Source organism: Myxocyprinus asiaticus, chromosome 10 (assembly GCF_019703515.2).
Source record: "Myxocyprinus asiaticus isolate MX2 ecotype Aquarium Trade chromosome 10, UBuf_Myxa_2, whole genome shotgun sequence".
Taxonomy (NCBI): Eukaryota; Metazoa; Chordata; class Actinopteri; order Cypriniformes; family Catostomidae; genus Myxocyprinus; species Myxocyprinus asiaticus.
Window position 1 is genome coordinate 37,296,441 of NC_059353.1, and position 72,089 is coordinate 37,368,529.

The 72,089-nt window shown below is 38.8% G+C and overlaps 3 protein-coding genes across 7 annotated transcripts; 2 read left to right on the forward strand and 1 right to left on the reverse strand.

Annotated features, from left to right (window-relative positions):
• Positions 1–9,734: 9,734 nt before the first annotated feature.
• On the reverse strand, positions 9,735–29,442 carry LOC127447088 (ras-related protein Ral-B-like). Of its 5 annotated transcripts, XM_051708613.1 has the most exons (7): positions 29,314–29,402; positions 27,323–27,377; positions 24,865–24,900; positions 13,372–13,541; positions 12,611–12,819; positions 12,325–12,502; positions 9,735–10,808 (listed from the first exon to the last, which is right to left on the reverse strand). In XM_051708613.1, exons 4-7 carry the CDS (start codon positions 13,483–13,485, stop codon positions 10,686–10,688), a joined length of 624 nt encoding a protein of 207 aa, XP_051564573.1. In that variant the 5' UTR covers positions 13,486–13,541; positions 24,865–24,900; positions 27,323–27,377; positions 29,314–29,402; the 3' UTR covers positions 9,735–10,685. The 5 variants fall into 5 exon arrangements, with proteins under 5 accessions (XP_051564573.1, XP_051564571.1, XP_051564574.1 ...); XM_051708611.1 differs by lacking the exon at positions 27,323–27,377 and having other exon boundaries at positions 29,314–29,426; XM_051708614.1 differs by lacking the exon at positions 24,865–24,900 and having other exon boundaries at positions 29,314–29,404.
• Positions 29,443–31,469: 2,027 nt separating this feature from the next.
• LOC127447086 (leucine-zipper-like transcriptional regulator 1 homolog) lies at positions 31,470–40,019 on the forward strand. Its single transcript, XM_051708609.1, has 8 exons — positions 31,470–31,599; positions 34,454–34,646; positions 34,815–34,897; positions 35,168–35,246; positions 35,398–35,444; positions 35,521–35,641; positions 35,832–36,012; positions 37,134–40,019. Exons 2-8 carry the CDS (start codon positions 34,484–34,486, stop codon positions 37,723–37,725), a joined length of 1,266 nt encoding a protein of 421 aa, XP_051564569.1. The 5' UTR covers positions 31,470–31,599; positions 34,454–34,483; the 3' UTR covers positions 37,726–40,019.
• A 12,379-nt stretch (positions 40,020–52,398) lies between these two features.
• On the forward strand, positions 52,399–60,710 carry LOC127447087 (inhibin beta B chain-like). The gene is made up of 2 exons (XM_051708610.1): positions 52,399–53,325; positions 58,517–60,710. Exons 1-2 carry the CDS (start codon positions 52,929–52,931, stop codon positions 59,296–59,298), a joined length of 1,179 nt encoding a protein of 392 aa, XP_051564570.1. The 5' UTR covers positions 52,399–52,928; the 3' UTR covers positions 59,299–60,710.
• The last annotated feature ends 11,379 nt before the right edge of the window (positions 60,711–72,089 follow it).

Sequence of the window (72,089 nt, forward strand, 5' to 3'; positions counted from 1 at the left end):
TTACCCTATTCCTAAGCGATGGGCGCATCAGGGTAAGAAGGGATGTGCATGAAGCGATGCACCTGTTTTGCATAGTGCCCACAGTACAAGCCTCTGGAGGCAGTGTTATGATCTGGGGTTGCTTCAGTTGGTCAGGTCTAGGCTCAGCAAAGTTATGCAGCAATTAAATTAAGTCAGCTGACTACCTGAATGTACTGAATGACCAGGTTATAACATCAATGGATTTTTTATTCCCTGGCGGCACAAACATAGTCCAGGACGACAATGCCAAGTTTCATCAGGCTCAAATTGTGAAAGAGTGGTTCAGGGAGCATGATGAATCATTTTCACACATGAATTGGCCACTAAAGAGTCCTAACCTTAACCCCATTGAAAGTCTTTGGGATGTGCTGGAGAAGACTTTACGGAGTGGTTTGACTCTCCCGTCGTCAATACAAGATCTCGGACAAAACTTATTGCAACTCTGGATAGGTATAAATGTTGTGACGTTGCATAAAGTTGTCGAAACAATGCCATGATGAATGCGCGCCGTAATCAAAGCTAAAGGTGGTCCAACGAAATATTAGAGTATGCAATTTATTTATTTTTTTGGCCAGGCAGTGTAAATATCCAGTCAGAAAAAAATGCAATATTTGGATACTCTGACAAGGCTAGCTGGCTACCCTTCCTTACACCCATTATCAGGCTTTAATGGTGGGCATGGTTGCAACCAAGAAGGTAATACAGTGGCAAGAAAAAGCATGTGAACCCTTTGGAATTACCAGCATTTATGTATAATTTTGTCTTAAAATCTGGTTTGATCTTCATCTCAAGTTACAATAATGAACAAACACAATCTGTTTTAACTAATAACACACAAATTATTGTATTGTTCTCGTACATACTGAATACATCCTTCAAACATTCACAGTATAGGTTGAATAAAGTATGTGAATACCTAGGCTAATGAAGTCAACAAAAGTGACAAAGGTAAAATAAGTCAGGAGTTTATAAATCTGGCATCCAATTAATAAAACAAGATTGGAGGTGTGGGTTAGAGCTACTTTGACTTATAAAAAGCACTCAAACATTTTGTGTTTGCTATTCACAAGAAGCATCTGCTAACGTGGACCATGTCTTGCATAAAACAGATCTCAGAAGACCTACAATCAAGAATTGTTGCTTTCCATAAAACTGGAAAAGGTTACAAAGTTATCTCAAAGAGCTAAGATATTAATTTGTGCACAGTTAGACAAATTGTCAGTAAATTGAGACAATTTAGTACTGTGGCTACTCTGTCTAGAAGTGGCCGTCCAGCCAAGATAACTCAAAGGGCACACCGCGGAATGCTCAGTGAGGTAAAAAATAACCCTAGAGTGACAGCTAAAGACTTGAAGGAATCACTGGAACTGGTTAACATATCTGTTCATGAGTCTACTATATGGAAAACATTAAACAGGCATGGTGTGTATGGCAGGACACCATGAAGGAAGCTGCTGCTTTCCAACAAAAACATTACTGCATACCTGAAGTTTACCAAAGACCACCTTGACTACCACGATGCGCGCATTGACGGTCTCAGATGCGGAGGCAACTAAGATTCATCCTCCGCCACCTGGATTGAGGCATGTCACTACGTCCCAACGAGGACTTAGAACGCATTGGGAACTGGGCATTCCAAATTGGGGAGAAAAAGGGAGAAAAAAAAAGATATCCTACAGGATAATATCAGGGTGGCTCAGTAGAAGTTGGGTGATGCTGCAGGGCAATGACCCTAAACATCGAAGTAAATACACTACAGAATGGCTTCAAAAATAAAATCCACCTTTTGGAGAGGCCCAGTCAGAGCCCAGAACTTAACCCAATAGAGATGCTGTGGAATGACCTCAAGACAGCCATTCACATCAGACATCCTAAGAAAATAGCTGAGCTGAAGCAGTTCTGTAAGGAAGAATGGTCTAAAAATCCTTCTGAAAGTTGTGCAGGTTTAATCCACAGCTACCGGAAACACTTGGTTAAGGTTATTGCTGCCAAAGGAGGACCGGCCAGTTATTAAATCCAAGGGTTCACTTACTTTTTCCACAGCATTGTGAATGTTAATTGGGATGTGTTCAATAAAGACATGAAAGATTATAATTGTGTGTTGTTAGCTAAAGCACATTGTGTTTGTCTATACTTGTGACTTTGATGAAGATGAGATCACATTGTATGACCAATTCATGCAGAAAACCAGCTAATTCCAATAGCTCACAAAATGATCTAAAACCATTTGTGAAACTCTCCTCGATTGATGTTTCCTTTTTGTAAATTTTGGTGAACCACCTTTTTTTCCTCCATTGGGAAAAACTTTTTTTTTTCTTCTTCTTTCCCCCAGAGGGAACAAAAATATATATATATATACACATTTACCTTTAAAATGTACACAATAGGTCCTTACAGGACCATTATGCACCCAAAGCAAATTATACATTTTAACTAGAGCTACAGAAAAGGTATCCTTAAGAGTACCACCCCAGTGACAGCCCTTGTACTTTAAACAGAACCTTTTTTTCTGAATGTGTTGAATATTATTTCTTGAATAATGTGTATTTCCACTTAATTTCACTTTGTATCGGTACAGTATATGAAGCAGTCCAGTCTGATTCAGTTTGTTGTTGTTATACAACAAATCATCTTGCATCTAATATTAAGTTAACAATAGTGAATGAGTATCTTCTAGAGTATGAAGTGCTTAGACTGGGAAAGATGCTAATTATGCTGCAGGTATTTTCAAGTACCTCAATGCACTGTGGTTTGTCAAATTTCACCATTGGTTGTAATCAAATTAGAATGCCTAAAGGTCTGGGCTACTCTGTCTCCTAAATTTTCACTTTTCAAACCTGTCTAGATATATCATCCGACAACCCTCCAGGATATTTAACATCATTGTAATCAATTATTTTTGTGTTCAATCTACATCAGTCTAGTTTTTTGTCACCCACCCTGAAAATACCTTTTGCAGACTGTTGTACATGAAACTTCCTCTATGCAGCAAGCCATCGCATAATGACCTCCTCTGGGAACAGGGCATCTGTCTGTGATGCCTGGCTGTTTGCTCTGATAGGAGTTTGCCATTCCATGTGTTAACACATGCTCTGGCACCCTGTAATGTGCTGTCTGCCTCTTCTTTAAACCTTATGATTGGGCAGCTCAGTCTACAGGATTCAGATGAAGAGATGTCATTACCTGCAATCTTGCTCCATCAAAGCCACTCTTCAGCATGCTGATAAAAGGGCCATATCTCAAAATTGCTTGTGGATGGAAAATTAGACAGTGAAAAAAAAAAAAAAAAAAAAAGTAAATACTTGAAAAAATGCCTCCATTTTTGTTATTCATGAAAACATGAAAAGATAAGTTATTGGAATAAGCACTGTCTCAAAACTACTGCATTACCTCCATTTAAAGGAATAGTTCACTCAAAAATAACTAATTCTGTCATTATTTACTCACCCTCATGTCGTTCCAATCCCATATGAATTTCTGTCTTCTGCGGAACAAAAGGAGATGTTTTAAAAAAATGTCACGATTGCTGATTTGATTTCCAGCAGGAGCAGTTGATCGGGACTTGGTTTTAAGGATAAAAAAGCACCTAAAGTTTTATAAAAGTAGCCCATACGACTTGTGCTTTATATTCCAAGTCTTCTGAAGACATACAATCATTTTGCTTCTAATGAGGTTTTATGTTAATGACATGTCGCCATATTTGATTTAGGCTCCGTTTGCATGAGTTGATCAATGATTTGATTTTAAAGTGAATAACGGCTTAAATTTTGATCTGCTCATAATACAAAGCGATCATATGCCTTCAGAAGACTTGGAGAATTATGTATGAAATAATGGACTGCTTTAATGACACTTTTGGATGTTTTTTTTTTTTTTTTCAGCTTCAGTCACTATCCACTGCTATTGTATGGAAATCAATATCTCTTAAAGAATTCCACAGAAGACAGTAAGCCATGTGGATTTGGATTTGGATTGACATGAGGGTGAGTAAATAGTTTAAAAAAATACATTTTTAGGGATGAATTATTCCTTTAAAGATTTCTTCCAATTAATTTAGTCTTCTGTCTCTTACACCAGTAATCGCAAAGGCTAATGACTAAAACTTTGACACCACGGTCAAATGCATCTCGGTTGATTAAAGGCAAACCCAACCAAGTAAAGGGCATCATTAGTCTCAAGGCTTTTTTGAAAGTTGCTGTCAGGCAACCTTTAAAAGTGTCTGTCTGGAAATATTGAAATGAACGAAGCTCCATTATGACTAACTAATAAGCCAACACTGACCCTTGATAGATGCCTCATCAAGGCATCACATTTAAATTATTTGTTTTTCCATCAAAATGCTAACTTAACTTTGTGTTAATAGTTCATTCAGTAATTAGATCTTATCATAAGAGGGTTTCAGCTTGCAAGACTTGTGCTTGACCTGATTCAGTGGGTAATTAGTAGTTTCTCTGAACACTGTTAATGGGGTTGTTGAACAGGTCTGTACTCCCAGTGTTATATGCTGTAACTCATCTCCTAAGTTCTCAAAACAATGCAGAACAGCATTATGAATATGCAAAGGATAGGGTCCCCTCCAGGCCTAATAAAAGGAAGTAGGCAGCTCCTATGATTAGATTTCCTCTTCCCTATTGTGAGGGAGCCATTGGAGGCATGATCAGAGTCTTAAGAGCAACAATTAAATGAATAGATTAAATAGTCCATTTAAAGTGAAGGACAATATTCTTACCATTTTAATCTTAAGATAATGTTCAGACAAAATTATCTAGAGCCACTAAATTGTACTGACCATATTTGCTGATGCATCATCATTTTAGGAAAGCCATTTAGTGTTTGCCCAGTCCACAATTTAAGGGGAAAAAATGCTCTGCCATCCAACTCATTTATTTAAAAGCTATTATATTACAAGGACCTAAAAGTAGGCTGTTTACAAAGATGAAACAAGCCAAAAACAACAACAACAACAAAAAAAAAAAAAAAAAAAAACATACATTTATTTGGTTAGTAATGAAAAACATGCCAAAAGTTAAAACTCTGTCATCATATAGTCATGTTGTTCCAAATCCTGTATGAGTTTCTTTCTTCTGTGGAACACAAAAGGAGATGTCAGTCAATTTGTGTATGGAAAAAAGATTAAATGAAAGTGAATGGTGAATGAGGCTGCCATTCGTTGTAACAACTTCTTTGGTGTTCCACTGAAGAACAACATAATGGTGAGTAAATGATGACTGAATTTTCATTTTTGTGTGCTCTCTTCCTTTAGGCTGGCTCTGCATCTGACCTAATACTAGAAGTCTCATCTAGCAGAAACTCTGGGGTGTTTCATTGTAGTTCCATGTGTCAAAATCTTTTCAGCTTTACTGGCCTATTTTAGTAAATTTCATCCAACAGAGAGAAGAAGTGGTCAGTGGCAGTAACAACTTACACTGTGTCCAAGCAAGACCATACAGGCCTTCACATCTAACATCCACACAACTCAAGCCCCTGTGTGACAGCCCCCCGTCTAAGCACTGATTCACTTTTTCCCTGCTGATATTTCATCTTGGCCACTATCAGTTAATGAGGCTCAGAATGTGGTTCTGCACATGTAGAGCACTGCAGAATAAATCTGCAGAACTGGTTGACTACAAAGAGGTCTTCAGCACCATGGACAGAGATTTAATCATCATAAAACCTCATCTGTCTTTTAAAGTCAACAGAGCATTATCCAAACTTAGAGCGCAACAGTCTGGTTCCGGAAGTGAATATCCAATTCCTTTTTTTCCATAGGGGAATTTATTATAATGATAACTTATAAAACCTTTAAAGACAGACCTACTGTGAGATCTGAGGTTGTAAATTGATGGCATATGCTTCTGTTGAAGCCATTAGTCCATGCTATTTCAAACTATTTCTTAAAACATCATGTTAAAAAGCAGAATTTATAATAAACAACTACAATACTCTTTATTCAGCTGAGACGTGCCAAAAGAGCCCAGCAGCGACCACCCACTTCCATAATGCACTGTGAATGGTGCAACTGAGTCAGTCTTCCTACACTCTCAAACTACTTACAGTATATATATATTTGGTAACACTTTACAATAAGGTTCCATTTGCTAACATTAGTTAATGCATTAGGTATCATTAACTAACAATAAACAATATATTTTTTACTGCATTTATTTATCTTTGTTTAATTTGTTAATATAAATGTGTTCTTTGTTGGTTTATGTTAGTTTACAGTCCATTAACTAATGTTAACTTACACAACTTTAGATTTTAAAAATGTATTACTATATGTTGAAATTAACAATAACCACTGTTAAGAAAAGCTTTTTATTTTGCTGAATATTTTATGACGACCACAATTCAGATAATTTTTTTCTCCACTGAAGGTTAGGTTTAGGTTTGGGGTTTGAGGGTAGTGTTAATAAAATATGCATTATTCTTCACTGTATGGCATCCTTTACAGCTAAATATAACTTGCTATAAGTCGCTTTTGGTGCCCCTCTGTGGGCAATTCATCTGCAAACTCACAGGTGCCCTTACGTTCAAAAACACTTCCCGCTTCGGCCACTGGGGGCAGTGTTTCAATTTTGGTCAGACCGAGTTTTGCTCAAGAAAAGTCATGCTACAGTTTCCAAATTCGCTGTAAAGGTGCCACTGTTTTTCTTTTTAACAGTGGCATAGGCATATTGCCATTTTACAAAGGTAAATATATATATATATATATATATATTGCTCAGCAAAGAAACTAGAGACAGAATATTCAGTTTAGAAATATTAGGCCTATAGAATATTGCTTTCTGTTACATAAACATATGGCTGCAATACTGCGCAACATAAATATACATGTTTTAAAATGTGTCTATAACACAAACACTCAGCTGAGTGAATATTAAGAGATCCATACAGTGATGGTGTGATAGTATCAGGGAAAATGTCATGTGCCTTATTAGTGTCTACCTGCAGAGATGCGAAAAAGAGGCCGGCCTCTTTGCTTTCCTGCAGCTCAGACGTAGTCAGAAATCATTACTCAAAGGCAGCGTGATCAATCATAGAAATAAACTTATTAAGACAGAAGCAACAGAAAAAAAGCAGGATGCTTTTATTGAATGCTCTAATACTGAAGGCACACAAGGAGGAAGAAAATGTTGTTTTATAATCTTATTTTTAAAAGTTCACCGGCTTTTGGAGTCATTATGGTGATATGGGTGCACAAAGAACTATAAAAGATGCCCTAAGGGAGATGTTTTGAGAGACATACTGAGGTTGAAATGAGAGGCAGACCTGAGAAACAAAGCATTGCTGCCTCTGAATATAACTAAAAATGTACCCCAAGATTGTCTTCAAAATCAGTCTAATATCCGTTTATACGGTTTTCAGTACTTGCGTTTGTGGTTATGGTTATTTTAATACAGAAACGCACATCAATAAAAACCTCTCACAAACAGTAAAACAATCTCATGTTGGTTAAGGAAGCTATAAAAATGATAACCTCAGACAAGGCTTATGAACATCAGTTTTGCAATTTAACCTCATGCAACCCTGTGTACACATGCGTGTAGGTTGTATTTTGGCTTCACTGTATGCAACGCATAATTTAAATGAATTTAAAGGAGCAAGATGTAACATTGAAATCAAGTGTTTAAAATAGGTACTGCAGTCCAAATTCAAAATATTGGTGAGAGTTGTCTTCCCCGCCCCCTCCTCCCCAGACTCGAAGCTCACACGGATTGCCAGGTTGAGGACACGCAACAGGAATGAGCAAAATGACAATGGCAAACGACAAGCCTTACACTGTAAGTTGATCAGATAATGTATACGTTTGCAATGTTTTTATTGTTTGCAAATTATAAACCAGCTCATGTGGATTTTTTATATCTCTGTCAATGTTAGCTAAATGTATTGCTGGCTTCCATGTCTGCAGCGCGCCGTGTTTTCCCGCTAACTTGTTTCAAATCTGGCAATCCAGGGTGTCAAAATACTATTTTGAAATGGGCAGTGGGCAGGATCACACAGGCCAAAACAGAAATTCCAGCCGGAAACGGACATTTCAAAGTAGAATATACTTGCTGTAGCATTGTTTTCAGAGAAGCCAGTATTTCAACTTAGCATGTTTCCTAAATCTCTGATAACATATTATGATAATTGTATGCTTTAGTTCACTAAATTTATTACATATTGCACCTTTAAACCTACTGAATACTGTTCACAACACTTTTGACTGTCATTTAAGGGTTAAACTTCTGATGCACTGACTCACATGACACAACATCATGCCATTGATTTCCATGAGGTATTGAGATTGCCAACAATAGTGCCTATGGTAAGAAGCCTCTTTACGTTTTTTCATTGAAACCTGTTTGGATGTAAAGAGTAGTATCTCTGGTTTCATTTGGTATGTCGTTTAAAAAAATCCTTACATTTTTTGCGCGTCAGCGCGATGATAAACATGATGTACACATACGTGTATTGTGGGACGTTATTCCTACAAAATTTGAAAAAACCCAAAAAACAAGTTAGTTATTTTGAATAACTTTCCACATTAAAAAAATCTGTGGGTTATTTTACTTCATTATAATATAAAGTTTGTTATATTTTATTTTGTTATCAGTGTACAATACAGTTCTAGTCATTAACATTAGTAAATGCATTCCTATATTCACTGTGCATTTTCACATTGAGAATCAATGGGTTCATCCAAAAGCTGAAAAATGTTGCTTTCAGCGGTTTTATGGAGCTAGGACGAAATTAAGTGCATTTCAAACTGTTCTGAAACCAGTGCAGACAGATGGCACACTGGAGGTTAAGTCATTCACTAAAAAGGGAGTAAGGGGACATCCTATAGCTTACAAGTCCATTCACTCCTAAAATCCGACCAAAAGTTAAGTTTCAGGCTGCAGATGATGTTTGGACCACTCAGCGTGTTTGGCAGACATGGGACAATGTTAATCAATACATAAATTCATAATTTATAGTGCTACATTTTAATTTAACATGGTTGGCAGTGATTGGATGATGCTGGCCATTACTTTAAATCAGAATTATTTAATCAGCTTTACAGAAAATCATCTGTAATGTCTGTAACGTCTCAAAAACATGAATAACCAACACTCCTTTGAACATAATAAACAATTTGATGAAAAAAAAAATTAAATCTGACTTTCTATAGCTTAGTGTTATTTAAAATTTCACAACTTAGTCCCGCTGTCCACATATGTGGACATCAATTTTTAGGAAAACTATTTGCTCTAGGAGATCTTAATTAGACAATATGTTTAAAAACAAAACTATGTCATATGATTGCTCATTTGCTTTTCTTTCTGAAACATCTGATTTGATTGCTTATTATTTGCATACAATCAATCAAAATCTCAAAAGCATTACTTTAAATGCTTATTTAGTAAATGTTTGATAGCCTCAGTCACCATCCACTTTGATTGTATGGAAGTAAAAAAAAAAGGCTATTATTTTGCCTAGCATCTAGTTTGTGATTCACAGAAGACTGAATGTCATGGTTTGGGACAATGTGAGGGTGAGCAAATGATGACAGAATGTTCATTTTTGGGTGAACTATCCCTTTGCAGTTTATAATCGCACAATACCACACAGCAATTTAAATGTTATTCTGATTAATTGCACAGCCCTTTACAACATGGAAAATTAAGGCATTTTTTTTTTTTTTAATCTGTGTAATTCTTTGTGTCCTACCAGTGAAGTCCAAGTGATACAAAGGAGGGATAATATTTATTTGGCAACAAACTTAAAAGTTTTTCCATCTAAAAGCCAGTGGAAAAACAACATTACAAATGTTACAGGTGACATTTGTATAAAAGAGCAGTTGGAAAGTAATGGTGAAACTTTAGCACCTCAACAGTTAAAGAGCATTAAACAAAATAAAATGTCCTACTTTCCAACTTTCAGTCTGAGAATGCTGAGAGAATTGTTTTCTTTGTTGGCACATTTTCACACATTACACATTCTTCTCATAAGACAGTGGTGGAAATGTAACTACAAAAGTTCTATACAAAAAAAAAAAAAAAAAGATTTTTTTTAAATACAACACGAAAGCATGAAGGCAAATCAGTGTCACAGCTTTAATAACTTGCAGGCATGAAGACTGTACGTTTGAACCACCAGGTGGCCCTATTAGTCTGTGCTACAGCACTAGGTTCACGTGTGCTTTTCAACAGGTTTTCAAAGATGAACACCATAGTACTAAAATATGGAACGTCTTAATCTAAGATTACTTGCTCTCTATGCCATAATGGTGTCAACAGGTGTTAATTCCTAATATTGAAATAAAAGGATTAGATTAAAATGATCAAGAAATACTCAAATGTGTGCAATAAAAAAAAGTAACTTTGTTGACTAAAGATGATTTACACAGTTATGGAGCAATAAAGATAGTGCTGAGCACATGATGGCCACCTCCATCCTAAAGTGCCACAGTCTTCTTTAACTAGTGATCATTCCATTAAAAAAGTATGAATAACATTTTATCTTTGTCTTGTTATTTGAATGAGCTAGGGAATGAAAGATTGCAATTGTGATAAAGGCTTACCTTGGCCAGTACAATACCGTACTAATCAAGTTTTAATTTAAAGGGGAAAAAAGTCTTGGACTCAGTTTCCCACAGAGCTGCAAGCTGATTTGGTGTGTAAAAGTCCATGAGTTGTTTAAAGTAAACAGCATCGCTCTTTGAAGCTCTTCTTATTCTTCTTGTTCTTTCCCTTCCCATTTTTGTCCTTATTTTCTGACATCTTTTTAGCCCGAACTTCCCTCATTAGATCAAAAAACACCTTTGGAAAAAACAAAGGGTTCGTTATTCCTCAGTACGAGCAAGGATATATAAATATGATGAAAACAAAACAAGCAGTGGAAAATATTTCCATTAACAAAATGCAAGTCTGCAAAAGAACAAAAACTAAAATGTGACCTGCAATATTAATGACAACTAAGAACAATTAAAGAGAATGAAAAGCAAGGGTTTATTATTCCTCATTATGGAAAATTAAATAAAATGCCAGTTTGCAAGAGAAAATAAACTAGCTATAATGTGACATACAATATGAACAACTATTACGTATAATTAGGCTAAAGAGATAACATTTTAGTTTTCGTATTTTCAAATGAGCTCATTGTGGCACTGTTTTGCTGCCATACTTCCATCAGAAACTGCATTACACAAAGTTCAACCAAAAATTTTAATTCTTTCATTTACTCATTTACAGTACCCTCATGCAATTCCAGATGTGTATGACTTTTTCTTCTGCAGAACACAAAGATTTTTAGAAGATTATCTCAGCTCTGTAGGTCCATACAATGGTGGCCAGAACTTTGAAGGTCCAAAAAGCGTATAAAGGCACCATAAAAGTAATGCATAATCCAGTGGTTAAATCTATATCTTCATAAGTGATCTAATAGGTGTGGGTGCGAAAAAGATCAATATTTAAATGCTTTTTTATACTATAAATTCTACTCCCTGGCCAGTAGGTGGCGATATGCACAAAGAATGTGAATCGACAAAAACTAAAGAAGAAGAATGTGGAAGTGAAAATGATAGTGAATATTTATGGTAAAAAAGGATTTAAATATTGATCTGTTTCTTACCCACACCCATCATATCACTTTTAAAGACATGGATTGAACCACTGGAGTCATACTGATTACTTTCAGTAATTAGTATTATTGGAATTCCCATCTGATGTCATCACTGTTCCATGGTACAGCTACAATAGGGCAGTCTTTATGTGCTTTTTGGACCTTCAAAGTTCTGGCCACCATTCACTTGGATTGTATGGACCTACAGAGCTGAGATATTCTTCTAAAAATCTTTATTTGTGTTCAGCAGAAGAAAGTAAGTCATATATATCTGGGATGGCATGTGGGTGAGTAAATGACCAGATAATTTTTTATTTTTGGGTGAACGGTCCCTTTAAGATCATTCCAAATTTTATGCTGCTACATTTAGTTAACTGTTAGGTCCATTAATAATATACTGTGTAGGGTTGGGTGATAGGACGATGTAATCAGATATATAAATGTGAAGAAAAAAAAAATATTTCTTACATATCACCCAGCCCTAATACTATGTCCTCTGTATTTATCATTCTGCAATATTGACTGGATCTACTTGATTCTATGCTAAGAAAAAGTAATACTGAAACTATCATTTTTAAAAGACAAAAAGGAAATCAAAACAAACTATAAAAAAATGTATAAAAAAAAATGAAACTGAGAAGAGGAAATAAAAACGAGTATAAATCTATAATAACTAAAAAAAACTATAAGAATGCATAGACACACACACTCTACCTTGTCCACGTTGGCACGTGTCTTGGCAGAAGTCTCTACATACTGCACGCCCCACTCCTCTGATTTTCCCCTGGCCTCATCCACTGAAACCTGTCTCCGATCCTCAAGGTCTGACTTATTTCCAACCACTAGCAGTGGAATCTTATCTTCCTCTACTTTAACCCGCAGGATCTGCTCCCTGTTAACAGACAAACCGTGACAGTTCTACATATAATGTTGGCTGATCCGATTTTCCGACTATACCAGGTCACAATGGAAGAAGCCAGGAAAGCATAATATTGCTGACCTGAACTCTGCAGTGGCCGTGAAAGACTCCTGCTCTGTTATGGAGAACACCAACAGGAAACCCTCTCCACTGCGGAAATAATTGTCTCGGATCGCCGCATAGTCTTCCTGCCCGGCTGTGTCCAAAATGTCAATCTGCACCTCTTCTCCATCCAACACCACTTTTTTCCTGTAGCTGTCAGCCTTTGTGGGCTCATAATCTTCAACAAACTGAGGACCAGAGAATAGATTTAATGTCACCAGTGAATAAACTGGCACAATGAACAGTACTACCATGAAAACGATTAGCTTGAAGACTAGCTAAAATTATTGAACAGCTTTTTCCCCCCCATTTTATTTTCAACACTTTTATTGACAGGATACTAGATAGAAGACAGGAAATGATAGGAAGAAGAACAGGAAATGCTGGACTCGTCATGGCTCAGTGTCCAAGTGCACTAACAGCTAGGCCATGAACAAAAGCAGTACACTTTGTTTGTTCATAAATAATCTTATATAGACGAGCAGTCACAAGTTTGTAGCCATTTATATTTGTGTACAAAACTAATCTCAATTATTAAAGTATGGACCTATAGATCAAAAGGTTAAGATCATGAGAAACAAATTCAGTCAAGTGTGTTTTCTTCAGTTTGTTCTATACAGAGCATTCACTCATGTACTGTATAAAATAACATCCCTTTTCTAATGTCTATATGTTTTGCAAAGGATTTTTTACAGTTTGTATTTGGCAGATTTTGTAAAGTGAATTGTCTGTTGTCTTACCTCATCATACATAAACTGAAGTGTGAGGGCGGACTTTCCTACACCTCCACTGCCCACCATAATGACCTTGTGCAGAGCCAGAGAGCTCTGACCCTTACTCTTATTGGCTGCCATATCTGAATGCCTTCCTCACGTACTCCACAAGATGCCCACACACAAGCTGGCACCACCTACAGACAGACAGAGACAGAGATACTGTGAGTTTATGGTTCAGTTTAACCAAACACAGATGTGCATTTGAACTTTCATATGGACCATGGTTAACTAAACATTCAATGAGAATATATTTTATTATGGAAACACAAAAGATGTTAGGCAGAATGAATTAAAGTGAAAGAGGCTGACAACCTCAGTCACCATTCACTTTCACTGCACCTTTTTTCCATACAGTAAAAGTGAATTGTGAATGAGGCTAACTTTACCACTGAAGACAGATAGTCATACAGGTTTGGATCAACATGAGGGCGAGTAATGCTGACAGAATTTTCATTTTTGGGTGAACTACGGCTTTAATATTTGGATCTTTTTGATGGAAAGTAACCTCTGTGAGTGATTTTTTTTTTTTTGCCAAGTTTGCTCCTGACAAATGAGTTGGTTCAACTTTATGCTTTCACCTGTAATAGTATCCATATGGAGTGTTTCTTACTTAAAGGTGTTGCAAGCGATTCTATCCATTCTAACTTCCACGAGACTAAGCCGTTGATTTAGCCACGCCCCCTCTTTCCAAAACAACGCACCGATACCGTTGAATCCGACAACAAAGCATGTTCCCTTGGTTGTCAAACAGAACAGTAGCGAAACAGCACCCTCACAAACTGACAAATTATAAATCAGAATATGGCATTAAGCCTCAATTATCTGCAAAGAAAACACTATGAGAATGTGCGAAATTACTGACAGGCAGAAATGGTCAGAGACCGCAGACCACGGACACATTTTTGTTTGCCGTTTACAAAGTCTAGAGCAGTCACAGAGACTGGTGAGATATCTCATGCCACTTATTTCAGTGATATCTTTCAGGAAGTAGGAAAAATTTTTGCATATATTTTAATGTTCTGTTATATTGGTAATTAAAACGAGAGTCTGTGTGGGGGTTACCATTGTGGTGAAGAATGGCACCTGTGCTTTGCTAGAGGATGGACCACTCTTTCAATGTTTAAATCGCCAGGCGAAAATCTTAAGGCAGATATCCTAGAAAAGGCACACCTATCCTAACCAAGCCAAATGATTTGAAGTATCACTCATGTCCATAGCACCAACAGTTACGCAAAAGGAATGGTTATGCACCAATGTTTAATACTTACTGTAGGTTTAAAGGTTTGTTCAAAATACTAATGAGCAATAGTAATACTGATGCTTCCTTAGCAAGCAACCACTAATAAATGGTCGAATTTATACATTGCCAGTAAAGATTTTTTTTCTTCAAAAATATTATGATTCAACCACAGCTGATTCAGAATTATACTTCATTAACTCAGGATTTCAAACAGCTGGCCTATCTCTACATCTTTGTTATGATTCATAAAGCCATCAGCACATGTAATAAGACCACAGAGAAAGGTTCCATACTGGTCTGGTCTTCTTCAGCAAAGGAAAGAAGATCAAGACCCACTGCTTCCAGCTATTGTTCCTGGTGGTCCCACAAAAATGGAGTCTCAATAGGAAACTGGGGCACCATGCAGAAGACGCAAGAATCTGCTAACAAAGTCTTTTTTTAAAGCTGTCTATTTAAGATGTTTATTAGGATGCTTCCCTTATTGTTTCCCATTGAGTTGTGTCAGTAAAGATAACCAAAGCCTAGGGTTTCAACTGTTCATACAATTATTATGATAATCTCACAAAAGAAAGAGAGAGAGGAAAAAAAAAGAAACAAACAAACAAAAATCATGGTCAGTAGCATAAAGTTGAAGTGTATAATTCCTGCACCAAACAGGATTGAAAAAAAATCAGAACAGTTTCCGTAACACTCCCACCATATCTGTAATTTTTTTAGCCAAACAGACAGTCACACCCCAAATTCACACCATTGGTTGAGCCAATGTTGTTGTGTTTAGCTGGTCGGGATGCTCAAACAAAAGGTGCCAAAAAACAAAAAAAAACAATAGCAAGGCAGTGCAATCCAGTGGAATACATCCAAATTTCCATGTAATCTCCATTACAGAAACTGCCAATTAAAAGGGGTTAAACAGGGGAGGAGCAAGCTAAAAAGATGGCAGATATGACCTACATATGCATGTTTCATAAGTATGGCCGGATAGCGACCAGCATCTGAAATATTGATAACGACCCGCCTGTTCCTCCCTGGGCTGGTTTAATTTATTAGGATTCCCTGAATGTAGTCCACATTCTGCTACACTCATATGTCACCAAGCTGCTTTGATGAAAGCCCGTGGAGCTGCTGTGCAACTAGGAGTGATCAATGTTCTTCAGCTGTGTTACCCAATGTGTCTCTGCAAAGCTAATGGAAAACAGCATGGAGAGACCAATAGACAGATCTATGTTGATTGTGCATCTATTAATCCTGCATTCCCACGCAGTTGTATAATGGGTGCCAGTTTAACAGAGGGTCACTGATTTCATGAATGAGAGAGGGTGATGCCCTCTGCTTGAGTGGAGTGGCATGCTGACCTATTCAGTCTCACCCTCTCTAATTGCAGGACCACTGGGGACAATCACGGCACACGTCAGGAGCTTGAGCAAGGACAAAGGAGAGGGCAGAGCATAGCGGAGCAGGTGACGTTCACTGGAACAGGGCCAGCATTAAGCACACTTCACGTGATGAAGGATTCAGAGGATATGCCTTATAATCTAACTGTTACAGGACTTTTGCCATCATGATGCTTTTTACCAATTAAAAAAAAAATGAAATTAACTTTGTAGCCCATCAGCCAAGGTGGATGGTAGATGAAAACATTTACCAGCCAGTTAGATTTCTTACCAGCCATTTTTATTATTTATTTTTTTATTGCATTTTACAAGTGGATTTTACAGATATGAGAGACAAATAAACAATACTGTAAGCATGTTTAAAAGTTAACTGATTTTTTAAAGAATTGTATTGTTTTATTATTTATGAAATATTCATTTGCCAGATAGTCAATTTAGAATTATTTTTCAGATTATTCGCTTATTACAACAAAACTAAATTTGTATTTTAAACTACATGCTGTCATATGAACTAGTGGTCGACCGATATGTCGCAGAGGACAATAAATCCAATATTCTGAATTTTTTCATAATCGGCATCGCCTGCTTGCATGTGAAGTGACTGAGACATGTACACGACCAGTCACGGTTCGTTGTGTTGTTACGTGCCATCGTGTTACTATAATAATAGACCGGTGTGCAACACAGTGTCATTTAAACGGTCTGCATATCAGCGGCAGACGTGTTTGAGCTCATAATGTTGAAGTGCTCGCCTGTTTTATCCTCCCTCTCTGATAAAAAAGGCAAATATCAATAAAACTAATATCATATACCATCTGCAAATATGCGCATATCTCGTTTAAACAGATGTAATAAACCAACCTCACACAACTTCAGCAGATCCAGCATCCATCATTTATTTACCTCTAAAGCACGTATTCTATCAGCCTCTCCTCAGCAGTTCCCTGTCACTTTTAACTTACTTTTCTAATGATAAAAGGCAAATATCAATAAGACTTCTATTATATACCATTTGCAAATATGCAGATAACTCGTTTCAACAGATGTAATTCACGAACCTCACGAAAATCCAGCATTTTCTTCCTGTCGAGCGTTCATTTATTATCTTCCCCTGAAGCTATTCTATCAGCCAGAATCAAAAACTTCAGGATCAGGATCAAAAGTTCCTTTGATTCACAAATCATGACGGTCACTCCGTGACAATCCAAGCAGGCAATCCAGGCCGTTTAAACTATCAGAAGATTGCTGCTCGCGCTGAATCCACACGAGCGCATGAGTGCAGCTTCAAAGTAAAAGTGCTTCACTTTTGCTATGAGTAAATGTCTTCAAATCAAATCCCTTTATTGTCACTCAACCATATACATAAGTGCAACAGTGGGTGAAAGTCTTGGGTGCAATTTCAAGCAACATAGCAGTATGACAATTACAATGACAATTTCAATAAACGTCTGATTTACACGTAACACAGTTTACACATCTAATTCACTATGCACTGTATGTACAATTGCTTTGATTCGGTATTTTTTGATAAAATGTGATTGTTAATGTGCACATGCCATCCATAGTTGCTGGACAACTGTGTGCACTGTTATTTCCTTCTTCCTAATATATTAACAATTTCTTAATGTGCAAATAAATTACTAAAATTTGATGATTAAACAGAAATCAGAAGAAACTGCTATCTGCCATTTAAAACACAATATTATTTTATATTTTTATATTTTATATTATTATTCTAAGTTAAAATTTAGTGTGAAATTGAGTAAACATAGTGCTAAATAAGAGTTTATTCATTATTTAGCAATTTTATGTTATGTACAATATTAAATTATGTCATATATTGGCACTGTATGAGCCTATCGGCCATTACAAAACCCATATTGGTCGATCACTAAAATGAACGACCAGTAAGTAACTCTCATGAGCTTTAAGTACACATAACACAGTAACAGATTATCTGGAGTGAGTCAATTAATTCAGTCAGCTCCAACTGATTCATAAGTCTTTTTTATTAATTTAAAAGTGCCGGCTCATAGATTTACAGCTAACTAGGGATGTCCTCATACCATTTTTTTAGAACGAGTACTGATACTTCCTTTTCAGTACTCGCCAATACTGATATATGTTTTTTGTTTTATTTTTCTGAAATCCATAAACAGTTTATTTCAGTGTTATCATCAAAATTGTGTCTAAATAAGTTAATTTAATTAAAACTTTAATCAAATGAAAATAGAACAATTAAGTTTCAACATAATACTGTGTTATTTTTATCAAATGAGGTGGTGTTATTCAGAAACTCACAGCACAATCCAAAATACAACCCTGGAGTTATTTTTGTCAAATAAAGTGCTGCATAACAGAGCATCACAGGTGTGAGATATTGCTTAGATATTATACAATTACTATCGATTTAGTAGTAGTAGTTGTAGTATTACGCCCTATTCGGACTGGATTAGTTTTATATGGGGATGTGGGGTAATGCAATAACTACCAGAGCTTCTCAGTTCTCAGTAATTTTAATCCCATGCGAATCGGTCATGTCAGTAATTTTCCCAGACTTTTTACGGACTGCGCATTCTCGCGCCGGTACCAATTACAGCATATTTTACCTACTATAAAACAGCCTGTAAAAATAACCCCTGGTAATATAAATCCAGTGCGAATTGACATTTTAACAAAAAGCCCATAAATCTGCACTTTCCAGCACTTGAGCCCTTTAAATATCACTGTTTGTTAAATTCTCAGAGTGTCTGAACAGGATGTTGGTCATCATATTTAATAATATAAACAGTATTGCACCATAAAATATACAGGCATCAAATTTACATCCCGTAAAGCCTGAAACTTGATGACCATATTTTTTACGGTGAATTTCTGGTAACCACAGCTGCCAGTTTTTTTACCGTAAATTTAACAGGATTTTTTTACAGTGCATATGTTTAATTCAAGAGTATTATAAGATTACAGGCTTGTTAATATCACCAGTTATGTTGTATTTAACCAGATATTCCAATCAATTTCTTCTAATAAATCACAGATACATTATATGCTTATGTTTAATATTTCCTGCATAATTAATCAGCACAGTATACATTTTCTAATAGGTCAGTTACGTGTGACAGCAGAGTAAAAAATGCTGCAGACACACCCTACTGAAGTTTCCACCTCCAGAAAAGCCGGTCATTATGTGACTCAAAGCGATTATTAAACTGCAAATGGCTGCTATTTAATTAAATAAATATGTAGTCTGTATGAAGCGAATTAGCGCTCTGCTCGAAACACAGTGCGTGAGGGTGAGCCAAGGAGCACGTAAGAGCAGCTGGCTTCAACACAACATCGGCTCCACACATACAAGTACATGAGCGCAGTATCCCTACTGCTAACGGAGACTTTTGATGAGCTGCGGGACTAGATAATGAGGGCCGTTCTATGTAAACACCAGCAACCTTACTGACTGAAGACCTACAGAACCCCCTTGAAAACAGCTAAACTGGGCCCAGGGATGAAAGGTAATAAAACACCCACATTAAAACCACAACAACCCACAATAAGTGATGTATTTGCCCGGACAACGAAATACCCAACCAGTAGCCCATGATGGAGAGAATGCACAGATGAAGTTGGTTCTTTGCCAAAGAGATGTTACCCTTCACAACTGTTGAAAAGCCATCTTTAAAAAAATTTAACAACACACATTTTAATTGCACTTCATTTTTTTTTTTTCAGTTTCATTTGAATTTTTAGTTAAAATAAATAAATAAATAAAAAAGTTCAAAGTTTGAAATCAAGCTGCCTTTCATTATTGTGTAGACTATTGCTTAACGAAAATTACCCCATACACCTAGCATCCAACCAACGGTAATATCGGTTAGTCGGTTTGAACGTGAACACCGCACCGGTGTGAAAATTATGATACTGTGGCAAGTCTAGTAACTGCGCAAACTGAACGATTAGAAATGGTGACGTTTATTATGCAATATCTCTATATCTAGCATTTAACAGGTCTTTCATGCAAGCTGTCAAACCACAAAACGACATACTTGTAACTGAAAATACATTGTGTAGGCTTTATGAAAGATACATGTTCACAATAGATCATCCAGTGATGGCAAGAGTAAATAATCTGTCATTTGATAATAATTTGGGTTGAACTTAATGGAAACTATGCGACATGCGGTCCGTGGTGTACCTTTGTAGAAAATAGATAATTGTTTTGAATTTTAGAATGCGCCATTACACGTCTGGTGTGCGACCCCCTTTAATTTACCCTGCCGCTCACACTTTACCAAAGTTGTGTTGGGAAATATGTCTGAAGAGACAAAAACTATTATGCAATGAGCAACCCTATTTAAATATGAAAAAAATATTTTATATTATATATATATATATATATATATATATATATATATATAAGGGAAAAATTTTCCGATTAACGATGCATGAAAAAGGCATCGATCCCAAGCCTAGTGTTAAAGTTGATGAATTCATTCATTTAGTAAAAAAAAAAAAAAAAAAGTGTGGAGAACATGCCTTGATTATTTTTATTGTGTTTTATTACTTGCAAACATTTTAAATCTACTTGGCAACAATGAGTGCAATTTAATGTGCAGCAATACGCTCATAACAACCACAAATCAGCTTATTAAAAAAACACCATCGTAAGAAACGTGTTTAAATGAGATGTGAAATCACCTGATTATTCACTGCTTTTGAAGTCAAAACGCAAACATGCATGCACACAACACGTGCACACTAAAGGCGTTTACATGACCTTGCACATTGTCAGCTTATTAAGCATAATTGGTGTAAGACCGTGCATGTAAACATGTTCACTATGAATATTGTTATGATTTTATGTACTTGGCCACTAGCCTAAGTTTTGCTAAAGACGGTGTCATTTGAATAGCTTTGCGATGCCTCCTTGTTTCGCGACATGCGAGTTTGAGAGCGCGAAGACAGAGGTTTTAAAAGGAAAATTCAGGGTTCAATTTATCAGTAATCTATTATTGTTTTATTTTACATAGACCAGGTTGCCTCATGTTGAGATCACATGACGGAATCTTCTCAAATGATCTCGGTCTCCTCTAAATTATTAGCAGACACTTTCACTCACTGAATAAATTAATAATGGCTTTCTGCAAATAGTGCATTTTTACCATGGCATCGGTAATTGAAATCCATTGATGGAATGACACTGCAAGGTTTTAGAATAAGTCCAAGACAACTGCCATATCGACCAGTAAAATATTAAAGTAATATTCCGAGTTAATGTTGATTACCACAGAAATTAATTTTGACTTGTCCCTGTTAGGGCTGGGCGATATGGCAAAAAAACAAAAACAAAATATATATATATATATATATATATATATATATATATATATATATATTATAATATTTTTTTTTTCAACATTTAAATGTACTCAACGTGTTTCAAATTGCATGTTCTTTATTAGAATGCAAGGCAACCTGGTTAGAGAAATCCAAGTTCTTTTCATTACAGGAAACAAAGGTGTGCAAGAAAAATTCACAAAAAAAAGTGCACCACAGGGGGAAGTTGTCAACATAGCATAAATGTAAAATAAAATCTAATAAGCCCAGATGTTCAGAAATAATAGAATAAAACTGCAAAATACTTATTAGCCAGTGTAGGTATTAATTTAATCTAAAACAAATCTATCTAGACATCAATATCTATAAATTATCAAGTTTATCTAGAAAGTACTCATTGTATCAATTTGTGCGTATATTCATAAACCCATGCAGATAGAGCCCTCTAGCGGTTCACACTGAGCAGCGCAGCAATATGAAATTTATCATTACAATTCAACTCGCAAAGTTTGTCAAAATGTTCGCTTGCCGAATGTTGGCTATAGATGCAGTTCATTTGAAACACACCACAGAACAAAGCAATAATTAGCGATCTGAATCATCATGGTAAAAGGAGCAGTGGATGTTTGATTCTCCCAAATATAGCCTATCCAAATTCAATAGTATTTTATACTTTTTTATGGGTCAAAGAAAAGAGACTGTTCATAAACGTGCACGTCGAGGCCAGTTATGGTCTTAAGCCGTTGTATACATACATGATGGATGAAGGTGAGCTACAATCACACTGTGTACAATCGTACTGGGAACATTACCGCTGTCTTTAATATCAGTCTCCGTGTTGTTAAACTGTCACATTCATTTGCCACACACGTGCAGCTGACCAGATCAGGAGCAGTATTAAGACAAGTGCTGTGAATTCTTTTTCTCTTCCTTATTCAGCCTTTGGTGGATTTACAATGTAAGTATCTAACTACAGCATTTGCAATGTTTTTATGCAAAATCTCGATTTCTCGATTTTAAAAAAGCTAATTCTGTCAAAACTCAAATTCAAATGAATCGAAAAAAATCTAAATCGAAAACCCTAGTCCCTGTGTTAAAGTATGGCACTTACAATTGAAGTGCATGGGGCCAGTCCATAAACATTAAAATACATACTAAGCTATTTCAAAAATATAGCCACAACCTGTAAACAATATGCATTTTAACAATTTTAGGGATGTAAAATTACATACTAACCTTTTTATGCAAAGTTATAAGTTAACTTTGTTGTGACATAAGGTAAACCATAAAATGACCATAAAAACGATGATTTAACCAACTAATAATACACAAGTTTTAACAGAAGAATTAATATAAGAGCATTCATAAAATTATAAGCTTTACATTTCTGCCTTTAAACCCTCCAAAAATTGGCCCCATTCACTTCCATTCCAAGTGCCTCACTGTAAACTTGATTTTTGCTTTTTCTAAAGAAAAGGATGGACAAGTTGATTGAGCTCAACTTCTACTGAGCATGCAATATTCCTTTAATAGCATCTCTGATTTAAATGGGTCATGACATCCTCTTTTTTTTTTTTTTTTTTTAGCTTCCCTGAGGTCTACAGTCTACTTAAACTGTTAGTTAAGTTTTTTTGCACCAAAACAGTCATAATTTAGTAATTTATGATTATTGTCCACCCTGTCTCTGGCCCTCTGTCAAAAACGCTCTGTTTTGGCCTAAGCGCCCACTGTTTTGACTGGCTAACATTGTGCAGCCCCTCGAATACAGCAATATTTGAAACTCAATTGGAAGAGAATGAACAAGCTTCAAAACATTATAAAACTACATTTCAGGTTTTACACTTAATGCACATCCAACACATTACATCCAAATATATTAAACTGTTCACTCAAACACAGCAGCACCTTAAACTATCAAACAGTCATGACATTCAAAATATTCATGAATGAAACTGTTTACTGACAGTTTTGCGATCGGGTCCAAGTGTTTTTAACTGCCCTATCCTTGAATAGCAGATCCTTTACAAAGCATGAATCATATTGTGACTGGTTCACAAGCAATCCAAGCTAATATGAGCAGAAAACAGATACAATCCACGATGAAATGTTCAAAGTACTACACACAAATGCTTTAACAGGTCAAAGCAGACGCTAATCTTAATAGCCGCGACATCTCGCATCTCCATGTCTGTTTACATACAGGACAGCATGCAGTTCCCTCAACCAGCGGAAGAGTAGTTGAACAGAGCAGAACAGATACATTTTCAAAATTTGCACTTGCTTTGTACCGCTCTAAAATGTGCCGCACACATTGCAGGAAACTCATCAAAACGATCAAAGATGTCCATCTAGTGCATGTTTACATAGACCAACAATTAAAAAAATTGCGCTGAGGAGAAAAAACATGTCCTGGACCCATTTATACTCGAAATAGCAAGACACAGAATGGGAGTCTCATTTTGCACACAAGAGTGTGACATTGTAAAAGTGGGCACTGATGTCTTGCCATAGAGGCAGTCTTTTGCTGACGTATTGGTCCTTGTGACGGTACAAAATCCACAAATTCCAAATGAGCCATTTTTGCAGATTGGTTTAAATAAATGCTCTTTCTTCTAAGCAAGAAGTTTTGAGTTCTCAAAATTATAGTATGGGTTTATAGTAGAATGACCTCTTAGATGTCAAAAGAAAAAGGTAAATTTGATGTCATGACCCCTTTAAAGTTCAGTTGCAACAACAACAATGACAAAGTTGGTAAATTCGTTATTTTGGTAAATAATAATCGTGGAGTATGGAGAAAATTACTTATTATTTCTGTTATTTTTATTGTGTTTCAGTTTTTACATTACATTACATTTTGAATCTACTTGGCAACAATGGCTGTTTGGGTGAAAAGATAGTTCCCTCTGATTTTGTCTAGCTGGATTCTCCAAAAAAAAAAAAAAAAAAATTAAATTGCACACAGGCCCTTTGACACAGGCTGTGCTAGAGGAAATATCTGACCTGCAGGAAACCTGATGACTTTTTCACTAAGCTGGCTTGTTTGGAACTTCCTGCCCTGAATGATGGGAAAAACAGGGGGATAACTTAGCCAAGGCCTGTTAGAGCTCCAAACATCCCTTCTCCCCTGCCACATCATATGCTCACTACCCTGCATACTTTCCCTGTACATTCTCATTCTCTTGAGATTAATGCAAGCAGGGAAGGGAAAGCAAAGATAAGCTCTCTTCTACACAGTCAATCCTAACCCTAAAATACTGCAAAAGGAATGTTCACTGGGGAAAGGATTTCAACAGGGGAAAAAAATGCATTTGAACAATGTGTGCTAGTACAGACAGGTTATATGCAAAGTCTGCAGGAAGGCACTGGTGAGGAAGGTGTAAACAAAAATTAGGCTTTATTTAATAAACACAAATACTGTATGTGTTTGATGTAGAACAGGCTATCTTTAAAGAGATAGTTTACCCAAAAATTTAAATTCTACCATCATTTACTCACCCTCAAGTCCTTCCAAACCCATATGACTTATTTCTTCTGTGGAACACAAAAGGCCAAATGTTAGCTTCAGACACCATTCACATTCAACCTCTGACATCACTGTTTACAGATATGAGCCATTGCTCTCAGATGTATTAATAGGGACTTTCTTGCAAAATTGCATCATAGTCCTCTTTTATTAAAGGGACAGTTCACCCCAAAAATTTTTTTGGGGTGAATCATAATTTCCAATCAAATTCACTGAAAAAAAAAATAAATAAAAAAAATAAACAAAACAAAAATGCTATTTGTATGACAGAGCATGAATATTTTGAAAGGCATTTTAAAAAGTACTTTTTGTTACTTCAGGGAACCACGGTTGCTCCAAAAGCTTGCAGAGTTTTACATTGATTCTACTCCAAACCAGATTTCAAAGTTCATTACAATAAGAAAAATGTTAGGTATAAATTTGAAAAACAAATGGCTCAACCAAGATAAACAATATGGCAGGCCATATTGAATAAACTACTGAAAAACTAGGCACATTATCTGAAATTGGAAAGATCTGTCCTCCGAGGAGCCTGTTTCTCCTTCACACTCAAGGTGACCATCTCTGCTGAATACTAACCATCCAGAGCTGGGACATAGAGGCTTCATTGAGATATTTAATGGGCATGGTGCAGAACTGGGACCCTATAGCCACTTTGTTACCCTGATCTGGCATGGAGAGATGTTAAGCTCTCTTTCGATGGACAATCTCTTCACACAAACCTACTGGATGTTTATATTATGAATTCAGATTATATAGGATGTAGAAATATAGCATGTCAAGGCTTTTTATAATGAATAATACCCACTGAGCCATCATACAAAAGTACCTATATTAGTGGTCAACCGATATGGGTTTTTCCAAGGCCGATGCAGATACCAGTATCTAGAATGCACAAGGACCGATATAAATGCCGATAAACAGTACAATTTAACAACAGCAAATCAGATGTGCACAAGATATCTAAAGTGAAACAAACTCTTCTTTTTAATGCAGTGTTTTATAAAGCAGGTAGAAATTAACATTTTATTCATTTTCCAATTTTCTCCATTTCAATACCAACTTGCTGCTCCTTGCACTGTGGAAAAGGCGGACTTAATTTCAACAGCACTGCTTATCAAAAACATTCTCCAGTGCAAGTGAAATAAAGTGTCTCTCCATTTGATTTACAGGGAGAAAAAATTTATCTAAGTATAGATCATAAGTGGACTTAAAAAACGTTCATTAAAATAAATTGCCTAATGTTGATTATAATGGGGGGGGGGTATATTTTGAATGAGGGAGACTATATTAATTACAGAAATCTCAGAAAACCATGAAAAAAAATTATAATGTTATTATTATTTTATTCCATAACTGTACTTCATTGCATATGAATAAAGGTTAATCAGAAATAAGCTTTTTGACTAGGTGTTATTGGCTAAATGCATTATCATTCGATCACTAATAACAAAGTCACTAGCAAATAGTTTAGTCACTAATAGAGACCTCCGTGTGCCTGAATTCAATCCACAATGATAAAATATCCCACCCCATCACTCATCCGATAAAAGATGCACAGCAGACCACTCTCGGTTTATCTCTTATCACATACCCAGAGAGTAGACACAGTCTCCATAACACTCAAGGGGTGCACAGGACAAGTAGGAGAATTCCACGTTGAAGCATTTAGGAGCAAAGTCAAAACCAAGAGACAAATAACTAAACTAACTGTTGGCCCCACATTGCACACTGATATGTCTAGTTCATGACCCTTAGTTTACAATCTGTATTATGTAACAATAATCAAAGCAAAGATTTAATGCTGACTATTTGACATTAAGATCATCCAACACACTCTCACGGCAAAAATCATCAGGATTCGTACGACTTTTCTAAATTTGGCTAATTCGTATGATATCATGTGACTACACATGTTTGAATTCCTACGACTTTCACTACAGCCAATGACGTCGCTGGACAACGTTTCCATCTAATATGCAACAATTACTTGCTTCTGTCGCACACAACAGCTTCCTATCATGTTTACACACTCTACTGATTGGTTAAGTTTAGATAAGGGGATTGGGTTAGGGCATAACATTAATAAAAGTATGTCCTTAACGCCTTGTGCACGGAACTCGCACTGACTTCCCCATTAGACATCCGGGAATTTGCACGTGAAGTTGTATGAGTTTATGCGAACAAACTGTATGGTATGGTAACAACGTGCGAGATCATACGAAATAGCCAACTTTTCACGAGATCGGGTTGGATCATCAGAGAATTATGCCAGTATAATACTATTTCTTGTCAGTATCTGCAAAAAAAGTACTGCTGTGGCAAATTAAAGATCAGCTTTCAGTTAACCTGAGAGTGAGAATATTTGCATTAACATCACTTATTAACTTGAGACCAGGACTGTAAAGATATCATGTTGCAAATCAGTACCTCTTTTCTCTGACTGAGGAAGTACACAGTGTGATAAATGCTGGTATAAGACAGCCTGTAATAAAAAGGGGAAATTGCTCTTTATACAGTCAGAATCAGTAGGTCACAAGGCCTGGCAAAAGAGAAACAAATCAAGAGGAACCTGGTAACATTCATAAATTCAGCTATGGTGATGTGTTTATTTCTTCAGAAAGTACTCTGAATCAGCCCAGACTGCAATGACTTAAAAAAAAAACTGCTTCAAAACTTTGAGGAAAGTACTTTTGACAAATATTGTACCCTCACATGAGATATGAAAGCCATGTAGAAAAGGAAGTCCCGCCTTACAGGTAAAGGAGCCAATCATCTTTTAGATACAGACATCACCTGTCAGTCAACTTGAAAATGCATATGAGCATTAGATGGGCCAGCCTGAAAATTAGCGCTTTTGTAACTATGAGATATCTGGAAATTTTGCACTCAATCTTCCAGAATTAGGTTAAGTTTTAAAATTACGTTTGAAATATAATCCTATTATAAATTGTTGAGTAGAGACAGATGACTTCACTGTCTGAGCACTGAAAAACTGTCGGACCAGGTGACAAAACGAATGTTGAACATGTAACTTATTCTACAGCAATTCTGAAAATCTAATCAACCCTGAAATGCTTCTAACTTGAGTAAATAGGGAATGCAGAGCTAGCTAAATTGAGGCAGCATCAGAACTACAAAGTCACTAAAGGACACATTTTGTCAGGAACTATGGACAGCAAACAAAGTAAATGGCAGACAGCTGTTGACAGGTCATTACGGTGTTGACCGCAAGCAGGTTTGCTTGTTTTTAGAATAAACAAGTTTTAGAGTACAAGCTACCTAAAATGCACATAGAAACCTGTTGCACAGGCCAGATATTGTTATATCAAAGTGTGCCATTGTACCAGACGAACTTATAATTTGTTTATAAAACACTTCAATTGACATTGTCATTTCCAAGCTAAACTCAAGCTAATATCAAGGTATTTAAAGGTTCGAAATCATGAACAGGAAGTTATATAGGTAGTCATGAATAGGCCTATACTGTATATAACATATATTTCTAAAATTTTTGTAATAGAAAAAGCAACTTTTTTGTAACTGGGCCAGGACTTCACCCCTTGATAACTGATAAGGGGACACGGCCACTGCTGGGAGTGAGGTTACACCCAACAAGTGTGTGAATTCTTAGCCAAAAATTATATTTATGACAAAAGTGACCATTCAGTTAGAAAGAATATAAAATGAAACCAAGTACCAAGCAAAGTAGCAGACATAACAGATTCTGTTCTAGACAGACTACATGCTGGCCTGTTTTGTGCTGGATTAAATGACACCACACTCCATAATTCCACAACAATTAAACAAAAAGTTTAACATTCACCCCATTGCCCATAATTTCAACCATATTAATGGGAAGAAAAGATTAAATGGGGTGTAAGCCAAAGCATTTAAAAGCTGGCTTGTATTGTGTAAACAAACCCATAAGGAGTATCTTGACACTTATGAGAAGTAACTGCTGTCGTCATGTCCACTGTTTTAACTATAATGACCAATTATTCAGGTGAACATAGGAAGTGAAGCTCTGAACTCGCTAGAGGATGACAACAATTCACAATAACCGATAAAAAAAAATAAATACAAAAAAATGTTTGATTCACTCTCAAACACAGTTACACTGTAGCACATCTACAGTACGTTGAGGATTTCGATCAATCAAACGAGCTCGATATCCGAAACAACGCCCGTCTTTCGTAATTCGAACTAACTGACTGAGTGGCATCTTCTCTACATTTGTAATAATAATGTTTTAAGTGTTTCTCAAGTGACATTTTCCACTAGTCGAGATATTCTGAGAGGGGAATGTAATAACTGTCGACCAGTGACAAAAGCTCCAGTTAGAATGGATCATTTCCTAATATCAACAGTAAACAAACAACAAACGAATCGGAACATACAGTAAATAAAATGTATATTACCACTCGGTGACTCAGTCCTTCACAGTCTCTTTATGCTATCTCAAACGCATTAATCGCCTGTTCCGAGTCATACACCTCCTAGTTTCACTGGCACTGCCGTGTCTGCCATAAACCCCACCTTCAGTACATGTAAATTAAAAGGATATGATGTCGTGAAACTAGACTCCGCCCACTGGGTGTGCGTAGTGTGGGAAAAATTAACAGGATATGATGTCATGAACAACGGTCCTTTCAAGAGTTGGAAACCGTCAAAAGTTAACCTTAGTGTGATTTAATGTTATATATATATATATATATATATATATATATATATATATATATATATTACCTCTACAAAGAAACACTTTTTTTTAACTTTTAAACTGTATGAAATGTGATATTGATTGCTTCATGTTTTATTTTTTTATTTTTTGTATTTGTATTTTTAATATGTCTAGTTGTGTTGCAATCATCCAGTTAAAGAAACTTTTTTTTTTTTTTTTTTTTTTAATGTTAAAGAAATAAAAGTCAGATGGTAACTGCTGCACATATACACAGATGAGCCAAAACATTATGACCACTCACAGGTGAATTGTTATGGCCAGACTACTGGGTCAGAGCATCTGTGAAACCTACCAACAGTGGTCCGAGGAGGGACAAACCAGGTGACAGGGTATTGGGTGCCCAAGGCTCATCGATACGCGAGGGCAACAAAGGCTATACCGTCTGGTCTGAACTGACAGAAGGTCTACTATGGCACAAGTCACAGAAAATTTTAATGATGGTTATGGATGGAATGTGTCACAACAATGGGCATGCGAGTGTCGCCTGGTCCGATGAGTCTCATTTTCTTTTACATCACGTGTGCACCATTTACCTGGGGAAGTAATGGCACCAGTATGCACTGTAGGAAGACAAAAAGCCAGTGGAGGGAGTGTGATGCTCTGGGCAATGTTCTGTCAGGAAACCCTGGGTCCGGCCATTCATGTGGATGTCAGTTTGACACGTGTTACCTACCTAAACATCATTGCAGACCAGGTACACCCCTTCATGGCAGTGGTATTCCAGGATGGCAGTGGCCTCTTTCAGCAGGATAATGCACCCTGCCACACTGCACACATTGCTTGGGAATGGTTTGAGGAACATGATGAAGATTTCAAGGTGTTGCCCTGGCCTCCAAATTCCTTAGATCTTAATCCGATTGAGCATCTGTGGCAGCTCCACCTCACAATTTATAGGACTTGAAGGATCTGCTGCTAATGTCTTGGTGCCAGGTACCACAGGACACCTTCATGGGTCTTGCAGAGTCCATGCCTTTGCAAGTTGGTGCCATTTTGGTGGCACATAGAGCACAAACAGCATATTAGGCAGGTTTTCATAATGTTTTGGCTCATCATTGTATTGTACTGCATATTTTCTAACCAGTGTCTGTGCTTCATTAAGTATTTTATGCTCTATGTTAAAATGACCTTACCCTCAACCTGATCTAAAAAACACCCTATAGTGGGGCTATTTGGGCTTATTCATGGGAACTGAGGAATTAAATAACATTACGCCCCATATTTTATAGTTGTAAAGGTTTTTTTTTTTTTTTTTTTTTTACTTCAGTTTCATTAGAGACTCATAGAGAAGGGTTAATGTACAATAACAGTACTCTGTTATAACTGTTATTCCAGTGCTCTGAAAAACAAAGGCTATACATACATCTTACAACAAAAATAATGTGGCGGTATGGTAACATGGTCCAGGCCTAATGCCATTGTATAGACGGTAAATGTTTACAATAGTAATATGCCATTGATATTAACATTGATATTACTACAATGTACCTACTTCCAAAATACCAGCAAGTACCAAATAAATAAATACATTAAAAAAAAAGGAAAAGAAAGAAAGAAAAAGAGAAAAGAAATATCTTGATATCGTACTTTTTAGAACTTTTTTTTATAAGCGAATTTAATTTGTCATCCTTTTTGTTTTTTCGGCAATTCTGCATGTCCTCACATTTGAACTCTGATGATGATAATAATAATAATAATAATAATAATAATAATAATAATAATAATAATTTTGTGTGCAATAAATGTTAGAGTTCTGCATCCGCGAGTTTTATAAAAAAAAAAAAAAAATATTAACAAAAAAAGGTGGGAGTGTTTTGTGCTCATAATGATGCTGTAAGAGACTCGTGAACATAAGCAGTAGTGATTCTTCGCCCCTCCCTCTCAAATAGTGGAAGTGATACTTCGAAATCATCTGTTATCATTTTAATGAAGATAAAGGGAGGTAGGAAATTCGCAGATTTGAGCGGTAAGGGATTTTAATGCCACTCACTTATAGCGTAGTCTAAATTTTTATGTTAAAGACAGCTAAAAAGGGCTAATGCAGTGCTTCATTCGAGGACCTCTATCCACATATTTTGCTTCATATAGTGCGGCAGTTTGTCCAGTGGTCATGTGACGCGTTCATGACTTTTTCAAATAACAATCGCATATAAGCTTCTTATATTCGTAAACGATCCATTACCACCGTAAAGGGATTAGGTAACATTGTTTCTTAGTTACACATATATGCCCATAACAAATGCGAAAGATATTTAGTAGATGAATAACAGGCAAAGATCCGCACTGGGCATACATGTCAAGAAAGAGTCTACGATTTAGTAAACTAAACATAAAAATAAGCGTGCATTGGCAAAAGGTTTGGTGGTTATATGTTCAAAACGTTGTTAAATACAAGGCTAAGTACTATGCCTTTTAAGTGAAGCCCCCGCAAAACGTATATTTTAAGGGGCCGTTCACACCGAATGCGTCATCCTATTTGTGTCTGTCCGCGCTGTTTTTCAATTGTTTTCCTAGACGGTCGTTTTTGACCGTTGAGCCAAGCCTCGCAGTTTTTTCAGCGTCTCGCGCAGGAGCACCGAGTTTTTTACACGCCGGCACCTGTCAAGTTAAAAAGAACTATTAAAACGCGTCCTCATACACCTACGGTATGCTGGATTAATGGCGCTGCGTCTAAATTGTTTTTAGCGTATTGGTATTTTCGGTGTGAACGGCCCCTGAATGAGTACCTTGCTGAATAGAAGTATGTTGAACTTGTGTGTAGTGATGGAAGACATCTTATTTAAAATTGTCAGCAGGGACTTAAAGCTAAAAAAGAAAATGCATTTCGTTTCGTTCTGAGCAGAAACTGTATTATTTATTTTTTCCTTCGGTTCCAGGGTTCTGCTGCCTCTTTTCCAATTGGTAACTGGTTAGAACGAAATTAAAGAACAGTAAATAATGTTTTTTTTATTATTATTATTTATTTATTTATTTATTTTTTAAATGACAGTACTCTGTGCTAAGGGTGATGTACCAGTTGCAGTGTTACCAGATCTCTCAAGAAAAAAAAAGGGACCTGTTTTGGACCAAAATAAGGGAACTGCCTCAACCAAAATAAGTGATAATAAGCAATTAATATATATATATATATATATATATATATATATATATTTCCATGTGGGGAATTATCAGCTTAGAAATCATAACAAGCAAAGTAACCTATATAAATAAAGTATTTTCAATAAATGTATTCTTAAAGTTAAATATTCCCAAAATATGTAAAATATTTCAAAATCTGGCCATCTAAAATCAATTAATAGCCAAAAAATCTCTCTCCCTTGCATGCATGCACACACTGCTTGTGTGTGTTCGGACTAAATGTCCTCTTATCTGCTTCTCGGTCAGAACCCGGCAGCATCAAATCTGTATCAGTGCATAACTTATTTATTTATTTTACTTTTTTATTTGTATTTATCCCCTTTTCTCCCAATTTGGAATCCCCAGTTCCCACTTCTTAGTAGGTCCTCGTGGTGGCGGTTACTCACCTCAATCCGGGTGGCGGAGGACAAGTCTCAGTTGCCTCCGCTTCTGAGACCGTTAATCCGCGCATCTTATCACGTGGCTCGTTGTGCATGACACCGTGGAGACTCCGCGTGTGGAGGCTCATGCTGCTCTCCACGATCCACGCACAACTTACCACGCGCCCCATTGAGGGCGAGAACCACTAATCGCGAACACGAGGAGGTTACCCCATGTGACTCTACCCTCCCTAGCAACCGGGCCAATTTGGTTGCTTAGGAGACCTGGCTGGAGTCACTCAGCACACCCTGGATTCGAACTCACGACTCCAGGGGTGGTAGTCAGCGTCAATGCATCATTTCTAACAATAATTTAGCAAAGACCTGGAAACAACTGAGAAATGTACTTATTCACCTCAATATTTTTCCTTGTATCTGGATTAATCATGCATGTACAGTACACGTAGTAATTATATATAGTTGTCTAAAAGGTCTTAAGCATGTCACAGAAAGCTACATCCAGAATGTGCATTAAGGCAAAGAAATGTGTGATGAAGCAGTTAATTCAGAATCAAATCATGTTCAACTAAAAAGAGAAAAGCCTCCTTTTTCTTTTTTTTTTTCTTTTTTGATAACTGGAAGTAATGTAATTAGAAAAATGTACTGTAATAAACCATTTCAACTTTGGTTTCATGGAAAAAAATAATCAGAATGAAATTAACTGGTTATTAACTGGTTACCAAAATGTAAAAATAACATTTTCATTTTGTAACAGTTGAAAGGGGTTTCATTCTTTTTTTCGGGTACGTTCTGCATTAAAATGTTTTTGGTTTTGGTTTTTATTCCTTGGAACGTTTTCAGCCCCTGATTTTCAGACCTGCTTAAAACTTATAATACTTTGTGTTTATGCAACAAAAAAATGAGTGTGTCTGAAGTATTCAGACATAGTTTTACAGATATTATGCTTTTTCATCTTTGGAATGTTTCACTTTGCTTAAGAAGCTCTCATGGTGTCTTCTTCCTATAATAGTATTTCATACGTTAACATTTCTATAATGTTGTGTTCCTTTTATAACTGTACTGTTGCATGTTGACATTGTATCCTTAATATATTTTTTATCCTGTTAATATATGCGCTGCCCAAAGCCATGTTGCTTACTAGTGTTTTCTGGTCACTTATTTGCTTAACAGTTATCTAATGTTTTACCAAACTACATAATAAAAATTCCATTCTTTGTCCTATCATGTTGTACTGTTTCTGTGCGATCCAGGAAATGTTGACTTCATTAGTGGTCCCTGTGTATTTCATGCTTTCTTCACAAGGTTAATCCATGAGACCCTCAGAGCCCAAGCATGAGCCAGGGGAGCAGTGCTTGTTTGTGGATCCCAGTGTCTCAGCACTGCCCTGCACCATGTGATCGTTTCAAGCATGCTTCTTGTGCCCACAGAGAACATGTGTACTTACTAGGAGGCAGAGAAAAATGCTCACTGAGAGATTTCTGGAAATATAATGTGGGTAAGTCATTGTTATTTATCTGTGGCTGCTCGGTGTTTCTGACCCTTGCTTGTTACTGTGGTATACTGTATGGTGGTGTATTGCTGATTCAGTCAGTATTGCCTGCAGTACTGATTGATGTGGTGGTCTGACATGGCTTATTCGGTGTTTATTTTTTTATTTTTTTAGTATGTAATGAATGGGTCGAAATTTCCTGTAATAGTGAAGAGGCACCTGACGAACTGGAGGAGCACACCATGGTAGCATATCAGGTAACTAGATCTACATTTCCTTAAGGAAATACTGATGCTTGGAAAGCAGAAAAGAGTAGTGTTAACATTTAGATAAGCTTAGATTTTAGGCTTTGGTTCTGCATAAATGAAATGCTGCATTAGAGCTGATTTGCTGTTATCATGACACTCAGCATGTGTCTGATTTTCAGTCAGCAGCACAACAAAAACATTGTTCTCACTGACTATTTTACTGATCATTTTATGATTTATAAATGGTTTATAATATCTTACGATTATATGTTTTCTCAGGAATTTCTCTATGTCTTTGGAGGAATGCAAGATTCGGCATATACTAACTCAAAAATACCTCTTTGGGTGTTTGATACAGGTAATTTTCAATTCAGTGCATATAAACTGTAGCAGTGAGATGTGTAAGCAGTGTATTATGTTAAAAAAATTACAATGTCTTCCATGTTAGGACAACATTGTTGTAATATGCCATTTTGCTGTACACCTCTTTAATTTTATATTGTTTGCAGTTAAAGAGCTCTGGATTAACTGGAAAACAGGGAGTGAAACTGTACAGGTAAATATTTACAGAAACCTACACTCCTACAGGTGAAACACTTCTAAGGCTTTTATAATAGTAGACTGTTTTGTAGGAAGTGACACCAGGAAACAGAAAGGGGCACAGTGCAGTCACCTTTGGGTCATCTATGTATGTTTACGGTGGATACATTGATATAAGAGGATCGACAGAGGAATTCTGGAAATTTGATTTCGGTGAGTGCCATCACATGATATTTATGATCTTTGGTAAGTCAGCGTCTACTGAAAACATAAATGTAAAACTTTATCTGTTCTTATAGCACCTTGTTTAAGTTGAATAGTACAAAGTACATGTCTGTTATGAAGACATAATTTACATACAGCCAAATCACTTTCTCAAATAAGGATATTTTCTATATGTTAGATTCCAGGGTGTGGTCGCTACTAAGCAGTGTTCAAGGTGGTCCTGGTCCCAGACATTGTCACTCAGCTATGACGCACCAGGACTGTATTTACCTCTATGGTGGCCTTCAGGGCCTGAGAGAAAAGAGGGACCTGTGGAGATGGAGTTCTACCAGTCAAAACTGGAGCTGCATCAAGTTCCAGTGAGTGTCTTTTTTAATATCCATCCATCCATCTGATATTTATCTGCCAATTATTGACCAAATTAAAACCATCTGCATATTGGTAATACGCATAAAAATGCAGATATGAAAGACCAGTGGTTCATTTAGAATCAATTAGTCTCACACTTTGTAAAAACTCTGTGGATTCAAATGCACAATCCAGAAATAATAATAGCCACACTTTGAAGTGTTGGCACACCTAAGAACATGTCATATTTATTTTTTATTCTGTCTCGTTCTCACATTAATGTGGAAAAAACACCATGAATAGATGTGATATTTTTGAAAGCGGCACTTGCCTATAGGCTACATGATGAGGGAAACCATCCAAAACGTTTTAAAACCAGCAGACTTTGACTTCTGAGTTTTGGGTATGATATCCATTAACGCTGCGTGATTGATTGATAAAGACTGAAATTGTAATATGGATTTGTGTGTTTACTGTAAGGTTTAGTAAAAGGCTGAGTTTTAAACTACAAAAACAGAAATGCAAAAATGTTTTTCATATCAATCAGCATGATATCATATTAAGTCATATTTCATTTTTTGGATCTTTTTTATTTGTTTATCTTGCATGTGTCTTTCACTGTGTAGCTCTTTAAAATTTTGGCCTGTCATGTGTTCAACAGATTCAATGCATAATATAAATTATTTATTGTTAGAACGTTGAAAAAAAGCTTTTGTACCTCTTTGTACATATTTTAAGCATTCCTAAGTAAAACAGTGATCTGAATAAATAAGGAAAGTTCAAATATTGGTATCGTTATTGCCCTATAGTTGTTGTTTTTTTTTTGTTTGTTTTTTGTTAAAATCTTTATCAGTAAAAGAAAAAAGAAAGAAAATATATATATATATATATATATATATATATATATATATATATATATATATATATATATACATGTATATATGTGTGTGTGTGTGTGTGTGTACAGTATGTATATGTCTGTCTATCTAAGCAATAGATAGATCTAATCCAAACAAATCTTTCTGTTTCTATGTTATACTTACATCTCCTCTATTTTTTTATTTTATTATTATTATTATTTTATTTTTTTTATTGCATTTTCTAATACATTTCTATATTCTGTACTGTGCAGTTCAGGTCCATCCAAGCTGGTTGGCCATTCTGCTGTGTTATATAAAGATAGCATGCTCATCTTTGGTGGAGGAGAAACCCAGAGTTCCCCTCAGAACAGCTTATGGAGTTTCAACCTGAAAACAAATACCTGGAAGAAGCTGCCATTGTTGCCTAGATCTACTTCTCCGTGCCGTATCTATCACTGCAGCATTGGCTTAGGCCTCAGTTTTCAACCTACAGCCCCAAACATCAACTGCAGGGAAATACCCAACTCTCACAACATCAGTAACAAGCTAAGGCCCTTTAAGAACAAGTGCTTACCATCCCACTCCACGTTGCAAGAGAACTGCATTGAGCTCCAGACGCTCCGAGCGGACAATAGGACATTTTTACCAGATTTTACTATTGCACTGAAAGAATCAAAGACTACGGGGAGCTGTCTCACCTTTGAGAACCAGGAGGCTGTTAGTGAGAACCGGAATAATGGTGACCTGACAGAGGAAACTGAGGACACCATGTTTCTCCATATGCCTGACTTGCTTTTAGTCTTGGGAGGTAAACCTCTACAAGGACAGCATGTTATTTCAGTGTGGCATATGACAGTGGCATGAATATGAAAGAATGGAGCTTTTGTTATTTTCAGAGCATCATATCTCAATCTCTGTGAGAAATGAAAGGCCTTCACAACAATACCCACATCCTGTGGCAGAATGGTGTCATTAAAGTTGAATTCAGCTTTGTGCAAACTCTATGTCTCTACTCAGTGTCTGTAATTACTAATGCTATTACCATTCAACTTTTCGTTTGCATCTGTTCTTGTTGCATTCCCAAATTTAAAGGCTTATAACTCACAAAAAACAAAACAAAAAAAAACAAACAGGAGGGTCAAATGATTGGTATCATTGTAAAGAAAACTTTTCCCAATTTTTTATGTTATAGATTATGATACATTCTGTGACTCTAAGCCTAAGAAACTACTGAAAATCACCAAAAAATTAGCCAAAAATTTTCTTATTTGAAATTATACATCTCTGGGTATAAATAAGGTGGCTCTGAAAAACTGCTTTTGTTTTGTTCCCAATCATGTCAACTGTATCTGAGGAACAAATTGTGTTGATACGACAAAGCAATCAAAAGTTATAGCATTACAAAAAATAATTTTTCATTGTGTCCAAAAGCCTCTCCAAACAAATAAAACATAATAATTGTACATAAGAACTAATTATTCATGCTTTCACGCTTTGTGTGGATTATATGAATGATTTATGCATTAGATTACCTTGTGTGTGGGCTCGTTTGAAAGATAATCACCTCCTCTAAGTAATGGTATGTGATATTTTATGTTCCGCTTAGATTTTTGAAGTTGTAAGTGAAAACGTGGCAAATAAGCAACACCAACATAACTGTCAAAGACATATACTTACCAGTACTCATTATATTTTTGTCTGTAAGTAAATCAAATAGGCTGTTTGTATTCTACTCTTTGAGAGCTTTCCAACAACATGTGACACATGGCTATTTGATCAGTTTGATGTTTTCACTGATTGGAATAAAATGTACGGTGCAAATTGTTTTTATAAATGATTAAAACGGAAAACCTCTGATCTGTCTGAAAATTTCAAAGCACTTTTTTAATTTTGGTCATAATGCCTACATGCATCGGAAAGTAGAGCTTCTAAGCTTTCAAACGATACCTATTTTATGTTGGTTAAGACTCTAGTTATTAATGTTTTGATGATGTTTTTTTTTTCTCGTGGGCCCATCCAAGCTTAAAGGGTTAACATAAAAATAATGTAAAAATGCTGCAGTAAAAAAAACATTTATTGGTTTACAGGTAGTTACCTTAACATATACAGTAAAAATTATAATATATTTAATACTTTTACAGTAAAATAATGTAAAACAAAAAAATTTTTAGATGTAAAAGTACCACATAATTAATGGTCAAAATGTATGTCTAGCAAGAGTGCATGTACTTTTACGTTAAACTATTGTTAAAATTACGGTGAACAAAAATAACTGGGCATTCTGAAGAGTCCCTGTGTGAGCCAACACTTTTTATTATATTTCATGGAAATTTATATGTTTCTTCTTACTTTTTGATATAAGTTATGTACATTGGGGTGTTCTGTGTTATATTTTATTTAGTTAAGTTAATGTTTATTACATAATTTTAGTGTCACGTGTTACCCTCATGGTGTTTTGTGTTTTGTGCTGTGTTTCAACGTGTATTAATTACTGCTCCTAGAAGGGTCACGCTTGATGAACTTTGTCATCATGTGGCCTTCTGTTGTTACTATGGTGATTAACAATACAAATAAATAAAAAAATAAAAAAAATCTAATGAAGTGTAAAATAGATATTTGTAGTCAGAAGGATGATATATTAAGTTTATAACATTTAATAATATAAACTGTAGTGAACTGTACATTTACGGTATTTTAATGTAGATTTGTTTTCCCAACATGCTTTGCATGAGACTCAATGGGGAGAGTAAATGTTGAAATTAAGAGCTATTTTATGTGTTTTTTGTGCAAGTGATTTGTAAGTATTTAATGTTCTGTTATGTTGAGATTTAGAGGAGTTTCTGTAATGTTTGAGATTTGGGGGTTACCACTGTGGTGAAAAGTCAGGCTTGTGCTTAATAGCTCCTGCAATGTAAAGTTTCTAAATCTTAAAGTAGTAAGTCGAAATGATTTTAAAATGCATAGTGGAGTAAAATTACTTTAAAAAAAAAAAAAGTGTTAAAAAAATAGAAATGTATTTGTTGGCAAGGCACAGTAATTACAGTAAAAACATGTTTTGTTTTTATGAATGGTCTAACAATGTTATTTCTGTCACAAACTGCCTTTTGTTTTCCCCTTATTCAGGGACTTCTCCCAGGCCTCCTGACCCTGTCCCAGCCCTGGGGGGGGGGGGGGGGGGGGCCTCCTGACCCTGTCCCAGCCCTGGGGGGGGGGGGGGGGGTTCTGTCACAAACTGCCCTTTGTTTTCCCTTTATTCATGGACTTCACTTCCCAGGATGCACCTTTGTTGATTACCCTCACCTGCCCTCCATCTTCCACAGCTGTTCCCTGTTCCAACATTATCCTTCTGTGTATTTATACCCTCTGGTTTCCTTCCCTCATCATCAGTTCTTGTTAGTTTGTTTGTTAACTTGTTAATTTAAATGTTACATTCACATTTACCTGCAAACTGTGGTATGTCATTTGATTTTCCCTTTTTCTCAAGTGTTTTATTTTCATGTTATGTCTTCTGAGTTACATTAATAAAAATAGTCTGCGTTTGGATCCACACTATCCCGTCTCGTCTCTCCCATCAATGTTACAGAAGAACCGACCTCAAAAGATGGATCTAGCGGAACAACTGGAGCAACTTACCCAAAAGTCACTACTGCGTGAGGTTCTGGAGCTTGGCCTTTCAAGTGCGCTGGGAAGAGAGAATCCTCCGGACCATGTTCTGGTTAGGATTGAATGAACCGGTGAGGGAGATGGTCCCTTTGGACTGTGACAGTCTGCCCCTTGGTGAATTCATTGCTAACATCGTAATGGCTGGTCTTCTGCATTCTACTCCAGCAGCCAACCCTCTTGCACAGCCTTCCACGGCTCCTTCCGCCAGGCCATCCACGCCTGCCATGGCCAACGAGCTAGTTCTTGAAGCCTTACCCATCCCAGAGCTAGCGTTGCAAGCCTCGCCTTTCCCAGAGCCAGCATTGCAAGCCTCGCCCATCCCAGAGCCAGTCCTAGAGGAATTTTCAGGGGAGGGGGGCACTATGGCTCCAGTGGTCTCCGAGCTCCCTTCAGCAGAGACCACTTTCTCCACAGCCTCTGTGATCCTGGAGACTTCCTTCGAGCCTCCCACGGCTCCACCCTTTGAGCCTCCCACTGCTTCTGAGTCTCCCACAGCTGTGCTCACGGCCGTCCGGAAGCGGAAGAGGAGAAGAAGGCCTCCTACTCCCCAGTCATTGCCCGTGCTCATGACCACGGAGGTCGTTCCCCAGTCACTGCCAGTGCTCACGGCCACGGAGGTCGTTCCCCAGTCACTGCCAGTGCTCACGGCCACGGAGGTCGTTCCCCAGTCACTGCCAGTGCTCACGACCACGGAGGTTGTTCCCCAGTCACTGCCAGTGCTCACGACCACGGAGGTCGTTCCCCAGTCCCTGCCAGTGCTCACGGCAACGGAGGTCATTCCCCAGTCGCTGCCAGTGCTCACGACCAAGGAGGTCATTCCCCAGTCACTGCCAATGCTCACGACCACGGAGGCCATTTCCCAGTCGCTACCAGCACTCCTGACCAGCACTGAGTCTTCCACGGCTCCGCCCTCCCAGAGACTCCTCCTCCAGCGGCTTCACCCGCTCCACCTACGACTCCTCCTCCTGAGTCTCTATACCCTGATTCCCCTGCAGCTCTGCCCGCTTCATCCTCTGGATCCTCCTCCTGGAATTAAATTCCCTGCTCCCTACACACTATTTGAAATTACAATTTAAACATGTTATTTCAGTTTATGGTTGAAAAACCTATTTAATTTCGCAGGCTAAACATATTACAGTTTTTTTGAATTGCTAAAACACTAAACCTCATTCTCTGAACCAGATGCTCAGTTGCCTAAATCCATTTGTCGAATCAATCACTCTTTTGGCAAAACTTGAAACACATTCTCACTCACTAAAATTTCGCACTGTGATGCACTTATGGACAGCAAAAGTTAAACACAACTACAAAACAATTGTCATTGTATACACACAATGACTCAAAATTGTTCACACTTGTTTCTAATGATGTGATAAAATCAATTGTACAAAATACACTAAGCACGAAGACTTGATGCTGAGGCAGAATAAAAAAAATAATATCTGATTGCTTAGGCACGATCTTTGAAACTGTTGGCTATTTTTTGCAAAACTACACACTAACCACAAAACCTTACACCAAACCAGCAAAACATTATACATCTCTTGCAAAAGCAAACGATTCTTGCAAAACTCTTCAAACTCTTTTGAAAAACAGTTTTTGCATCAATACAGTACACACAAACCATCATTTGAATAAGCACATGAAGCGCCAACTACGCACTGAAAAACACTTGTGGCTTTTGCTTTTACTAGGGCATTGCAGTTTGCAATAAATTTCTGTCATACATGTAGTACACACACATACACACAGGCATCCAAATGTATAAAGTATGGATGTGTATTCTGAACATAACACACTATCAATACAAATAAGAGAAAAAGTTATTTACTGTATTTGTTTTCTCAATGTTCTAACACTTCTCAAACAACAAAAGTGCAGTGGAAGAAAACAAAAACATTTGTGCTAGGAAAAAAAAAAATAAACAGAAAAAAATTACATCTCGCCTTCTTTGTCGGTCTGGCCATAAGACTGTGACCTATTTATAGTACTCAAGCTCTAATTTGTAAGTGAACTCATTATCTAAAAGTGTTTTCACATGTGTCAATGGGCAATTGGATGCTGTGTTCTCCATCTTCTGATGTAGTGTCTAATGAATGCTCTGTAGTGTTTATATATTGACTGGCTGTGTGTGTCATCTGAAAGCATTGTTTGATTTTGAGGCGATTGTTTGATTTTGCCAGAAGAGTCAGGGGTATTGTGAATGTAGTTTGAAAATTCGGTTTTGTGTTTAAAGTTGAGAAAATGGGTGAGGGTTTCAAGAAATGTGTCTTAGCAATTGTGAAAAACTGTAATTTACTTCATGGTCTAAAACTATTATTTCAGTTTATGGTAAACATTTGGCACGCTGTGTTACCAGGGTTGGGGAGTAATGGAATACATGTAATGGGAATACGTATTTAAAATACAAAATATAAGTATAAATATAAGTAACTGTATTCCACTACAGTTACAATTTAAATCATTGGTATTTAGAATACAGTTACATTCAAAAAGTATTTAGATTACTGAAGAGATTACTTTGCATTTTATTGTCATTTGTTTCATTTAATATTTAGTCCTTTCAGATGGAAAAATGTATGCATATAAATTATGCGATCCAAAGTGCATCTGAACAGCGGTGAAACACTTTCTTATGATGTGTTACATTCATACGAGCAGACAGAGAATTAAGTTTGAAGTTTGGAGCAGAAGAAATAGAAATAAGCCTTGTGTAAATTGTCAGCTTTACACTAAGCTAAAATGCTATTTCTAGCCATTTTACATGCACATCTTACCAGGCACGATCATATTTTTTTTCATCAAGAAAATTCACGTTGGATCATAATTTCTTTTTTTCTAGTAAGACCTTCGATATTAGGGCAAAAATCATATTCTTGATAATTTTTGTATTGTTTTCCTGTAAAAATATTAAAAAATCCTTAAAACAAGATCAATTAGATTGATCTTGTTTTAGAAACAACACTACATAAGATATTTAGGTTTTTCAGAGAATGTATTTTTAACATGTGTATTTTGTCTTACTGTACTGGCAGAGTTTTTATAGTCAAAACAAGTGAAAAAATCTACCAGTGCTGAAGAATTAATCCAAAGTATTTAGAATACGTTACTGACCTTGAATAATCTAATGAAATATGTTACAAATTAAATTTTACAGCATGTATTCTGTAATCTGTAGTGGAATACATTTCAAAAGTAACCCTCCCAACCCTGTGTGTTGCCATGCATTTACTGTTATTTTGCGGTTTAATTTTTTTTTTTTCAGGTGTACATGACTGTACTTGTTACACAGTTCTTACAGTATCACGTATTGACAACATACTTTGGACTGTCAGAATGGACAGAAAATCAGTCCAGTGTCATACTGTCTCTTCATTGATCACATCTTTTGATTACACATTGGGTTGATGTTACAGGCATTATGAATTTACGGTAATTATCAATTTGGTCAGGCAATGTAAGACTATTTTCTAATGTGATTTTACAGTATTGTAAAAAAAAAAAAAAAATTATATATATATTAGGTTGCTACAGGATGATCAGATTGATAAAATTACTAAATTTAAAAGTTCATTCTGTTGTGTTTTGATTAAACCAAATCTTCTCATTACATGTCACAATAATCTTGTGTTCTGAAACAGTGATTATATGAAAGGAAACATGTACAACGCTGATGAAAGCATGTTATGAGGTTTTGAAAGAACAACTAGCTTTTTTACATGTGTGAACAGTTTGGTGTTTTGTACTGAGTTTTGAAAAAATACTATTTACAAGTGAAAATAGTACCAGGGCCCAAGAAGCCACTACACCACGGGTAGAATGGGCTCGTAGCCCTACAGGGGGCGGCATGTTTTGGGCAAGATATGCCATAGTTATGGCGTCAATGAGCCAGTGGGCGATCCTCTGCTTGGAGACAGCGCTTCCTTTCCGCTGTGCACCAAAAGCAGACAAAGAGCTGCTCAGAGACTCTAAAGTTCTGCGTGCGATCCAAATAGATGCATAAAGCGCGCACTGGACACAGCAACGACAGGGCTGGGTCTGCCTCCTCCTGGGGCAGCACTTGCAGGTTCACCACCTGGTCCCTAAAAGGAGTGGTGGGAACCTTGGGCACATAGCCCGGTCGGGGTCTCAGGATCACATGAGAATAGCCCGGACCGAACTCCAGGCACGATTCGCTGACAGAGAACGCTTGCAGGTCACCTACCCTCTTGATGGAAGTGAGCGCAGTCAGGAGGGCAGTCTTCAAGGAGAGTGCCTTAAGCTCGGCTGACTGCGAAGCTCAAAGACCCTGAAAAACTACAGAGGTCCGATGAGGGAACGAGGCACAGCATGGAGGGATTCAGCCTCCTGGCGCCTTTTAGGAACCTAATGATCAGATCATGCTTCCCTAAGGACTTACCGTCGACTGCGTCGTGGTGTGCTGCTATGGCAGCAACGTACACCTTCAAGGTGGAAGGGGACAGCCTCCCTTCCAACCTCTCTTGCAGGAAGGAAAGCACTGATCTGACTGTGCATCTCTGGGGGTCTTCCCGACAGGAAGAACACCACTTAGCGAACAGACGCCACTTAAAAGGCATACAGGCGCCTCGTAGAGGGAGCCCTAGCCTGAGTGAACGTGTCTACCATCGCAGGTGGGAGACAGCTTGGGTCTTCCACGTCCCATCCAGGGGCCAGACATGGAGATTCCAGAGGTCTGGGCGCGGGTGCCGGATGGTGCCCCTTCCCTGAGAAAGAAGGTCCTTCCTCAGGGGAATTTGCCCGGGGAAGCTGTTGCGAGGACCGTGAGGTCTGAGCACCACGTCTGGGCGGGCCATTAGGGTGCTTACCAGGACGACCTTCTCCTCGTCCTCCCTGACCTTGCACAGGGTCTGTGCAAGCAGGCTCACTGGGGGAAAATGCATATTTGCGAATGCCAGGGGACCAGCTGTGTGCCAGCGCGTCTATGCCGGGGAAGACCTCAGTTAGGGCGTACCAGAGCGGGCAGTGGGGAGGATTCTTGGGAGGCGAACAGGTGCACCTGTGCCTGTCGAATCGACTCCAAATCAGCTGGACCACCTGAAGGTGGAGTCTCCACTCTCCCTTGAGGGTAACCTGTTGTGACGGCGCGTCTGCCGAAGTGTTGAGGTTGCCCGGGATGTGAGTGGCTTGCAGCGACTTGAGGTGCTGCTGACTCCGTTGGAGGAGACGGCAGGCGAGTTGTGACATACAGTGGGAGCGCAGACCGCCTTGGCGGTTGACATATGCTACCGCTGCCGTGCTGTCTGTCCGAACTAGCACGTGCTTGCCCTGGATCAACGGCCAGAACCTCCACAGGGCGGCAGAATTGCCAGTAACTCGAGGCAGTTGATGTGCCAATGCAGCCGCGGACCCGTCCAGATGCCGGCGGCTGCGTGCCCGTTGCCAACAGCGCCCCAGCCCGTTTTGGAGGCGTCTGTCGTGACCACAACGCGCCTGGAGACCAGTTCTAGGGGAACACCTGCTCGTAGAAGCGAGAGGTCGGTCCAAGGGCTGAAAAGACGGTGACAGACCGACGTAATGGCCACGTGATGTGTCCCGTGGCGCCATGCCCATCTCGGGACTCGAGTCTGGAGCCAGTGCTGAAGCGGCCTCATATGCATCAACCCGAGCGGGGTGGCCACCGCCGAGGATGCCATATGCCCCAGGAGCCTCTGAAAAAGTTTCAGTGGAACCGCTGTTTTCTGTTTGAACGCCTTCAAACAGGCCAGCACCGACTGGGCGCGCTCATTCGTAAGGTGCGCCGTCAAGGAGACCGAGTCCAACTCCAAACCGAGAAAAGAGATGCTCTGAACCGGGAGGAGCTTGCTCTTTTCCCAGTTGACCCAAAGCCCTAGTTGGCTGAGGTGTGACAGCATCAGGTCCCTGCGTGCGCATAACACATCTCGAGAGTGAGCTAAGATTAGCCAGTCGTCGAGATAGTTGAGAATGCGAATGCCCACCTCCCTTAACGGGGCAAGGGCGGCCTCTGCGATCTTTGTAAAGACACGAGGAGACAGGGACAGGCCAAAAGGGAGGACTTGTACTGATACGCCTGACCCTCGAATGCAAACCACAGGAAGGGTCTATGTTGAGGAAGGATCGAGACGTGAAAGTACGCATCCTTCTGGTCTACTGCCGCGAACCAATCTTGATGCCGGACACTCGCTAGAATGCGTCTTTGCGTCAGCATCTTGAACGGGAGTCTGTGTAAAGCCCGGTTCAGTACTCGTAGGTCCAAGATTGGCCGCAACCCACCGCCTTTTTTCGGTACAATGAAGTAGGGACTGTAAAACCCTTTCTTCATCTCGGCTGGAGGGACAGGTTCTATCGCGTCCTTCCATAGGAGGGTAGCGATCTCCACGCAAGGTAGCAGCGTTTTCTTCTTTCACCAAGGTGAAGTGGACACCGCTGAACCTGGGCGGATGCCCGGCGAAGTGAATCGCGCAGCCGAGATGGACGGTCCGGACCAGCCCTCGTGACGGACTGGAAGGCGCAAGCCATGCGTCCAAGTTCCGCGCAAGGGGGACCAAAGGGACAACGTCATCGGATGTACCGGCAGGTGAGGCCTCGCGGTGGGGCGGAGCTCGAGGTTCCACACCATGTCATGGCCGTGCTGAGTCCATAGACATCGAAGCACTTACCTGGCTCCTTGTGACCACCCCCGGAACAGCCTGGGACGGGGGAGGAAGAGGCCTGTCCTCGTAACCCGTGGAGACTGTCACATCGGGGGCAGATTTGTGCCACAGCTGGGCGCTCAGGGTGGGAGACCACCGCTGGAGCACCAACCTGCCAAATGGAGTGGTGGACGGTGGTTGTGATGCCAGCCGTACACACCGGATACGTGACCCAGGGAACAAGGAAACCACTCTTGCTGAGCTCTTGAGTACTGCAGCCACTTGGGCATGCAGCGCAATTAAATGCAAAAGGTAACAAAAAGATGAAGATCTGCTTACCAGCTCCAGAGCAGCGGGTTTCGTTGTCCCTGGGTCGCCCGTCTCAAGGGCGCTTTGAAGCCTTTCACGGGTTCTGGGCGGCCGCGAGGCAGGTGGCGTCTGCTTCCTGCGGTGGGCTCCACGCTGGGGCCAGGCCGAAGGGGCGGGCTGTGGCAGAGCGGGTGCAGTCATCACAGGGGGACGCCCTTGGCGATGAGTAGACGGGGTGCGGGATCTTGAGCCGCGCCGGGGCAGGATATGCCGGCTAGCATCCATCTACTGCTCTACCATCGAGAACTGCTGGGCAAAGTCCTCGGTGTCGCCGAATAGGCCCACCTGGGAAATGGGGGCAGCAAGGAATCGTGTCTTGTCGGCCTCACCCATCTCGACCAGGTTGAGCCAAAGGTGGCGCTCCTGGACCACTAGTGTGGCCATCGTCCGCCCGAGAGACTGCACCGTGACCTCCATCGCTCGGAAAGCGAGGTCGGTCACCGAACGCAGTTCCTGCATCAATCCCGGGGCGGAACTACCCTCGTGCAGTTCCTTTAGCGCCTTGGCGGACTTGCAGGAGAGCCATGGCATGCAGGGCGGAGGCGGCTTGTCCAGCGGCACCGTAGACCTTGGCCGTCAGTGATGACGTAAACCTACAGGCCTTGGACAGGGGCTTTGGGCACCCGCGCCAGGTGGCAGCGCTCTGCGGGCGTAGGTGCACCGCGAGCGCCTTTATCCACCGGGGGATTGCCGAATAGCCCTTGGCTGCCCCACCATCGAGGGTAGTGAGAGCGGGGAAGCTGAAAAGATCGGGACCGGGCAGTAAAAAGTGCCTCCCGCGACCTTGTTAGCTCTTCATGCACTTCCGGGAAGAAAGGAACGGGGCGGGGCATAGCTTTGAGCGGCGCCGCGAGCCCAGGAACCAATCACCGAGCCGCGAGGGTTCAGGGAAGAGCAGTGAAATCCACTCTAACCGACGCTCGCGGCTGCCCGGGAAAGCATGTCGTCATCTCCGTATCATCCTGTGACTGGGCGATCGACCCCGAAGGGAGGAGCCCAGCTGAGGCTTCCGACTGGACGAGCCCGCTCTCTGATGCTGCGCTGGAAAGCTCATCACTTTCGCGGGCTCCGAATAAGAGGTCAAACTCGCCGTGAGACGAGCCGGCGGACTCACCCGGAAGCCCGATCGGGGCAGACGAGCGTGCTGGGGAATGGGAGGTCCGCGGGGGGATACCCGGCGGAGGCGGTCACATTGGGGTCCCCAAATTGCCCCCAGTGCTAGCCGTGCTAGCCTCAAACCCGTGGGTAAAAGGACCGAGGCGGGAGCCTCTGGGGTGGCTCACTTTCTTACGAAGGCAAGCCGCGACCGCAACGTTGCCATGGACATATTCTCGCAATGAGAACATGACCATCCACGAACGCTGTCTCCGCTTGAGCAGTGCCCAGACACGAAAGACAATGATCGTGACCGTTAGAAGGCGAGAGATAACGAGCACAACCAGGAATAACACACAATCGGAAAAGCATCTTTAAAAAGACGCGTCTTTAAAAAGACGTTCCGTGTGTGCGCTCTTTTAGAGAAATATATACTCTTTTAGAGGCGAAAAATGCTCTTTCAGAAAATATACTCTCTAGTTTTTCTGCCGAAGCACCCAGGGGCATTCTCTGCAGTGCACCAGTGTAGAGGAGGGAGAAGCCGCTGAATTGCGCCGTCAGATCCAGCAGAGGTGAATGAACAGTAGCATTCAGCTCAGTGAGAATAACCGTTCGGCTCCGAAGAGAAAATCTGAATGAGCGGTTGCATACCAGCTCCTTTTATACTCCTATGTTCGTGGGAGTGGCATGCAAATACCACTCGCCAATTTTCATTGGCCTTTTATCAAAGACCAGAGGTGTCTCGGGCTCCCAAGAGTGACCCCTAGTGTCACTACATCAACACCAACGTCGAGTGAGTGACAGATAGGGAACTGTAATAGGTAAAAAAATTAAAAGAATATTTTCACATCCAAATAATAAACCTAAAAATCTAAACAGTTAGGAATAGGCTGGGTCTTTTGATTACAAAATGATATACATATTGACCTGCAAATTTATCTTTCAGTACCACTTGAGGGCAACAAACTTTACCAGTCACACCCAAAACAAATATGACCTGTTGATACTTAACCATGCACATTAGAGTTTTTCTGAATTGCCAAAACACTAAACCCCATTCTCTGAACCACATGCTCAGTGGCCTAAACCCAATTGTCGAATCAATCACTCTTTTCACAGAACCTTAAACAAGTTCAGGTAGTTAGACACCATTTGCAAATCTCATCCACTCTTTTTGCAAAACTCTAAACATATTCTCACTCACTGAAACACATTTCGCACTGTGATGCACTTGTGCTGCAAAGCGGTAAAAACGGCCGACAAAAGTTAAACACAACTACAAAACAATTGTCATCGTTTACACACAATGACTCAAATTTATTCACACTTGTTTCTCATGATGTGATCAAACCAATTATACAAAATACACGAAGCACGAAGACGTGATGCTGAGGCAGAATGAATCTCTAAATTACTTTGATTTTGCAGTTGCACAACATTTTTGAGTGCACTGTAATGTGCTTTTCATTTAGAGTTTTCTTTGGGCTTTTGCATTTGGGCTACTGTAGTTTGTGCAAGTGCTGTTCAAAATCAGGACATTCAATGCTGTATTGCAGTACTTACTGTATACAATATATTCACTGTACTAAGTTGTGATTCCTAAAATGTGTTTACTATGTAAAATAAAAAAAAATTTCCGGTAACTAGATGTCCTGGACACTGTGTTCTCCATTTTCTGATGTAGTGTCTAATGAATGCTCTGTAGTGTTTATATATTGACTGGCTGTGTGTATCATCTGAAAGCATTGTTTGATTTTGAGCACAGATGAAATGGTTTTGAGGCGATTTGTTTTATTTTATTTTTTTAAATTGAGTATATTAATGTCATCAACATGTAATATTTTCAACGTAATTCTTGACAGAGGAAAAATCTGAACTCAAATCTGTATGCTAATCAAATATTCAGTTTTGACCATAATCATGGTATATCATCAATACATGATAATCAACTTATCTTAACATTAAATCAGTCCACAGTTCTGGATCAGATGACATCCCAAAAGATTATGTAACTGGGTTAAATTTGAGATGTTGTTTGATAAGGTTTCACAGTGGAATAAATATGTGCACATAAAACATTGTGATTTTTATCAAAAAAGAAATAAAGACATTACAATTATTACAGTCATTATGAGGGGTGCTATATGTGATATTAAACTGTATAAAAATGGTAGTGAACTGAATTTCTTTGGGAATTAATTACAATAATGTGTTAGTTATTTTGATATATACGTATTAGGACAAACAGCATATTTATCTCCAAAAATCAGCATGACAGCTATATCAATAATAAATAGTTTGTAAATTAAAGGGATAGTTCACCCCAAAAATTGTATTCTCTCATAATTTACTCACCCTCATGCCATCCCAGATGTGTATGACTTTCTTGCTTCTTTTGAACACAAATGAAGATTTGTAGAAAAATATCTCAGCTCTGTAGGTTCATACAATGCAAGTGAATGGTGGCCAGAACTTTAAAGGTACAAAACGGTATAAAGGCAGCATAAAAGTAATCAGTGCGACTCCAGTGGTTAAATTATATCTTCAGAAGCAATAAGATACAGTCAGTGTGGGTGAGAAACAGATCAATATTTAAGGATATTTAACTCTGGACCCTTTTCACAGACCTGTTATGACACGTTTCTGCATTCTTTAACAACGTAAATGTAGCAAACTTTTTTATATTTCCAGTTTATAACATTGTGCTTTGTATTAAATTGCCCTGGAATACGTTTAAAAAAAAAAATCAATTTTCACAGCTGCGATGAGGCTTCTAAAACAGCTGCTAAAGGAGTGACAGAAAATTTGGCCTATTTCTCTTGTCATACTGCTGTTATCCAGCACTCTATATTTTTATCTTCTTTTGAAAAGCTGTGAAAGTGTAATCGTTGATTTCTTCTTTTGCTGTTGGATAAAACAGGTAAGCAAAACTTACATTTGCTGTGGTCTCGTATTCACCGCCATTCAAGTGTAACCTGCTATGAGTCTACTTCCACTCTCTCACCCGGATATGTGAAAGGGGTCCATAAATCTTCACTTTCACTTTCTTTGGTTTTTGGCTATTCACATTCTTATCGCCACCTACTGGGCAGAGAGGAGAATTTATATTAAAAAAGGACTTAAATATTGATCTGTTTCTCACCCACACCTATAATATCACTTCTGAATGTATGTATTTAAACTGGAGTCATATGGATTAGATTTATGCTGCCTTTATATGCTTCAAAGTTCTGGCCAATACCTTCGTTTGTGTTCAGCAGAAGAGAGAATGTCATACACATCTGGAATGGCATGAGGGTGCGTTATGACGAAAAAAGTTTCATTTTTGGGTGAACTAACCCTTTAATGTAGCTAATAATTTTGTATATGCAACAGAAAGAAAGAAAGAAAGTCCACTTACAGAAAGTGTAAGTATTTTTGTGAAGCGATAGATGGCGCCATAACATTGAAGAAAAAATAAAGTCGGCAGTGCCATCCTATCAGTGGCAATCAATGTGTAGTCTTGCAAACAAAGCGACACCTGAGAGCATTTCTTGTTCGCAAAAAGGGTCTCGAGCCTTGCAAAGTACAAATGAAAGAAAAACAATTATGTTAAATGTTTATTAGGTTTCATATCAAAATGCAGTGGTCATGCTGACTGGCTGTATTGTGTTCTTTTTGGACTGATGATGCGGGTCTGTGAGCGTAACCTGTTTTAGCTCATAATCTCGCGTCCAGTTGGTTGAACGTCCCACGTGGTTTGAAGAATAAAAAAGTTTCAGCGCTAGGTGGTTCAGCGTCGTGATTACACGAGAGAAAAGTCCAAAGGACGACATCCTTACAGTGGCTGCAGCAATACGAGAAGAGAGGAGCAAGGGCAGACAGCGCTTTACCTGCTATTCGATGGGAAGATAAATTGTGAAATTTAAGTATGGACACCTTAGATTTTGTCATCAAACAAGAAGACTTCTTTGACTACACTGAACTTTAAAGGAATACCTGGCTTTTCTTTTCTTTTTCAGTGAAAGGTTACTAAGTATTAGCAACTGGTTTAATTTGTTTGATTTGTTTGGATCCTTCACACAGCCTACGCGTCAGCTATAATTTGTCAGATATCTCGGGAAAGAGGAGATGCTTTCGCGTTTTTAACCGCCGTCAATTAAGACTAAAGTTGTATTTTCAAGACTAAACCTCATTATTACTCCATATGTTTATAGCACACTTTCTGTGAACGTCTCACAAAATGACTGAGAGCATGATGATGAATGGACATCTATCAAAGGAGGTTGTTGGAAGAATACTTTTGTCCTGTTTATAGGTCATATTGTCCAAAAATTGTTTGGTTGTTGTATGGACACGCTATTTATTAAAATGAGTATTTACATCTGCACTGTAATCTGTTTAATGGCTTGCATACTCGCAGTTCAGTGTGCTGTGGGAGCTGAGACAGTGTCTCAAAAGTCTCAGTGCGTCTCATGTGGACTCGGGCATCCGGATGAGTCGGCACGAATGGACACAGACTTTCTGGAGGCGGTCAAAAGGCACATATTAAACCGGCTGCAAATGAGAGAAAGACCAAATATCACTCATCCCATTCCCAAAGCTGCCATGGTTACGGCACTGCGCAAACTTCACGCTGGCAAAGTGAGGGAGGACGGGAGGGTTGAAATTCCTAACTTAGATGGACATGCTGCCTACAACGACGTGCAAGAAGAAACGTCGGAAATAATCAGTTTCGCCGAGTCAGGTTTGTAAAAGAACTGGGTTTAATAGTTTAATGACTTTACTTTTAATAAGGTGTGGATCCTTGATCTTATGTTTATGAGTAACTGAAGCAATTAGAATAACATGACCCTCTGTTGACATATAAATATATATGCTGACAGAAAATAATGACTAGGTTTTCAGATTATGACCTTTACTAGCTGGGTGTTGGGGCAATTAAAATCCTAGAACATCCAGAGAGCATCACTAGCTCAGCAATCAAAATATTACATGTAATTCATTAATAATAGGACAAGAACATTTTCACGCCCTTTTCTTTATTAAACAATACAGCTTTGTTCTTCTTAATGCCCTTTGTATAAGGAACATATGTTTTCTTGAAGTAACATACAGTAACATAATTACCCATTAGTGCCAAGGCAAAGAGATGAAGTCCTGGATCATTTCTTGCACTGTAATGGAACCAGGTCATCAATTATAGGCCTAAAGTTAAGTTTATTTAGGATAATATATTTAGTTTCTAAAGTACAGCTCATGTAGGAGAATATATGGATCTTGTTTGGCGTAGAAAACCCAACGAAAATAGACTGCGCATTCTTAATGCTCTCATTGAACTAGGGCTGCAACTAACGATTATTTTGATAATGGATTAATCTAACGATTATTAGTATGATTAATCGACTGTTCCGCAATTATTGCAACAATTAATCATTAGCTCTTAACCAATTATTCAGCTTGTGATGTGCTTACTATCAATAAAGTGGATAAAATCATCTTTTAAAAATACCTCTAAATGACATTCACTGAATTAAAGGGAAAAAAATACTTTTTATTAAGTTTAATTCAGTAAAGAAATTCACTGCAAAAACTCCTATTGTTATCAAGTGTTTTTGTCTTTTTCCCATTTAAAATGGTCTAAAAATCTTTAAAACAAGATACATTTACTTGAGAAGCAACATAAAAGATATTTAGACTTGCTTTAAGAGAATGTATCTTAAATATAAATGTATTTTGTTTATAAGTGTATTTTTTCACTTGGTTATACTTCTGCGAGTGAAGACAAAATATACTTATATTCAAGATCTATTCTCTAAAAGCAAGTCTAAATATCTTATATGCTGCTTCTCAGGTGAATGCATCTTTTTTTAAAGGATTTTTAGATATTTAAAATATTTATATTTGTAATATTATATTCAACATTCTCAGATAACATTTTTTCTTCTTCTGCAGTATAGCTGCTAAAGAAAATGTATGTTGTTTTAAATGAGTTTTAGATATTTAAATTGGTAAACAAGCCAAAAAAAAAATAAAGAAAAAAAAAAAAAGAAAACTCTCTTATTACTAAAGCTGTGTATTGCCAATTTTCTTCACGATAATAAATGCTCAGTGACACATATATTTTGTTTCAATAAATCGCGAACTATCACGTTATAATCTAGCTGCAGCAAGCGCGCGAGAATCCACGCTACAGAGTGTGCCTCAGCCGGGTGCAGTTTCAGTCTCTTCCCCCTTAGATCGGGACATTCGCAAAACTCAGAGAGGAGGCGCTGACTGCACAGAGAAATGCCAGTTTCGGAGTTTGTAGTTATTTACATGATCTGCTTCCGTATTATTTGAACTTTAATAAAGCTATAACGCATTAAATATAACTGCATTTAAGATGTAACACCGGGGTTTTTTTTAAAGACGCTCCACATGCAAGTTTTGCTTTAGCGGAGCGGCAGGTCCAGCTCCACTTATTTCATGAGGAGAGTGCTTCTGTATTGACTTATTTTGTTTTATAATTATAATTATAATTATAATTCCCTCATACTTTGTGATCTACATCACCTGAAGCTTTTTTGGAAAGTTTAGAGTGCATCTGGACTGTAAGCTGTGTAATTCTTCCCCTTCTCAGTCAGGCGCAAACTACAGTGCTGCTCTCCCACGCCATCATTAGAGTTTAATGTGATCTCATGTTACGTTAAATGAGATCAAACGACTATTCGACAACGAACATATGTGTCGACATTTTTTTTATTGTCTACGTTAACGTTGACTAATCGTTTCAGCCCAACAATGTCCAGCTGTCATTTGCATGAGCTTAGAAATACAACTGTTTTTGTTATATGGACAACTGTTGGATAAATGGATAGCTGATATGCAGTTATAAAAATGTTTCATTATTATTATTATTATTATTATTATTATTATTATTATTATTATCCTTTCCTTCTATTCGAGTAGAACCATATGCACACATCAGGGATGGAGCGTAAAGCTTGTAAAACCGTCGTCTTTATCTTTCAGTCGCGCACAGTATGCAGCACAGTTAGCTTGGACATTATTCGAACTTGCTCCAATAAGAATGATCTGAACACACTCATGACAGCGTAACAAAAGGGTAGCAATTACTTAGAGAGTACTGTGCGTACTTGCTAAATCCAATGTCAACATGGGGAACAAAAACAACAATAGAAAACAAAAGAAATCACTCAGAATAATGCATGAGACATTTGAGTCGTTGTGGGTGACGGAGGCTGGGGTGGGGGATGGTATTCTTATATCCTACTCTGAAAATGTATTTAAAATATCAAAGCTTCATCAGGCCTCTAAGCAGTGTCCCTTATTATTCATGACACATTTGAACCATTGAGCAGCAGCAGTGCATCATGGAACTGGCTTCTATTCCTGCTCTCCAAACCCCCATCTGCCTCAAGGCCAGCTGGTGCTAACCCCTTAAATGGAGGCTGCCAGCCAAGGCATGGCATTACGACAACTCCAGATGTGTTCTGCTTATAGGTACATGCTCTACTGCTGAGCAAAAAGTGGAAATGGTGAAGTATAGTCAGATGCAATGTGCAAATCACTGAAGCTGCAGGTAATTGTTTTGCCTCACGTGTTGCATGCTCATCCCTTCTCACTCTGTTATGCTGAAGGATCGTAAGCCAGAAGGTGGCTCTGATCTTGCTCCATGCTTTATTAGAGCATTAAGGAAAGGGCTGCCAAGGTACAGGAGAGGACAGCTGCCAATTTCAGGTTTCTATTGATACTGTCCTATGGGCCATTTCAGAAGTATTTAGTGTCCCGTAGCCACAGGAGCGGAGCGGTAGATGCTAACTTCTCATTTGTCAGCATAGCCATTCGGACCCGCTGAACTCTTCAGGACCACTTCAGTGCAGGGTATTAAGACTTCATTATTAGACATTATTCAGGGTGGCACAGTGTCCATGAGGTCAAAGAGCCAAATTGATCTCTTTAGAAATTCTTTGTTTTTTGACATTTGATCCAAGGAAAGAAACTAGAGCCTATAGTGTTAACTGATTGGCAGGCAGTCAAAATCTAATCAGGCAGCATGACATGGTCATGATCTTCGACAAGCAGTGCACATTAAGCATTTAAAGCATGAGAGCAACCTATAGTTAACCAGTGAAACAAACCTGATACATATTTTGTCCACGTGCCCATGCTGTGTCTGAGATTAATTGAGTAATACATGTGGTAATTTGCTAACTATATTGTGAATATCCAGAAAGTAGCATGTACTGTATCACAAGTAAAATCATGTTTAACTGCCAGTGATTTAAATGCCTAGGAAGTGGCTTGCTTGAATGACATTATATATCTATCTATTATAGAGTCTACTATCTATTATAGAGTTTAGATATGTTCTCACCATCTCTTTTCAACACTGATATTTGGGAGAGAACTTTGGATGAGGTGTGAGAGTATTTATAAATGAATCTTTAGGTTTCCTATAAAGCTAGAAAGGCAATGCAGTGTCCATCTGTGGTCCATCTAAAAATAAAGTGTATATAACAAGTTTTGGCCTAGATAGTGGATTATGTAGTCACAACTCAGAGTGCAAAGTGGACAGTGCCTTGCCCTATGTGAATAAATTAACTTTGAGCAGGAGCTGTTGAGACAGGCTCTGGAACATTTGTACACAAGGCCATGCAAGAATATTTGTTTCCAGAGGGCATTTAAAGGCAGTTAACAAGCTAAAAATGGTTCAGTTCAGCGAACGTGTTCATAGTACATACTTGTTCACACCTAACACATCTCCAGGGCTTGATTCTCTGTCACTGATAAACTTTGACTATGAGTGTGCACTGTGGGATAGCAAAGGGCTTGGTTCTTTACAAAATGAGTTTTGACAGCCCTGCTGAAAAGACCACCTTTGCTTGTCACCAGCATATGTTGTGTTTTAGCTACTGGTCAACCAGCATAAGATGTTGGGCCAACCAGCTTCAACAAAAAAGCCATGCTGGTCTATCAACTTCATCAGCTAGGGATTGCTGGTGAATGGTCTAGTTGATCCACCAGCACCAGCCTGCATAAAATAAATTAATGCTGGTCTAAGCTGGTCTTTTCAGCAGGGAGGACTATGGGCTTGAGGTCTGACTGTCAAATAAAGAAGCTATCTTATGTGGCAAGCTGTTGACATTAGACCAACCTAATCTGTTGGCAAACATTGTCATTTTACCATTCCAGAATGGTCCCATATTAAACAGCTCTGGTATTCAAGTCAGGATTACAGAGAATATGATTCATTTGCAACTTTTGGCATCAAATGAATTTCTTGAATTATCTGGGTGGTCAATGAAACCTTTAAAAGCAAATTACAAAAAATAAAAATAAAGCTTTGCATCTTGGACCTCACAAATCAATACAAAGTTGTATTTATAAAGTGGCTTGTGTCATGTAAATGGCCTTTATGTTACCTCATCATGCCTTTCGTTTGAAGGTCACACACTCAATGCTAGGCTGTGCCACAGCAGTCTCCTAATGCCTCTCACAGTGCATTGTGTTGTCAGTCTCTGAGGCTCCAGGAGCTCTGGGTTTTCACAGCAATCCCTGTGAACTCAATGAACCCCCTGGGGCAAGGACCACGTCCGACCCCCCTCCCCCTCCCTAACATCTTTAGCCCAAACCACGAGGCCAACTGGACTTAGGCCCAGAACGCTAATGTGGCACCCAGTCTATCTTGACAAGTTAGGAGCTTTTAATGTTATTGAAGACTGCTAACGAGGGGTATTCAGCTGTCATGTTAAATTCAGAAAAAAGAACAACGTCCATTATATACCTTAGGCATAAACAATCTGGATGCATAATTTTTTTGTTTTCAAGAAGTTGGAATGTTTTGCTTTCTTGCGCAAGTTTGCAGATGACTATGAGTCACTTCACAGAACATTTATTTGTGCATTAGCATTTTTTTTTTCTGTCCCCTACAGATGATGTGACTCCATCTAAGTCCAGCCTCTATTTCCTGATCTCCAATGAGGGGAATCAGAACCTCTACGTGTTGCAGGCAAATCTGTGGCTCTACTTCAAGCTGTTGCCAGGTGCTCAGGAGAAAGGACTGCGGCGAAAGGTTACGGTGAGAATGCACTACTATGAGCCTGGTGGGCAGAGTGTGCACTGGCCTATGCTGGAAAAACGAGTGGAGTTGAAACGCAGCGGATGGCACACCTTTCCTCTGTCTGAGGCAGTAAGGGAAATGTTGGGTAAAGGAGGTCGCCGACAGGACCTGGACATCCACTGTGAGGGCTGCGAGGCCGCAAACATTCTGCCCATCCTGGTGGACCCGAGCGACCCCTCACACCGACCCTTTCTGGTGGTCCGTGCCCAGCAGGCAGACGGTAAGCACCGTATTCGGAAGCGAGGCCTGGAGTGTGATGGCACCAATGGTGGTTTGTGCTGCAGACAGCAGTTTTACATTGACTTCCGACACATTGGCTGGAACGACTGGATCATCGCGCCAGCGGGGTACTATGGGAACTACTGTGAGGGCAGCTGCCCAGCTTATATGGCAGGTGTTCCAGGCTCTGCCTCCTCATTTCACACCGCAGTGGTGAACCAGTACCGCATGAGAGGCATGAGTCCTGGATCTGTCAATTCCTGTTGCATACCCACCAAACTCAGCACCATGTCCATGCTCTACTTTGACGATGAGTACAACATCATCAAACGTGATGTGCCTAACATGATAGTGGAGGAGTGTGGCTGTGCCTGAGATGTCTGCTGGACTGGAGTTTTCATGTTAGGACATGTAACAAAACAGTGACAGTCATATTTATGGTCTTTTTGTACCACATGCATATAGATTGTGTTATTATTTGTGCACTCACAAAATACAATCACACACGTGTGCGTGTGTGTGCATCAAGCAGTAGATCATCAGATATATGACTGGTCAGTACCTTCTAATGAGCATAAAGAATTTGGGATGACAGGGGAAAGGTAACACCAAATGGCTGATCTCTAGTTTGCCATTTCTAGACTTAAAAAAAAAATGGAGAGTGACATTTCCATCATTACCAGAGACAAACTGGTGTAACCCATTGACATAAGTACTTAGAAACAGTTTAAGCGGTTGTACAAGCACTGACATCTCAATGTTCCTTCTACTTCAGAACACCAGCACTTCAGCAGCTTCTTTAAGACTATATGACAAATCATTCCGACTGAGGTGGAGGTTTCAAAATCAGTGCATGTCATCATCCCAGTCATTCCCAGAGGCATTCCCAGAGTAATGACTCCAGTTGTCTATGGCATTGTTAAATATCAGTCGTGAGGCTTTTACTCAAACTGCAAGAACCTCTGGACAAAATTGTCTTGCAACTCAAACCACTTTCAAAACTGCTTTTGAATTCCAAACTTCACAGCTTCCTTCATTTGGTCACCTAAGTGGCTGACAATGCCCGCAGCAGTTTGCATTCTGTGGAGCGGCTGCCATTCTGTCCAGCTGGTTTACAGTGAGTACAGCACTTGCGGAAACTCTCAAAATGCACAATGTAAAGCACTTGCATATTGCAAAGCCTTCAAAAGGGTACATAGAAGTGGACCTACCCTTGCTCAAAGTCCTTTTAATATAAAGTGCCGCATGAACTATGCAATGTATAGTAATCCTGAATCATGTCAAACAAACTGAATTCTTTTTTCTGCTTGTCTTTAAGTCTCTGTTAATACTTGAAATGTGATCTTTCGCTTGCTTTCCAAAGCGGATGATTGTTAAGATGTTTGCACTGAAAAAGTTGCGGGATTAGTTAAAAGACAAAAAACTGCCATCGAAAATGTTATTTTTGTAGTAATAAACTGAATTTCATGAAAATGTATTGTACCTAATAATTGTACCAAAGAGGCCAGTATTTTAGATATTATAATATGGTGGCAATGCCATTCCAATATGTGTAAAATATTGTTTGATCTTTCTCAAGAGGCCTAATAATCAAGGTACAACATTATGGATTCCATGTGTAGCTCTGTCTCATTTTTTCTACCATGTACAGCAACACATTCTCTTCCTTGTCTTTAATTTCCTGTCTTCTATTTAATAAGAGTTATTTCTTAGCGGTTGTTACAATGTAATGTAGTTACACAGATGTAATCTCTGTACAGATTATGTAAAAAATAAAAATATTCTTTCTTAAATATTTTGTAACTTTAATATAAATTCTTTCTTTGCATCATTGTACTTTGAAATGTGAAGCAGCTGATATTAACTTAATATTAGAACCAGAACAGAAAATGCCTTAACCTTGGACTGATTCACTATATTGATCAACAATTTGGGATATTATTAGAATATAAAAATATACACTGGGTAATACCTTTCACACAAGTGTAATGATTGAGTTCTATGGTTTCTATATTTGTCATTCTTAGTATATTCTTAGTTCAGAGGTAAGAGAGCTCTCACTCCACAACATGTAGCCACAGAGACTGATTACATCAGAGTGGGTCCCATGGAAGCCTTACCAACGTTTACTGCCTTTTCTGAGCCCTAAAGGCATAGATGCAAAACAATCTGCACTAAAATACCTAAGCAAACAGAGAGCCTGCACACCTACCAACGGTCTAGTGCAACGCTGCAAAACAACATGTGTTTTCCCAAACATACCACATGACCCAAGGACATCAGTCAGATAATTACCTGAAGTGTACCTGTCTTGCATCTGTCAAGAGAGGGAGATAAAGTGGTGTGAAAAATTACATGTCTTTAGAAGTCATCTAAATAAATGACAGCACAAAATAAATGAGTCAATACTGACACCCACATGACAGGAAAAAATATTTTGATTTTATTGTCTTAGTTACCACATATACACTGATCAGCCACAACATTAAAACCACCTGCCTAATATTGTGTAGGTCCTCCTCGTGCCGCCAAAACAATGCCAACCCAAATATTTTGATTTGATTGTCTTAGTTACCATATATACACCGATCAGCCACAACATTAAAACCACCTGCCTAATATTGTGTAGGTCCCCCTTGTGCCGAGATGATGATGATGATGATGATATTCTTCTCAACACAATTGTACAGAGCGTTATCTGAGTTACCATAAACTTTGTCAGTTCGAACCAGTCTGGCCATTCTCTGTTGACCTCTTTCTTCAACAAGGCGTTTCCATCCGCAGAATTGCCGCTCACTGGATGTTTTTTGTTTTTGACACCATTCTGAGTAAATTCTAGAGACTGTTGTGCAAGAAAATTCCAGGAGATCAGCAGTTATAGAATCACTCAAACCAGCCCGTCTGACACCATCAATCATCCTTGCGATTATCTAATTAGCCAATCATGTGGCAGCACTGCAGTACATAAAATCAGGTAGATATAGGTCAGGAGATTCAGTTAATGTTCACATCAACCATCAGAATGGGGAAAAAATGTGACCTCAGTGATTTGGACCGTGGCATGATTGTTGGTGACAGATGGGCTGGTTTGAGTATTTCTGTAACTGCTGATCTCCTGGGATTTTCATGCACAACAGTCTCTCGAATTTACTGTGAATGGTGCCAAGAACAAAAACATCCAGTGAGTGTCATTTCTGTGGACGGAAATGGCTGGATGATAAAAGAGGTCAACAGAAAATGGCCAGACTGGTTCGAACTGACAAAGTCTACAGTAACTCAGATAATCGCTCTGTACAATTGTGGTGAGAAAAACAGCATCTCAGAATACTATTATGAGATGCGGGTTGGCGCTGTTTTGGCAGCACAAGGGGGACCTACACAATATTAGGCATATGGATTTAATGTTGTGGCTGATACCAATCACAGTATCTTGGTATGATATATATATATATATATATATATATATATATATATATATATATATATTTGTTTGAATATATGGGTGTTTGAGAGTGTTTATGATTGGGGAAAAACAGGAGACACATTCACAGAGAAATTGCAGTATGTAGAGAGCTACGGGCTGAGCTGTCTCATCATGTAGCAGAGTGTCAACGGTGCCGCCATGACTGCTGGAATGTTAATGACACCATAGCTATGCTGCAGGCAAACTCGTGAAGCCACACACACACTCATACACACACATACAAAAACACCTCAAACCATTCACATGACAAAACACAAACAATACAATCTGTAAACACCATCTGAGGTTAACAGGTGTCAAAAGATTTATGGTAACTAATTTGAATGTAAGATGACATATAGACATATAACACTTGGAATAGGTTGTAATAATATGGCCATTATTATAAAATAAAGATGCTTAGATTTCATCTAGGAAAAAGCCAGAGGAAAATTTAAATATGATAAAGGGTTAGTTTAAACCCTATGTTTTTCTTCTTCCATGGAACACAAATGGAGATTCTGCAGAATGTTAGGGACTTGAAGCCTCAGACACCATTTACTTTCAATGTATGGCAAAAGATGCTATGAAAGTAAACAGTGACTAATATTCTGCCAAACATCTCATTTTGTATTTCACAAAAAAAGCCATATAGCTTTGGAACAACATGAGGGTAAGGAAATTATAACAGATTTGTTCATTTTAGGTGAACTATCCCAAAAAAAATATTTATTTATTTATTATTTTTGGTAAATTTGTTTTATTTATTGACTGAAAAATCAAAACAAAACATTCTAGATTCTAAGGATTGTGCTTACTGAGGAACATTATATAGGCATATTCTTTAAGGGTACGAAAGCCAAATAAATTGCATCTACATGTGGGCAGGAGAGAATGGAAACAAGAGTATATCAGATTATTCTTCCCCCTCTTAACATCACCTTTCAACATGCTGGTTGAAATTTTGACCCTAGGGTTGACCTGCACAAGGCTTGTTCACTCTCATAGGGGGATTACAGACCAGAGTAAAACAGCTTGGGAACATGAGGCATACTTGAGTACCCCCATGAACAGAAAGTTTATTAATCCAATGATTTTTTAACATCCATACACCTGCATTACTGTTGACAAAAAAATAAAAAATAAATAAAAAAATAAAAAAATTTACTGGCTGTAAACCTTAAGTATTGAGAAAATCTAAACATCTAAAATGGATTATTAAGAAAAAGGTATACAACAGTTGTACAGTCAATATCTGTGTTCAGGTCTCCTCTTTTTAAAGGAATAGTTCACCCAAAAATTAAAATTCAGTCCTTCCAAACATGAATGGCTTGCTTTCTTCTATATAGCGGGGCAAGTTGTCACTGGAATTAATTGGTGTAGGTTTAATGTGAACATTGTGGGGTGATGGGGGAATGTGTCAACAAATATTGTAATTGATCAATTGTGACATTTAACCTCCTGAGACCCAAGTGTGACTTCTGTGTGCATTTTCCATTTCCCTTCACATATAGCACATAATAAACATGCACATTTTTTCCTAAAAAAAGTTTTGTGGACATATGTGGACAGCAGGACTATGTTGTGAAAATTTAAATAATAATGAGCTATAGAATGTTAGATTTTTTTTTTTTTCTAGTGTTGGTTATTCATGTTTTTGAGACATTACAGACATGACAGCTGATTTTCTATAAGCTGCTTTGGATCAATGTGTATTGGGAAAAGCACACACACACAAACACACACACACACACACACACACACACACCCACCCAACCACACACACACACAAAACCTATACAAATACAAATTATTTGACTTGATTTGACTTTCATGTTACAATGTTTTTTCTACTTTGGCAACTAAATCTCAGTGCACTCTCTTTGCACTGTCAAACAAACAAGTGATAGCCAGTGCTGAAGCATTTTACCAATCATAAATGATGTCTGCCAACCATGTTGAGTGGTTCAAACATCATCTGCAGCCTAAACTGAACTTTTGTAGGGAGTTTGGATTGAATGCACTTGGCTTCATAGGAAAGCTTTAGGATGCTCCCTTGCTTCCTTGTTCCCTATTTAGTGAATGTCTTAACCTCCAGTGTACTGTCTGTCTGCACTGGTTTCAGAACAGTGCGAAATGCACCGTATTTTCATCCAAACTCAATATAAAGCCTCTGAAAGCTATTTTTTCTCAATGAGAAAAATCACAGTAAATATAGGATTTAAAATGAAAACCTTATACTACTGTACAAATGTGTACATTGTGTTTAGCAGCGTGGCATTTCGCGATAAATTGCTCAAATAAAAAAAAATGGCATATCGGGTGAAACTAGAGATTCTAACCTTTTGACTCAAACAGGATTTCAATGTAATAACTTAATTAGGTTTCTTACCAGATGTAGTTTTGTTGGCGTTTCTCCCATGGACAAACTCCGCTGTGACTGCGTCCATCGAAAGTTTAACCCTTTACTGACAGCCCAGAGTCTCCTGAACTGAGATCAGTCGGTTTAAACGAAATTAAGTTATGTGTTGCGTATAGTGAAGCCAAAATAAAACGTCCACGCATGTGTACACAGGGTCACACGAGATTAAAACAAATGTGACAACCTGCCCAGATTAAAAAATTACTGAAAATTACAATTGACTTTCATGAAAAATACCTTTGTCCTAAAAACTCATTTAAAGCTGACATTGCCTAATGTATGCCATTGTGGTTTGATTATGTTTGCTTGTTTACCCATGAGCTATAACAAAAATATGAGGATTGTACAAATTTACTTGGCAGGGTAAAATTCACAAAATTAATTTTAATTAAAGAGGGTTTTGAATTATGTGATCGAAACCAACATGCAAAGCCCCCTCTGCTCCCCCTCTCCACATTGACCCCTGATTCCTTGAGTACTAGAGTACATTCAAGACCACAAAGCATCCATTTGTGTTGTGGTTCTACCTAGTACTGGCTTGGGTATCAGGGATCAACAAGGGTCACCTCTGTAGGGAACGTAGGAGAGAGTCGCCACTGTTAATCAGTTGATAGCACACTGCATGGCCTGAAAAGGGCAACAGATTTGGCCTGAACAGACTTGCTGAACAGACCCCTCAAACCTGTCACCCCTTACCCTTCTCTGTCTGGCATCCAAGGTCCATTCAATATCACAATGTTGATGTTGGCCTTGGTCTGGCAATCAGCTAAACTGGCAGTATTCTGAATGATGAGATTATTTTAACCTTTGGAGAACAGGAAAGAGGGAAGGAAATAAAGAAGACTTGTGCTGGTGAGTAGTAGTCCGCACATATGTCGCAGTTAAAAGTAGAGCCAAGAGCAAACAGCTGGCCTTTTGTTCAGCTAGGCAGAGTTTCTGCTCACATTCATGTGACGTGGTGCATGCAAGGGCTGAAACCACTGACGGTGATAGTGACAATGACGTGTAGAAGTGAAACTGCAATGGCCCTCTGTTCTTCAAGTTCACAGACAAAGCCCTGGGACTCTCTGATCTTACAACACAAGGAAAATATGGGGGAAATAAGGGCATAGTTGGAAGCAGCAGAGCTGCGGATGTTTAAATACACTGTGTGTTTGTGAGTAGGGGAATTCCATTGGAGGAGATTTCAGGTGTGGTTGTACATTCATCTCAGGCTAATTTAAAGCGAGCCATCATGCCTACGTGGCTCATCACGGATGAATGGGTCTCATTTTTTTGCAGGTGCTTCATTGTTTTTCATTGTTCAGCCTTTGTTTTCTTTATGATTTTACCAAAACAGAGATGCTGAGTGTGGGTGTCTCAAGATGCTGCCATCCCTATCCCAGATGGAAGAGAGAACTTTGTGAGGGCAGTGTAAAGAGTAGCGGAATGTTGCTCTTGGGTGACACACCTCTCGGTTAAAAGGAAGCCCGAAACAATGACACAAAGAGAGAGGCAACCTGAATAGAAAGATACACAGACGCTTGAAATGCTCTTCAACTCTAATGGATGTTGACCAAGTCAGTTTGAGATATATAGAAAGAGAAGGTTCTAAATGGTAGAAGATAATAGGAATATGATGATTATATCACTCAAATGAGGCTGACCCACAACATCAACATATTAACTACAGTGGTGCACATTGTTTCTTTCTTAGCTGGATGATTTCCTCATGGGAGTGCTTTAGCCCCTCGGCTGAGCCTCGTTAATAAAGACCTGAACTGTGAATTATAAATGAAGTGTTGACTGACCTGAACTGAATGTAAATCCTTGAATCCTAGACTTTAGTCAGGGTAGATGCCATGTTTTATTTGATTCAAATGAAAACAAGGCCATGAGGAACAGACATACAGTCATAAAGTCTTAGGTCATGTCTAATTTTCACAATCCATGTTTTTGTCAACTAGAAATGTTTTGGAAAGGCGTTGGCTGAACGATCGACACAGCCTTGTTTTTCTCTCTATCAAATTACATACGGTACTTACACTAAGGTACGAAGATAGCAAACAGTTTTGGATAAATTACTCAAAAAAATAATTACATACAAGATGCTAAAATAAAACTTGACAAGATGCTGCACAATGGTCATTGGTATCCTTCTAGTGTATGTTTACAATTAAAAAATGGTGCAGACAGATGCAACAACACGTTCAGTATTTCTTTGGTAAAAAAAGAATACTAAAGTTTGGAATACCATGACTGTTAACACATGTAGGAAGCATGAGGAACAGCTGCTGTGAGTTGGAGATGACTAAGGTCAGTAAAGTTTTTATTTTTTGACATTATCTGATGGCACACATTGATAAAACTGCGAAGGGAGTACACAGAGTTTACTGGATGACGACGAGTAACCCAAAAAAAGTACAGCATCAAAGACCATCGAGCTGGGCTACACCAGGACTAGATAACTGTCAGACTTTGGGCTTTCCCTTGGGGGTACAACATAAGTCAAATGCTATGGTTATCACCCGATTCAAATGAATTTCACAGAGTGCTGAGTCAAAGAAGGGATGAGAACTACACACAGCGTGTGGTTCTCCCATCGCCTTGGCTCTAGATACCATCTTATGTTTATCCACTCTCAAAGGCTGCACTAAGCGAGACTGAAACCTTGCCTGTATTCTACCAAATGCAACAAAAGCCTCTATTTTAATATTGATCCCATTGTGTAATTTTATGTCCTCTAAATACTTTGATTGATGACATTTCAGGTGAATACTGAACATTCCAGAGGGCTGTGCCAGAACCACACCACAGGTAACCATTTAAAGAGGGAACAGAAACAGGAATGCTGTGAAGATGGTATAAGAGCACATCACAGGAGAACACAAAGCAGTTTAGATAAAACGGAAAGGCTTTACAAAATCATAGTCAATTAAAATTTGCTGAGGTATCCTATGAATCATGTCCTAAAGTGATAGTTAACTCAAGCATGATTATCACTAACTCACTCTCATGTTGTTCCAAACACATATTACTTTCTTTCATCCATAGAACACAAAAGGTGATATTTGGAAGTATATTAATCTCAGTCAGTATTCACTTTCATTGCAACGTTTTTTTTTTTTTTCATACAATAAAAGCGAATGGTGACTAAGGCTAACTTTCTGCCTAAAAGCTCCATTAGTGTTCCACAGAAGGCAGACACATGTCACGAGCATACTCGATATAAACAAGTGTCTGTGTTCGGACTTCATTCATTAATAATGTATGCATTTGGCAGATGCTTTTTCCAAAGCGACTTTAAGGTACACCTTTCAAGGTATACATTTTATCAGATTGTGCGTTCCCTGGGAATTCAACCCATGCTCTTTATGTTGCTTGAGTTAACTCAATGTGTTTGTGCAACAAGAACACATTATCTTTAGTAAGATGACACATAATAAAGCTATGATTCAGAATGTTTTCTTACCACTCTACAGCAACCAAAGCCCAACAACTGCCAAAACTCAATCCCATCTGGCATTTACAAAGCACAAGTCAGTTTAATGATGTTATTATTTTTTTTATTATTTTTTTTTCAATTCCACAATGGTGACATGAGCCATTTGCCCAAAAAAGGTGGCATGGGGCGTGAATTGCTCAAGTAAGCTGGACTGAGGTAATGGCAACTGATCTTACCTAATTCCTCTCAGCACTGAATAATATCTCAGTTATCTCAGACACTTCCTGATGTTGACAAAATGCGTATCAGCTGATGGGCCAGCAGTCAAGCGGCCGAGTATCAGGCCAGAGCCAAGATTAGATTGGGAACCTGGCAGCTGTTTTTTACTTGTATTCTGAGAGTAAATGTGAAAGATATGCAGACCCCTCTCAGGTCTGTGTTCAGGCTTCGAGAGCAGTGGGCCTTTGCTATATTATTGGTTATGACACATAGACACTCGCAGGAAAAGGAAACACCTCCAAACAGAAAGTTCAAGCTAATGTGTGGAACAAGTGTGAGAAAAGCTAGACAATGCAAGGTATCTGATGAAATATGTTTAGGGTGGAACAAGCCTTTGGGATATGTGGATTGAAGGTAGGATAACCTCTGGAATGGTAGAGACATGTCTAATTGTACTAATTGCAACTATAATAACTTCATACACTCATTGCATTTGTAAGTGAACAACATCTATATTTAAAGCATTTGGCAGACGTTCTTATCCAGAGAGACTTAAAAATTGCAGTTGTTTTATTATTCAGCCTGGCCTTTCAATACTTCTAGACATATCATTTAGTTATGAGTCTCTTGTGTAAATACTGCACATGCCAGTGTCAAGAAAAAAAAAACAAAGAAAAAAAAAATGTATCTGTTGTTCTCTCTTTTGTTTCATGGAACTAATCATACAGACCTTGATCTCAAGCCTCTCTGACTGAGTTAGACAGTCTCACAGAGAAGGGTGGAGGACTCGTCTAAACAGATGTTCAGCTGCTTGGTTGTAACAGAAAGTGTCTGTGAAGAGCTGTGACCACTTACTGACCATAGTGTCTGTGGCTGCTTGTACAGACGTTTACATCACAGTAGCCCTGAATGTGGAATTTTCATGCATCTGTTCATGCATCAAAAATGCCTGTGATTTACCAACAGTAAACAAACAATAATATGCAGAGAAGGCCTTTCCTAATAAGGCGCTCAAGCCTTAGCTCAAGAAAGGAATGTCGGGTTTACAGTGGGCATTAATCAAACTTATGACTAATGACATTTTAAAGGGAGGAACACTAAAGCTTGTTTAACATCATCAGTAGGAGCAGAGCGTATGCGATGCTACAGCGCAACTGCAGCGTGACTCCAGCTGCAGAAACGCTATGGCTTTCACACTGGAAGTGTTTTTTTTTTAACAGTGTCAAAGTGATTTCTGTCTAACTATGTCTAATATTTTCTTTTTTAAAGACCATAACTTATAAAATGGTTATCAGGTGATAAGTGATAAGTCATGAAATATTATTACCATGATGCTGGTGTAACCTTATGTAGTCTTGTAGAATTATTTATGTTAGTGGCAACCAACACAATAAAATCTGCTCCTTCTAAAACTAACAAAATTTAGTGGAGAAACTAGGTTTGTACATGAGGGGAAGTGTAAATACTAAGTGTAAATAGCAATCAAAAGCATTTTAGATTCTGTCAGGAATGGAGTAATGATGAGGACTCAGTCGCAGAGAAAGTTTAACAGTCTTTATTGAATGAACACAGCAGGCAGGTGGAAAGTGGCAAAACCGGCACAGGCTGCAGATGAGAATGTCCAGGAAGGATACTGGAGCACCCGGTCTGATATTTGCAGTGATCTGAATGCAGAAGGTGAGTAATGTATTCCATAGCATAAATGACAGTGTCCAGTAAACAGGTAATCCACAGGGTGAGGTATATCCAACTGGAAGAAGCATTCTAAACAGATCAAAACAAGAAAGCAGACAGACAGATGGCGAGACTGCATGACATGGGTACTGGAACAATCTGGCGATGAGACAGAGAAACGAAGGGGAATAAATAGCCAAAGTTAACGAGGAACAGGTGAGGGTGCTGCCATGTGAGCGGTGTGAATCAGCGTTCCCATAGAAACGCTAATTACACCAGCCACGCGGCAGAGGGAAACACACGAGGGAAAAAACATATAGACATGCAGGAATAACCAGATAACTATGACATTACCCCCCCCACCCCCCCCAAAAGACGCCAGAAGAGCTACCATGACATTGATGGAATTCATCAGTGAGGGTGTCCCGAGCTAGAACCCAGCATCTCTCCTAAGGACCATGACACTCCCAGTCTACCAGGTACTGATAACCCCTACCCCTCCACCTAACATCAACAAGGCACTTGACAGAATAGGCAGGAGAACCATCTATCAGTCTAGGAGGCGGAGAAACAGGGGTATCAGGGAAAAGGGGTGAACGAAAGACGGGTTTGATTTTGGAGACGTGATATATTTTAAACTGGGGGGGAAATTTGAATCGGTCTGCCACCGGACTAAGCACCTTGGTGATAATGAACAGTCCAATGAATTTGGGTCCCAGTTTACATGAGGGGAGTTGGAGCGGAATGACCTGAGAGGACAACCAGACCTTCTGACCACACATGTAAACTGGGGGCTTAGAGTGGTGATGGTCCGCCGATGCTTTGTTCCTGTCGCCAGTCTGGAGAAGGGCTTCCCAGGCGAACCTCCAGGTGCGACGGCATCTCTGGATGAAAGCGTGCGTGGATGGAAAAACTGCATGGATTCTTGGGAGGGAAATAAAGGGAGCTGGTAGCCTAAACAGCACTGGAATGGAGACAAACCCGTTGACGATACGGGAAGGGAATTATGCGCATACTCAACCCAGGTTAATTTGGAACTCCAAGTTGAAGCTTCCATGATGCAACACAATGCAAGACCCTCTCCCAATCCTGGTTAGCCCGTTCAGCCTGCCCATTCGTCTCAGGATGAAAACCAGATGATAAGCTTACAGACACCCCCAGCTGTTGAAAGAATTCTGTCCAAAATCTAGACACAGATTAAGGACTCCTGTCGGAAACCATGTCTATCTGGAGGCCATAATAGTGAAAGACATGGTCAATGACAACCACCGGTGTCTCCCTCGCTGACGGTAATTTGGGGAGGGGGATAAAATGAGCCGCCTTCGAGAATCATCCACCAAAGTAAAATCCATGGTATGCCACTGGATGGGGGCAAGCCAGTAACAAAATCCATGGCAATATCGGACCAGGGTCTCGAAGGGACTGACAACAGTTGGAGAAGCCCTGCTGGGGGTCGATTGGAAGTCTTATTGCTAACGCAAATAGGACAGGCCAAAACAAACTCACGAGAGTCCTGCGCCAGTGACGACCACCAAAACCGCTGCTTAATTAACGCCTGGGTTCAAGCAGCTCCTGGGTGGCAGGCTAGGTTGGACGAATGGCCTCACTACAGGACAGGTATGCGGACTGACTCAGGAGCTTAATTAATTAATTTAATTCCTTTAGTTCCTTACATTTTATATAGCACTTTTCTAGGCACTCAAAGTGCTTTACATAGTATAGGGGGAATCTCCACAACCACCACCAGTGTGCAGCATCCACCTGGATGATGCGATCGCAGCCATAGTGCACCAGAACACTCACCACACACCAGCTATTGGTGGAGAGGAGAGTAGAGTGATGTAGCCAATTCAGGGATGGAAATTATTAGGAGGCCTTGTCAGATAAGGGCCAGTGGATGGAATTTTGGCCAGGACACTGGGGTTATACCCCTAATATTTACAAGAAATGCCCTGGGATTTTTA

Bases quoted from the DNA above. Each gene is read 5' to 3' on its own strand.
- LOC127447088 (XM_051708612.1), bottom strand. From the start codon at position 13,485: ATGGCAGCCAATAAGAGTAAGGGTCAGAGCTCTCTGGCTCTGCACAAG. The intron at 12,820-13,371 runs GTAAGACAACAG...TCTGGTCCTCAG, and splicing joins TTCAGTTTATGTATGATGAG to TTTGTTGAAGATTATGAGCC. The intron at 12,503-12,610 runs GTCAGCAATATT...GTCTGTTAACAG, and splicing joins ACGGCCACTGCAGAGTTCAG to GGAGCAGATCCTGCGGGTTA.
- LOC127447086 (XM_051708609.1), top strand. From the start codon at position 34,484: ATGAGCCAGGGGAGCAGTGCTTGTTTGTGGATCCCAGTGTCTCAGCAC. The intron at 34,647-34,814 runs GTAAGTCATTGT...TTATTTTTTTAG, and splicing joins TTTCTGGAAATATAATGTGG to TATGTAATGAATGGGTCGAA. The intron at 35,247-35,397 runs GTAATTTTCAAT...TATTGTTTGCAG, and splicing joins TCTTTGGGTGTTTGATACAG to TTAAAGAGCTCTGGATTAAC.
- LOC127447087 (XM_051708610.1), top strand. From the start codon at position 52,929: ATGGACACGCTATTTATTAAAATGAGTATTTACATCTGCACTGTAATC. The intron at 53,326-58,516 runs GTTTGTAAAAGA...TGTCCCCTACAG, and splicing joins AATCAGTTTCGCCGAGTCAG to ATGATGTGACTCCATCTAAG.